Source organism: Ovis canadensis, chromosome 11, assembly GCF_042477335.2.
Source record: "Ovis canadensis isolate MfBH-ARS-UI-01 breed Bighorn chromosome 11, ARS-UI_OviCan_v2, whole genome shotgun sequence".
NCBI classification, from domain to species: Eukaryota; Metazoa; Chordata; class Mammalia; order Artiodactyla; family Bovidae; genus Ovis; species Ovis canadensis.
The window spans coordinates 52,846,300-52,915,581 of NC_091255.1; the positions used below are offsets into that span (position 1 = coordinate 52,846,300).

Genomic DNA, 69,282 nt, shown 5'->3' on the forward strand with positions numbered 1-69,282 from the left:
TGTGGGCCTGCAACTTAGGAGTAGCTTGGATGGAATTTTTCTGACTTGGGGTCTCTTGTGAGGTTGCAGTCATCTGAAAGCTAAGCTAAGACTGAAGGATCTACTTGCCAGATGGCTTGGTCACAGATGGGGAAGTCAGGACCAGCTGTTGGCAGGAAGCCTCAGTTCCTCTCCACAAGGAGCCTCTCCACCGGCATACTTGAGTGCCCTCATGTTATGGCAGCTGGCTTCCCCCACAGCAGGCATCCAAGAAAAAGCAATGAAGATACTGAGATGTCTTTTATGACCTAGCCTCCGGAGTCACACATTGTCATTTCCTCAATACTCTATTTGTACAGGGGCTCCCCAGTGGTCCAGTGGCTAAGAATCCATCTGCCAATGCAGGGTGGATGGGCTCAATCCCTGGTCTGGAAAGATTCCACTTGCCTCAGGGCAAATAGGCCTGACTGCCACAACCACTGAGCCTGTGCTCTAGAGCTTGTGCTTTACAATAAACAAGCCTCCACAGTGAGAAGCCTGCACACCGAAATAGTGAGTAGCCTCTACTCACTGCAAGTTGAAAAAGCCTGTGCAATAATGAAGACCCAGCACAGCCGAACATAAATAAATAGATATTTTAAAAAATACTCTATTGGTATATAGCCTTACTGGATGTGAGTATGACTATCAGGGGGGCTTACCTGGTGGTTCAGTGGTCAGGAATCCACCTGCCAATGCAGGAGACTTGCAGGAGACTTGAGTTGGATCCCTGGGTCAGGAAGATCCCCTGGAGAAGGAAATGGCAACCCACTCAAGTATTCTTGCCTGGGAGATCCCATGGACAGAGGAGACTGGTGGGCTACAGTCCATGGGGTCGCAAAAGAATCAGACAAAATTTAGCGACTAAACAATGACTATCAGGAGTCAAGGATAGTCATTGCAGGCCATCTTCGAGACCAACTGCCACCACATGGGTATCTTTAAATTTGTACTAATAAATATATTTTATGTATTTGTGTATATACTTATAATAAAATCATACTTGATATTTATCATGTTAGAAATTAAAACATTTAAAATGCATTTATTCATTTAAAAATAAGCCCACTGTGTGTTAAGATAAATGATGCATTTTCTTAAGCACTTAAAAAAATTTTTTTGACAGGTACACACTACGATATTTTTAAATTTATTTTTGGCTGTGCTGTTGCATGTTAGCCTTCTCTAGTTGCAGGGAGCGGCGGCTACTCTCTAGTTACAGCGGAAGGGATGGACTTCCCACTGAGGTGGTTCCTCTTGTGGAGCACAGGCTTTAGGCACACGGTTTCAGCAGTTGCGGCGCCCAGGCTCAGTAGTTGTGCTGCAAGGACCTAGTTGCTCTGAGGCATGTGGGATCTTCCCGGATCAGGGATCAAACCCATGTCCTCTGCCTTGGCAGGCAGATTCTTATCCACTGCACCACCAGGGAAGTCCTAATGATGATTTTCAATGGAATTAAAAGAGTGGCATTATTTTACATTTCTGCAAATCTTTAAATATCTGATACAATGAAAGTGCTAGATTCTCATTTTGGCTTTTGCATACTCTACTGAATATTCATGACACAATGAGAGCAAAAGTGAATAATGATGTTAGTATCATGGTAAAAACAGTTTTGACCTCATGGAACCTTCTGAAAGGGCTGAACCACACTTTGAGAAACTTGACCTAGATTCTGGTTGTTGTCGTTTAGTCACTAAGTTGTGTCTGACTCTGTGACCCCATGAACTGTAGCCTGCCAGGCACCTCCGTGGGATTTCTCAGGCGAGAAATAACAGGAGTAGATTGCCATCTCCTGCAGGGGATCTTCCCGGCCCAGGGATCAAACCCTGCGTGTCTACTGCATTGGCAGGCAGATTCTTTACCACTGAACCACCTAGGAAGCCCCAGGTAATAAATGATGCCCAAATCTCAGTAGCTTACAACAACAAAGGTTTATTTCTTGCTCATGCTACCTGGAGAAGGAAATGGCAACCCACTCCAGTATTTTTGCCTGGAGAATTCCATGGACAGAGGAGCCTGACAGGCTACAGTTTATGGGGTCGCAAAGAGTCAGACACGACTGAGCGACTATCACTCCTGCTACATGTCAGTTATGGCTTGCCCATGCTTCTGTTGCAAGTCTTCTTCACCAAGGAACCCATGTTGACAGGGTACCCTCTGGCTGGACATTGCTAGATAAGGGAAAAGAGAACTTGATAAATCAGCTGGCTTTTAAACTTATTCTTGGAAGTGATGTGTCATTTGTTTTCATTTTTTTCCATCAGCCAAAGCCAGTCACATGGCCAAATTTGGGTTCCCCAGGAGCTCAAATCTGCAGGGAGAGGCCCTACTGGAAGGGATACAAGGTGTTTGTGGTATATACACTTCTACCATGGGTTTAATGAATCATGCTGGTTGCTCATGGAAAAGGGATTATATTGGGAAAAGGTAGAAAGCGATTTAAGTGTAGAAATATGTTAGGAATTAACTGCAGTACTTTGGGCAAGAAATTAGTGGCTGGGTCTGATTCAAGAGGTACTTTGGAATTGGTAGAATTTGTTTTGGGAGCAGGGTGGGGATAAGGGAAAGTTCTGAAAGATAAAGTTTTTATTAAAAAAATTTTTTTAATATATATAACATAGGTTTGAACTGAGTGGATAATGAGATGGGATAAGGATACGTGAGGAGGTTTTTTTTTTTTTTTTTGGCAGGGGGCAGTGGAACAAATGTTGAACTTGTTAAGCCTGAGTCCTCACCTAAATGGAAATGTCCAGTAGATACTTGACCACATGTCTGGAGATCTGGGGAGAAGTCAGAACTCAGGCGTTAACACAGAGCTGAATTTTAAAGTTATGCAGTTGGAAGAGATCTCCTTGGGAAACAGTGTTTATAGGCAAGAGAAGAAGGCTAAAAGCTAAAGCCTTGGTGCACACCAACATTTATAAGTGAAAGTGGCATTGGATCCAGCAAAAGAGATGGAGAAGGAGCCCATTGAGGTAAGGTGAAAATGGGTAGAAATGGAAGCAAAAGAAAAAAAGTGTTCCAAGAAGGAGGAAGAAGTCTGTTTCAATGTTCTAAAAGTCAGCTAGGGGAAAATGGAAGTCACAGTTGGCTGGGTAAGTACGGTTTTAATGGAGAGGTGAGAATCAAGCTCTGATCAGGTGAATTGAAGACAACATGGAAGTGAGGAATGGAGACACCACTTTTGAGATTTTGCGGGGCGGGGGGGGGGGTGGATAAGTGGAAAATGAAGGGAGACAAAAGATGTGAAGATGAAATTCTATGTATGTGAAATCTTTATGTAAACTGTAGACGCTCTGTCTACAAGGGTTAGGTTTATTTTGTTATTATTGAACCCCTAGGAATTTCAAACTGGCTCAGTGTGAAGAATCACTAAGACGCTACTGCTAGTCCCCAGGTCTCTGGCTATTAAACCTCAAAAGATCTCAAGCCTATGAAAAGTGGACAGATGAAGAAACAGACAGAGCAGAGTGAAAGATAAAGGGGAAGAGAGAGGTTGGCCTAGCTAAGATTGTCCTCCGAGGGCCCCCGTATGGCAGTCTCACAGCTCTTACGTAATTTTAGGGGCGGGGCCAACAGGAAATTTAAACCGAGCCCGCGGCCGAGGGCGCCTAGAGACTATGCTGTAGCTGCAGAGAAGCAGTCGGTGACCGGAGCTTGAAAGAGCCCATGGAGCCCGCGACTGGGATACGGCGGCCTTGAAGGAGTACGGAGACTGGGAAAGAGCAGAGAATTGGAGGAGGGATCCGGGAAAGGGTACGGATGCTGAAAAGGGGAAGGAGGGATAAGAAGGAAGGTGGAAAGGGTCAAAGGAGTTAAAGAGGGGTTCGGGGTTGGGAAGTGGGCACAGGAATTGGGAAGCAGATAGGTTACGGGAGCTGGGAGGGTAGAGGGACCGGGGAGGAGTCATAGGAATTGAGGAGACAGAGGTCTAAAGGGGCGGAGAGACTGGGGGAACAACAGCCTGGAAGGAGGCGCGGGAACCGAGAGGGGATGTGGGTTGGGATGGAGTTGAGTCTTGGGGTTCCCGGGAGCCTCGATGGAAATTGTGCAGGATTTGGGAGTTTGGAGGAGGGGATGATGGAATGTCGAAGATTAGCGGAGGTGGTTCACCTGACGTTTTGTCCTTTTTCAGGCAACGACCGCCTTCAACTGGAGAGTTCAATGGATGAGAGTAGGCTACGGACTCCGGACCCAGGTAGGTAACAGGGCCAAAATGAGGGTTTCGAGGTCACACTTGGTACTCCTGCCCCACAGTCTCTTGGGAAGAAAAGGCCGAAAAATGTTAGCTCTCTTGAGGTTTTCTAGTTACTGTGTGTGTGTGTGTGTGTGTGTGTGTTGGGAGGGGGTTGTTTATGTTGAGGGATGTCATGGATCATTAAGGAATTCATGATAAAGGTCAAACAAGAGTTTTCCCTCTGATATTATGAGCAGATGGAGAGTCAGGATGGAGTAACTTATTAAACCTATATTCATGGTTACTTTTACTATAAAATTCTTAAATTTATTGATAAACTTAAAGAGCCCCACCCAATTAGATAAGTATTTTAGCACTAGTCACTTCCCTCAATGCTCCCTTCTGCCCTCTTAGTATCATCTAGTTTGAGTTCTGGATTTTTACAGATATGCCATTTCGTTGTTGCCTTTTAAATGGTGATATATTTCACTAAATTATTTACTCTCCCTTCCCTTATGGTGTTGCTTTCTTCTGGCTCTAGTTCTCTTTTTGCTGATGAACTTCCTCCAAGCATATTTTCAAAAGGGGGCTTTATGTGATAAACTTTTTGAGTCTTGTATGCCTTTATTTCACCCTTGTATTAAAGTCCTTGAGTGAGGTTTTCCCCTTCAACACATTGAAAAGTGACAGTGGGCTCTTCTTGCTAAAAAGTAGATGCTGTTGAGAACTGATGTCAATCTGATTCTTGTTCCTTAGTGTATGACCTGCATTTCCGTGTAGAAGATTTTAGATTATTCTCTCTGCATTTGTTCTTAAAATTCACAATAACATAACTGTTGTTAATTTTGGAGGGTTTTAGTTTTCATAAAAACAAAGATACAAGAATTGAAAACATGCGGGTCAAGAAGCAACAGTTAGAACCAGACATGGAACAACTGACTGGTTCCAAATTGGGAAAGGAATATGACAAGGCTGTATATACAGAGAACATCATGCAAAATGCCAGACTGGATGAATCACAAGCTGGAATCAGGATTGCCAGGAGAAATATCTGCCTCAGATATGCAAATGGTAACACTCTAATGGCAGAAAATGAAGAGAAACTAAAGAATCTCTTGATGATGGTGAAAGAGGAGAGTGAAAAAGATGGCTTACAACTCAGCATTCAAAATACTAAGGTCATGGCATCTGGTCCCTTACTTCATGCCAAACAGAAGGAGAAAAATTGGAAACAATGACAAATTTTATTTTCTTGGGCTCCAAAATCACTATGGACAGTGACTACAGCCATGAAATTAAAAGATGCTTGCTCCTGGGAAGAAAAGCTATGACAAACCTAGAGAGCATATTAAAAAGCAGAGACATTACTTTGCTGACAAAGGTCTGCATAGTCAAAGCTATGGTTTTTCCAGTAGTCATGTAAAGATTTGAGCATTGGACTGTAAAAAAGGCTGAACACCAAAGAACTGATGCCTTCAAACTTTGGTGCTGGAGAAGATTCTTGATAATCTCTTGGACTGCAAGGAGATCAAACCAGGCAATCCTAAAGGAAATTAACCCTGATTATTCATTGGAAGGACTGATACTGAAGCTGAAGCTCCAATATTTTGGCTACTTGATGCAAAGAACTGACTCACTGGAAAAGACCCTGATGCTGGGAAAGATTGAAGGCAAAAGGAGAAGCAGGTGGCAGAGGATGAGACAGTTAGCATCACTGACTCAATGGACATAAATTTGAGTAAACTCCATGAGATAGTGGAGGACAGAGGAGCCTGGCATGCTACAGTTCATGGGGCTGCAGAGTCAGACACGACTTAGCAACTGAACATCACCCATTCATCTGCAAATGACTGTGCACATTGCTCTGTTTTTTTAAAATTTTTATTTACTTATTTTTGACTGCACTGGGTCGTCTTTTCTATTCAAGCTCTTTCTAGTTTCGTCCAGGAGGGTCACTCTAGTTGCCATGCACTGGCTTCTCATTGCAGTGGCATCTCCTGTTGCAGAGCACGGTCTCTAGGGCAGGCGGCCTCTAGAGCACAGGCTCAATAATTGTGTCTCAGGCTCAGCTGTTTCAAGGCATGTGGGATCTTCCCAGATCAGGGGTCAAACCCTTGTCTCCCGCATTGGCAGGTGGATTCTTTACCACTGAGCCACCAGGGAAACCCTAGCTGGGATTACTTTTTAATGTTAATCTCTGTTGGGTGATGGGGGTAGTGGGTTCTTAATCCACATGACTAGAATGAATTTGAACTCCAGTCTCTTCAGAGGCTTGTACTTTGGATTCTCAGTGAAGATTTTCCTTTCATGTGGAGCCCAGGCTAAGGTAGGCAGTATTCCATTTTTGTCTTTTCTAATGGATGGATTATTTTCTGGCTTCCCTTTTCTCCTAGATTCATGCAGGAGTTCCCAATCCTCATTCCCCACTTTAGGCTTGCACAAGACCTCATCTTCATGGCTCATGTGGCTCTTCAGTCCCAAGTCCTTGGCTTTTAAGTCCACAGACTCCCTCAGGGCAGTCAGCATTCGCTTTCACCACTGTGGCTTTCAACTTTCATCATGTGGGGCACTTTTGTTGTCTTCTTACTAATTTTGTGGACTTATCAGTTAGATAGGATTGGTATTTCTATTTCAGCTGGTATTTTTAGATATTTGCGTTAAGGAGGGCTTTTAGGTAACCTGCTCTCCAATATTACCTGAAATGAAGCCAAAATCCTCTCTTTCTCTTCAGCGTCCTGAAATTTCATGAATAGTGTGCCATGGGACATTTTTCATTCATGGAGCTAGCACTTGGTGGAAACTTTCAATCTGGAGGCTCATGTTCTTTAGTTCCTTTGTGTGGATTACCACATTTTATCCATTCATTAGTTGATGGACATAAGAGTTTTCTGTTTCCTGGCTATTATGAATGATACTGTTATAAACATTTGTTTCCAGGTTATCATTTTTTTCTTTGAATGTATACCTAGAAGTATAATTGCTGGGTCCTATGGTAAGTCAGATGGGGAAACAGTGGAAACAGTGTCAGAGACTGTTTTTTTGGGCTCCAAAATCACTGCTGATGGTGATTGCAGCCATGAAATTAAAAGACGCTTACTCCTTGGAAGGAAAGTTATGACCAACCTAGATAACATATTAAAAAACAGAGATATTACTTTACCAACAAAGGTCCGTCTAGTCAAGGCTATGGTTTTTCCTGTGGTCATGTATGGATATGAGAATTGAACTGTGAAGAAGGCTGAGCGCCGAAAAATTGATGCTTTTGAACTGTGGTGTTGGAGAAGACTCTTGACTGCAAGGAGAAGAGACTCCTTGGACTGCAAGGAGATCCAACCAGTCCATTCTGAAGGAGATCAGCCCTGGGATTTCTTTGGAAGGAATCATGCTAAAGCTGAAACTCCAGTACTCTGGCCACCTGGTGCGAAGAGTTGACTCATTGGAAAAGACTCTGATGCTGGGAGGGATTGGGGGCAGGAGGAGAAGGGGACGACAGAGGATGAGATGGCTGGATGGCAATACCGACGCTATGGACATGAGTTTGAGTGAACTCCAGGAGTTGCTGATGGACAGGGAGGCCTGGCGTGCTGCGATTCATGGGGTCTCAAAGAGTCGGACACAACTGAGCAACTGAACTGAACTGATGGTAAGTCTCTGTTTAACTTTTTGAGGAACTGGCAGACTTTCCCCATTGGCTACACCATTTACATTCCCACCAACAAAGTATGAGGATTCCGGTTCTGCAGGTCCTCACCAACACTTGTTATTACCTGACTTTTTTGTTAAAGCCATCCTAGTGTGTTTGGCATGAGACTTTATAGCTCAGGGTTTAGAGCACTAGTCTTATAAACCAGATGTCAGGAGTTCGTATCTCCCTGGGGCCTGCTAAGCAATTCTCTTATTGGGCTTCCCTTGTGGCTCAGACGGTAAAGAATCTGCTAGCAATGCAGGAGACCTGGGTGCGATTCCTGGGTTGGGAAGGTCCCCTGGAGGAGGGCATGGCAACCCACTCCAGTATTCTTGCCTGGAGAATCCCCATGGACAGAGGAACCTGGCAGGTTAAAGTCCATGCAGTCGCAAAGAGATGGACACAACTGAGGAACTCAGCACGCAGACAGTGGGTTTGAAGTGGTATCTCTTTGTGTTTTCAATTTACGTTTTCCTAACAAGGCTAATGACCTTGTGTATCTTTTCATGTGCTTATTGATCATTTGTATACCTTTGGAGAATGTCTATCTGTTGCTCATTTTTAAACAATTTTTTTTATTATTTGAGTGTTTTTTAACTGTTGTATTTTTTATATCCCTTATCTTCAATTAATTATTTTATTTACCTGCCGTTCTTCTTCTATGTTTCTAGTTTGCTCCTTGCCTTCTTGAGATATTTATTATGCTTAAAATTCTTCTTTCTGTCTGGTCCATTACCTATGACAGAAGGACACCTATGCCAGAGAAAGCTTCTTTTATAGTACTTGCTCTTCGGTTGCCTCATATTTTCTTAGAAGCTAATGTTCCCTTGAGGCTGCTAGCCACTCTAACTGATAATGTGCTCCTGGAAGGAAGATGCAAAAGCTTAGGTTCTATGTTATGCTCCTCCTTTGAGTTCAGGGGTTGGGGTTTGGTTAGAAGAGGAAAACCACCCTAAGGTGGGAAGCCCCTGGTTCCAGTGTCTCAGTCACCACCCCCCTCTAATACACGTGTTGCCTTGTACCGCTCATTTGCAAGAGCTGCTCTTTTCCTTGAGTTGTAATTTCCTGATTCACCAAATGAATAGTGAGGAGGGAGGGAAGCTCCTTTGTGCCAGCCAGCTCACTGACCTCCTTGACTTCACAACTCCCCTTGACCCTGACCTTTTGTTAACTGCTTCACACACACACACTCACACACACTCACACTCACACTCCACCACTGCCCTGATGTTACCCTGCTGTCTCTGGTTGGTGCTGGACTGCTTACCTGGCACTGGCTATAGGCAGGCAGGGGCCCACTGAGCACAACCAGAAGCCATTCTCCAGTCTCGCCCTCCTGCGAGTCCTGGCACTCTTCCGCTCTCGGCTTGCTGTTCACCCAGCGCAGCGCCACCCACACTCGCACGCCAGTGTCTGGCTCTGCCATTCATCCCATCTAATTCCTTCTTTCTTCAGAGATTTCCCTAGGATTAGGTCCTGTGGAGAAAGTTGTAGGCCTGTGTGAATGTCAAAAGGGCTTACTCCAAGAAAGCCTTCTGTACAAATATTGAATCATTATGTTGTATCCCCTGAACTAATATAATGTTGTATGTCGGTTAGACTGCTCAATAAAAGGAAAAAGAGGACCTTCCCTGGCGGTTCAATGGTTTAGAATTCACCTCCCAATGCAGGGGTTACCGGTTCAGTCCCAGGTTACAGAGCTATGACCCCACATGGCTCACCTTCTGGAGAAGATGGCCTTAGGGAGGGACCCAGAATGGCTACAGTGAGAATAATGCCCTGGCCTGACATCCAGCTGGTATGCCTGGATCAGATGTTTCTGGCCAGTCTCCATCCTGAGTGCTTATTAAGTATTTGAATAGCTCCTAAATACCATTACCTGACACCATTTATGATAGTTTACGTATCCCATATGGGCTGCCCATGAGAGTGGGTGTTTATTGTTAGCACTATTTCAGAAGCGAGGAAGTAGAGACTGAGACATCTCAGGTAAGGTTACTGGGACTTTCTCAGGGTTGCACAGCTAGTGAGAGATGGAGGGAGGGCTCAGAACAAAGGCCTTTTCTGTTAAATGCCCAGCGGACTTTCCAGTTTTTGGTCTCTAACTACCTAGGACTTTCAGGAAAAGGGAGGTTTACAGGACCAGAGGGTGAATGCTGGAAGGTTAGATGCTAGCTGAGGATGGGAAAGCAGGATCTAGTTTAAGCATTATGGGAATGGTAATCACAAGTAAGTCAAACATCTCTTCCCAGGGACTTCTTGGTGGTGCCGTGGCTAATACTCCAAGCTCCCAATGCAGGGGGCCTGGGTTCAATCAGTGCTCAGGGTACTAGATCCCACCTGCCACAGCTGACGAAACCAAGACCCAGTGCAGCCAAATTTAAAAAAAAAAATCTCTCCCCCAAGTAGTTTTTGGTCTAATGGAAACCCAAAGGAATGAGTAAACAAGAATATGAAGCTGAAAATACTACAAGGACAGATAATAAGTAATTTGTAACTCAGAAAAAGAAAAATAGTATCTCATCAGGGCAAGCAGGGTTTAACTGAGGAGGTCCAATTAAAAGCCTGACTGGGTGGTAGATAGGAGAGTTGCAGGAATTTATAGAATCAAAGAGTTTTAGAAAATTTTTTAAAATATCAGGTCCAGGGGCTTCCCTGGTGGCTCCATGGTAAAGAATACACCTGCCAATGCAGGAGACACAAGTTCGATCCCTGATCTGGGAAGATCTCACACGCCTCGGAGCAACTAAGTCTGTGCCGCACAACTGTTGAGCCTGTGCCCCGGAGCCCAGGAACCGCAACTGTTGAAGTCCACACACCCTTGGGCCCGTGCTCCACAACAAGAGAAGCAACCGCAGTCAGTACCTGTCCTCTTACTTCTGTCAGGCTCATATTCTTCTTTACTCTCTCCTTTGGGTCTGCCTCTGACTTCATTAGACCAGGAACTATTTGGGGAAGAGATTTTTTTTTTCATTCAGTTCAGTTCAGTTTCGTCTGACTCTCTTCGACCCCATGGACTGCAGCACGCCAGGCTTCCCTGTCCATCACCCACTCCCAGAGCTTGCTCAAACTCATGTCCATCAAGCTGGTGATACCATCTCGTCCTCTGTTGTCCCCTTCTCCTGCATTCAATCTTTCCCAGCATCAGGGTCTTTTCCAATGAGTCAGTTCTTCGTATCAGGTGGCCAAAGTATTGGAGCTTCAACTTCAGCACAAGTCCTTCCAATGAACATTCAGGACTGATTTCTTTCAGGATTGACTGGTTTGATCTCCTCGCAGTCCAAAGGACTCTCAAGAGCCTTCTCCAACACCCCAATTCAAAAGCATCAATTTTTCAGCACTCAGCTTTCTTTATGGTCCAACTCTCACATCCATACATGACTACTGGAAAAACCACAGTTTTGACTAGACAAATCCTTGTCAGCAAAGTAATGTCTCTGCTTTTTAATATGCTGTCCAGGTTAGTCATAGCTTTTCTTCCAAGGAGCAAGCATTTAATTTCATGGCTGCAGTCACCATCTGCAGTGATTTTGGAGCCCAAGAAAATAGTCTGTCACTGTTTCCATCTATTTGCCACGAAGTGATGGGACCAGATGCCATGACCTTAGTTTTTTGAATGTTGAGTTTTAAGCCAGCTTTTTCATTCTCCTCTTTCACTCTCATCAAGAGTCTTTCTAGTTCTTCTTCATTTTCTGCCATAAGGGTGGTATCATCTGCATACCTGAAGTTATTGATATCTCTCCCTGCCATCTTGATTCCAGCTTGTGCTTCATCCAGCCCAGCATTTCTCATGATGTACTCTACATATAAGTTAAATAAGCAGGGTGACAATATACAGCCTTGACATACTCCTTTCCCAATTTGGAACCAGTCCATTGTTCCATGTCTGGTCTTAACTGTTGCTTCTTGACCTGCATACAGATTTCTCAGGAGACAGGTCAGGTGGTCTGATATTCCCATCTCTTTAAGGATTTTCCACAGTTTGTTGTAATCCACAGAGTCAATGAAGGAGAAGTAGATGTTTTTCTGAAATTCTCCTGCTTTTTCTATGATCCAATGGATGTTGGCAATTTGATCTCTGATTCCTCTGCCTTTTCTAAATCCAGCTTGAACATCTGAAAGTTCTCAGTTCACATACTGTTGAAGCCTGGCTTGGAGAATTTTGAGCATTACTTTGTTAGTGTGTGAGATGAGTGCAATTGTGCAATAGTTTGAACATTCTTTGGCATTACCTTTCTTTGGGATGAAAACTGACCTTTTCCAGTCCTGTGGCCACTGCTGAGTTTTCCGAATTTGCTGGCATATTGAGTGCAGCTATCAGGGCTTCCCTGATAGCTCAGTTGGTAAAGAATCTGCCTGCAATGCAGGAGACCCTGGTTTGATTCTTGGGTTGGGAAGATCCACTGGAGAAGGGATAGGCTACCCACTCCAGTATTCTGGGCTAGACAATTCCATGGACTGTATAGTCCATGGGGTTGCAAAGAGTCGGACACGACTGAGTGACTTTCACTTTCACTTTTTTCATTAATTAATTAATTTGGCTGCCACTGGATCCCTATGGCATGTAGGATCTTAGTTCCCCAACAAGGGATTGAACTGGTGTCCCTTGCATTGGCAGGCAGATTCTTAATTACTGGACTACCAGGGAAGTCCTTATAGTTCAGTGGTTTTTATTGCCAAATAGTATTCCATCATATGAATATATTGCATTTTGCTTACTGTTTTATTCACATTTGAATTGTTTCCACTTTGGGGCTACAATGAATAATGCTGCTATGGACTTTATCTGCATATATGTTTTCATTTCTCCTGGGAGTATGCCTAGGAATCGGATTGCTGAGTCTTATGTTAACTCTATACTTAACCTTTTGAGAAACAGCTGCACTGTTGCCTAAAGTGGCTGCGCCATTTTACATTCCCAACATCCATGTATGAGGATTGGGTTTCTCTGCACCTGGGCTTCCCAAGGGCAGGAACAGGAGTCTCGTGTCCACCTTGGTGCCCAGGGCCTGGCCAGGCACCACACAGGGGCTGTCGGCCGCGAAGGCTCCTGGCTCTCTCTTACCTCAAGCTTTTCATTGTCTTCCCCTTTATTGTTGTTTTCTAGGAGCTCAGCTTGGAGTTTCCAGTTGTCTGGGAAAATGCCAGAAGAGCTCACCAGATGCCAAGAGGCAGCCCTTTTCTGGAAAATCCTTCTACTTGGATCTGCCTGCTGGCAAGAACCTCCAGTTTTTGACGGGGGCCATTCAGCAGCTGGGTGGGGTAGGTAACCTGCTTCTCTCCCCTGTGGTGCCATGTGCCTTCGTGGATTAAAGGGCAGGAGCTGGAGAGGGGTTCTGTCTGTGACTTCCGGGTATTTTCAGAGGTATCACTGCATTTTCCAAAGCAGCGGAAATGTAAACCTTTTTTAAAAGTAAAGATAATTTTTTTTTCCTAATTAGAAAAGTAATTTCTGTTCATTCTAGAATTCTGGAGAACTGGAACAGCAGAGTGGCATTGCTAAGGAGTGGACTTGTTGGGATAGGAGAAATGTGTGGCCATTTATCTTTTTGCCATATTACAGAAGGTAGACAGACATACTTCTTCAACCTATCGCTTTAAAGATTTTTTAAAATTGTGATAAAACTTATATGACAAAATATGCCTTTGTAATTGTTTATGGTTCATTCTTCTTAATTTAAAAAAAGTTTTATTTTATTTTTTCTAAATTTTGGCTGCCATGGGTCTTAATTGTGGCACACAGGCTCAATAATTGCAGCGTGTGGACTTAGTTCCCCAACCAGAGATGGAATCCATGTCCCCTGCATTGGAAGGTGGATTCTTAATCACTGGACTACCAGAGAAGTCCCTGTAAATTAATTATTTTTAAATTCATGGACATTAATTACATTCACCCTGTTGTATAACCATCACTCTCGGTTTCCCAAAGTTTTATCACCCCAAACAGAAGCTCTGTAACCTTTAAGCAAGAACTTCCCATTTCACCTCCCCTTGCCTCCCCAGAATTCACATCTACATTACATTTCTGAATTTGCCCATTCTAGATACGTTGTATCAGTGGGATCACTGATGTTGGGCCTTTTCTTTCTGGTTTGTTACACTTTAAGGTAAAGGTTTCAAGGCTCACCCCTGCTGTAGAGTAGAGCAGAGTTTCCTTTCTCTCTCATGACTGAATCGTGCTCCACTGTATGGACAGACCACATTTTGCTTATCCATTCAGATGTTAATGGACATTCAGTTTGTTTCTGCTTTTTAGCTATTATGAATAATGCTGCTGTGAACATGGGTGGACAAGTATCCTTTCGAGTCCCTGCTTTCAATTCTGTCAGATGTATACCTTAGAGAGGAATTGCTGGGTCACCTCAACTTCTTTTTTAAACCTAAGTAAGTGCCAGGCTTCTCCAGTCACCCTTCAGAGAGGTCATCCATCCTTCTTTTCACAGGTGTGCTGGAGCTGGCTGGTCCTGGCTCATGAGAACCGATTGTTAGCATCTCTTTCCAGTCCCGCATTCAGGGATGTCATATGGCTACCTTGAAATCAGCCCCAGTAGTATTTTACCCCACAGAAACCAGCAAACACTACAAAGCAGGGTTGTTTCTTTTTTTTCCTTTCACCCCAAGAGTCCGGCATTAAGCGTTTGCCAGCTCACTACTGTTTATTTCCATCTTTTCTTCTTCCCCCAGACATGAGTTGTGTCGTTGTGTTTCCAGCACTGTTTTGGGTTTCTTAGGATGAGTCAGACCCTCTCAGTGTCATAAAGGGCTTGCAGGTAAGATGAGCGGATACTTAGGCAGCTGAGTAATATCCAGAACCCAATTTTATTTCAGGCTCCTCTTGGTAGTGTGGTCAAGATGACAGATGCAGCCTCTGGATGGCCCGGTGCATCTTCACAGCAAGATCACGGCTTAGCCAAGCTCTCGATCCTCCAGTCCCATCAGTGTGCCCTCACTCTGGGCAAACCCTAACCAGTCAGATACTCAGAGCCCACAAGGTTCTGCTGGGAGGAGCTACAGTTCTGGAGTCAAGAACCTCTGTCCTACATAAACCTTATTATATTTTGGGATGATGTCTTCTTGGGGGCCCAGCACAGGATTGCATCTGGTCTATTTAAGGACGTTGATTCTGGGGCTTCTGTGAGCCGACCTGATTTCCTTCCTTGACCTGTCATTATTGATGATTCTACCTCTGCCTTTGGGGTTTCAGCCACCTCTGTGATCTGGTTTCAGGTAATTGAAGGTTTTCTGAGCAAAGAAGTAAGTTACATCGTGTCCAGCCGCAGGGAGGCGAAGGCCGAGAGCAGCAGGACAAGTCACAGAGGCTGCCCCAGCCCCAGCGAGGTCACAGTGGACACACCGCCCGTGGCCAACCCAAAAGGCAGCCGTGCCAGGCCCGCACAGAAAGCCATGGACCCAGTAAGAACCTCCTGGGGCGGGAAGTGTGTGTCTAGTAAACGAAGGAAGCAGGCGTTTGTGAGCCCACTTCAACAGTTTCTGGTTTTAGTTTCATCTGGTTTATTTTAATCTCTCATTTGAATTCAGGGGCTGAAACTATCTTATCACAGCTCTGGATCCACACACCTCAGCGACATGCCGTCCTGATGCCCTCCCTTCTGTGATAAATTTTCACTTTTCCTGGGACTTCAGAGTCTGAGATTCAGAAACAGTAGGGGAGGACTTTCCTGGTGGTTCAGTGGTTAAGAATCCATCTGCCACTGCAGGGAACATGGGTTTGATCCCTGGTCCAGGAAGATCCCAAATACCACGGGGCAACTAAGCCCATGCACCGCAGCTACTGAATCTGTTGGCTCTAGAGCTTGCGCTCTGCAACAAGAGAAGCCCACCCCACAGCTCGAGTAGCCCCTGCTTACCACAACTAGAGAAAGTCCACGTGCAGCACGGAAGACCAGCACAGCCAAAAATAAGCAAACATTTTTTTAAAAAGTAAGAAAAAGAAACAGTAGGGGAATAAACCAGAGAGGGCTTGTTAGGATTGACCGACACTTGTCTGCTGGGAACTGTGAGCTTTTAAAGAGAGGTCTAAAAAAATAACAAAGAAGAAGAAGAGAGTCCCGGGACCTTTGTAACACTTAACCTTGGGTGAATTCAAAATGCCCCCTCCCCAGGCTCCAGGCCACCTGGGCTGCAGCTCCCTCTGAGTGACCCGAACCTGAGGATGGCTTTACCTTTATCTCTGGAAGGTTCTCCCAGCTTTCACTTCTGCCACTGCTCAGCTGTCCCTGCTCCCGGCTTTCCAAGGGACATGACTCCCAGGCGTCCTGGCCAGCCCCTGTGAAAACGTGTGTTTGTGCGCAGGTGGTCTCCACAGCTCCCCCATCGCCCCTTTCTTCCGCCAGGTGCCTCTGAGCAGAGGGAAGGAGCTCCTGCAGAAGGCCATCAGAAACCAGGTGAGCTGAGGGGGCCGGCTTGGAGGCCCGTGTGTCTGGCACAGGGAGAGAATAAGCCCTGCCTCCGAAGGTTCTGAAGCACTGAGACAAAAGACATGCCTGGCCAGACTTGTAGCACTGTCGTGATTGCCTCCTTTCTGATGAGGAAGTGGGGCTCAGAGGAGTTCAGTCATCTGTCCAGAGTCACCTGGGCTGGAGGTGGAAGAGCCAGGTTTTAACTCCATGATCTTAAGAGCCTGGGAGAAATGCGGTGGGGCGTCTTTTGCACGTAGCTCTTTATCCCTTCTGTGAGGACTCAGGGCCATTACAGTTGAGTGGCAGCAGGAGGAATTAGTGTGATCTTGCAGAGGAGTGGCTCGAGTGCCATCAGGCGGTGCCCCAGCCATGGTCTGTGACGCAGGAGGGTGGTGTGGCCAGCGTAGCTTCGTGTACGAAGAGGGTAGTGTTTATTGTGTCCCCCCTATGGGCTCAGAGCGTTCCTCACAGAGGCTCTCCCGACAAGCCGCTCGCATAAACACGCATGTCCCTTCCTGGTCCCGAGGTGGCCGGAGCAGAGCCACCAGCCAGATCAGCCATCCGTCCCTCTCAAGGTGGCCAGCCCGTGCAGAGGACAGGGTCCTCCCAGGGTTTGAAGTCGACTTTCCAGGCTCTGTGCTTGCTCCCCTGCCCACCTTCTCGCAACAGCTCCGCACATGGATGACCCGGAGCTCCCAGAAGCAAGGCCAGCCTGTCCCCAGGTGGTCGAGCCTCAGGTGGGGGGGTCTCGTCCTCCTGCCTGACTCCGCTTGTCTTTCCAGGGCAGCAGCAGCGGAGGCGGCAGTGGGCACAGCAGCAGCCTCCTGAGCAACGCCCGCTCCTGGGGGGTGCAGATTCTCCACGTGGACGGTACCCTTCCTGCCCAGGGCCGCAAAGGGGAGGGTGGCAACTTTGCCTGGGAACCTGGGCTGTGAGAGGGGTCTGAGTCAGGTACTGGCTGAAGCCAGATGTATCAGTCACTTACTGTATTGGTCCACAGAGGTGGAGAGCAGCCGCAGCAATAGCAGAGCACAGGTGCTGGGAAGGGCTGCTTCCTTTAACCCCGGTGCCAGCTTTCCTCAGCAGGATTGAATAAGAACTGATCCTAATATCCATTACCCCTTATCAGGTATTTACTCTGAGCTAGGAAGCACCTCATTTAATCCTCACCACAGTCTCTGCCCATTGTACAGATGAGGAAGTTGAGCCTCAGAGAATAGATTGAGTAAATTACACACAGTCTTATCAGGCCCACATTCCCCCCTAGTTTGGCTCAACCACATTTCCTGTTCTTTCTTTCCTCTAGGGTTTGCCACACATTATGACCACCTGTGTGCAGGCTGTAATACATTTACATGAGAGCAGTTGTCTTGAATGTGCTGGCAGTGGCCAGCCCTCCCACCCAGCTCCACTTTGAGTCTGGCGCTTTCTCTGACCCATTAAAGGGGGCAGGTCTAGATCCAGCCTGAGATCTGCTGGAGGGGCAGGGAGCTGTGCCAGGGCAGGTCCTGGTCTGGGATGGTGGCATGTTCCATCGTCTCTGGAAAACCAGCCATTTCTGACTTGATCTAATTTCTTGCTTTTCTGTGTATTACAGAAGCTCCAGCATGTATAGCTTCTGCTGGGCCTCCCACCTAAGGATATGACTGAGTAGATGCCATGACTTGGTCTCCCCCACAAAACTGCTCTTCAGTAGCACCTTAAAGCCCTTTATGGGTCATCAGGCACCTCCTGTTCAAGACTTGTATTCAGTGCTCCAAAGGAGCATGCAGCCAGCATAGGTACTTTTCCAGGGATAGAGGACCCTGCGCTTTTATTATCAGCAGGTGCAGAGATGACACGTAGCCAGAAGGTGGCAGACAAGGCTGGTGTGATCCAGTGAGCCAGGCCATGTGGGACCTTCAGTCCCCGGGGCCCCAGGACAGGGCTGCGCTGGGGAAATGAGAAGAGGAAGCCTTTGGCCACACCCCTCTGTTTCCTCCCCAGAAATGCTGATACGGGTGCAGCAACTGTCTCTTGATGCTCCACGTGTGAAGAAACAAGGGCTGAAGAAGCCAGAGGTAGGTCATCCCCTCCCAAACCGAAGGGAAACGGGAAAGTCTGTGACAGCATTAGTAAATCCATGACCTGCCCCAGCCACCTCCTGCTGGCCTTGCTGGGAAAGTTGGGAGGGACATAGCCTCTCAGCTCAGCCCTGGTGCCCGCAGACCTGTGTAGGGCCAAGGACTGCCTGCAGGTAAGTCCTCATGGCCTGCTGGCCAGGCTGCCATTCTGAGGATAGTTCTTGGTCTGGAAATGAGCCTGCAGATTGCATGGGTGGTGGCAGGAGATGGTGGCATTTGAAATAGCTGCCATATTCCAAATTCTTGTTTGGCTTTTCCTTCTTTTGCTGGGGTTAGAACTGTGTACTACTTCAAGAGAGCCCAGGCTGATTTAAAGCCACAGGGTCTTCACCCAGCCCTGAATTCAAGGAAGAATCAGGCTCTCCAAGTCCGTCCAGGGCCTGGCACCCAGGAGAGGGACCGCATCCAAACCAGGTGGAACGCTCAGCCTCACCAGCCCTCACCCCACCCACTCTGGTCTGGGCATCTTTAAGGTTTTGCTGTAATGTAAACAGGGCTTCCCTGATGGCACAAGCATTAGAGAATCAGCCTGCAATGCAAGAGACCAGAGTTCGACCCCTGGGATGGGATGATCCCCTGGAGGAGGAAATGGCAACCCTCTGCAGTATCCTTGCCTGGGAAATCCCATAGACAGAGGAGCCAGATGGGCTACAGTCCATGGGGTCACATACACTTAAAGTCTCTTTCCCCTCTGACTTCTGCTCCCCAACCACCAAGCTCCCTCCCTGAAGTCAACAGTGTGAACAGTTGTGCAAATATCCTTCCAGAACTCCCAAGTATCTATAAGCAAATACATCAAAATTCCCCCCTTTTACACAAATGTGTGGTATTATTACTTTACTTTGTTCACTTAATAATCTCTTTTGTAGCTACTTGGGACTCTTTTGGGGCAAGTTTTGGGTGTAGTCTGCTGATGGGGGAGGGCCTGTTGAAGACTTCTTTGGGCTGTGTTGGCCCTGGTGGCGTGGCCTGGAAGAGAATCTGGGCCCCCTTAGGCCCAAAGGCCCAGACAGTTACATAGCCACTGGATCTCTCCTTCTGTCCACACCCTCCCAACTCTTTAGCTGATTTTTTAAAGATTTTGTTTCATTTGGTTTGTAACATTAGCTTTGTTTGACCTTGGCCTGAAAGCCAGTTTTGACAAACACAGTCAGGGTGTTTAAGATAGGGTACTGAAAACCAAAAGGCATCGTCTTCGCCTGCATCCTGTCGGCTGGCCTGGAATGCCAGCCGCGCCCAGAATGCACGGGCTGCTGCCAGTGAGCCCCTCCTCTGCGTCAGGTGTGTCACCTGCTGCAGTCTCATCTGTGCCACATCCGGGGTGTTAGGCGGGAACCCTGAGCATCATGGGCGGCACGGGCCCCGTTCCCACGGTGGTGGGGGGTGCTCTCCAGCCCTTGCTTGCTCTTTGCTCTGCCCTGCATTCCCTGCACAAAGTCAGGGCCCTTGAGATTCACTCACAGAGCTCACTATGCAAAGAGCATGGTGCTCAGGTCTGCTCCAGCTCAGGGTCCAGCCGTGGGCAGAAAGCTAAAGTGGGGCAGACGAGCAGCAGCTCAGCTCACCGGGCCCAGTTCCTTGACGCCCCCCCAGCTCCCTCACATCCTTAACCTATTTTTCCTTTCCATTCAGGGAACATGTCCAGCAGAGTCAAGAACACGGAAAGGTCAGTGCAAGAGCTCTTCCTCATTTAATTGCCATCCCTCCCTCCCTAAACGCTTCCCCACGACTCCCTCTGTGGCAGCATCTGCTCACTTTCCTGCAGCAGGAAGCAAGTCCAGGTTGTGTACAGCCTCACCCTGTTGCCAGGGCCCGAGCTTCAGAGAGGAGGGCAGTGGGAGAGGGACATCTGTGAGCAAGTCCAGGGCTGCTGGGCCGGGCCTTCTCTGTAGAGCCAAGACCCCTCTGGTCACTCTGGCTCCTGCAGCCTCTGGCTGTTCCTGGGCATCGATGGAAGTTCAGCATCCTTTTCTTTCTGATTCAGGAGCAGTTTGCGGTGGGCAGTTTGACAGCTGCCTACTACTTTCAGAAATGCCAAACTCCCTGAAATTGACAAATAGGCAGATTGACAGGCCCAGCTCCCGGCTCCTCTTGGACAGCAGGAAAGTTTCTCCCCCTGGATATTTCTCCCAAAGATGCTCTGTTAGTGGCATTTATTCATGCACAAGTGGGAACTAAAAAGGAAAGTCACTTGGCACCTCTTACGCTTGCAAATCAAGGAAGTCTGTGGGAGAATTGATTTTAATCACTGTGTCAGTTAATTAGAAAGACGAGGAGTCACCCCAAAAAAGTAATTAAGGAAGAAAGGCTGCCTCTGCTCGGGCACTGGGAGCTGAGACGCGCCAGCCTCTTGGGGATTTGGTGGCAGCTAGCTGTGCCCAGCCTTTTGGTGCCTCACCCTTTGACAGGACTTCTGGGCGTCATGGAAGGGCAAAAGGGGTTTATAATACCTCAGAGAATCTGTAAACTGTGCAGATAGCCAGCTAGTAAGGGACAAATCTCTTGATTAACTGACTCCAAATCTGTTTTCCCAGCACCCCTTTGCCCTATTTTTTTCAAGAACCAGATTTCACTTTTTTTTTTTTAACTGTCCTTCTGCCAAGACCTCGAAACACTCTTCAGTTCTCCTTCTTGCTGTTCCTCCCCTCCAAAACCCCAGGCTCCTCGTGGAGAATTCTGTCTGAGAACCATCCTCAGGCCCCCTTGGGATTCTGAGACACCAGGAGTTAAGGTCTGGAAGGAGCTGAGGCTCTTAGCAGAAACCAGCAGGGGCTGGGTTTCTCTTACCCAGCCAGATTCCTGACTCTCAAGGTTGACAGCCTTCAGCACCCACATGCAGGAGGCTGAAGGTGGGCGCATTTAGGACTCTGGGGCACCCTGTAGCCTCTCCCCTCAAGGGTGGTAGAGGCTGGAGGAGATGGCAGCAGGGGCCTCACTCAGCCAAAGGAAAGGCACACCTTGGGGCCGCGAGGGCTCTGGCCCTGAGAGCCTCTTGGGCTTTGGCAGAGCCTCGTCTCTCTGAGCATTTCCTGCGGGAGGAGCTTAGGCTCTGCACCAGGGCAGACAGATGGCTGACGGGCGCACTCTTCCTTCCAGTGGCCAGACTGAAGGCACCGTTCCTCAAAGTCGAAGATGAGAGCAGGTGAGTGGACCACCAGACCTACATGGAGGAAAGGTACTCAGGGGCCCCAGGCTGCCATGGAGAGGTCTCATATAGATCAGAGGAGCCATGCCCAGCTGGCACTGCTCTTGGTCATTAATCAGAGGTTAATAATCCTGTATGTGAATTCCTTCCTTATTATTTTTTTTTAATATTTATTTATTTGGCTGTGCCAGGTCTTAGTTGTAGCACGTGGGATCCAGTCCCCTGACCAGGGATCGAACCTGGGCTCCCTGCCCTGGGAGCTCAGAGTCTTGGCCACTGGACCACAAAGGAAGTCCCTGAATTCCTTCCTTTCAAAGCTCTGCTTTTTTTGAGTCTGTGATGTTGCATCCAGGCTGTTTGACTCCCCATTTCCCCCATGTGTACACTGACCCTCAATACCAAATCATTGCTGGTGTTAGTGCTGGTATAGTCTTTGCTAAAGTGAGGATCTCTGCAGTGCTATTGGGGTTCCCTTGTCAGACCACCTTGTATCAACACTTGACAAAGGCTTTCTGTTTGCTGTGTAAAACCATTTCCTGGTATGTGTTATCTCCTCATAGCCGTGGAGAAGAGTCCATCCTCTTCCCAGTGGGGGAACTGAGGTCAGAGACATTAAGGGACACGGACACAGCCACTTTGCTAGTAAGTCTTAGTCTGAGGCTAGAGTCCACATCCAGCCCGGGGCCCTCTCCCCTCTGCCCTGGCTGTCCCTGTGAGGGCCCTTTCCTACCTAGCAGGAGGGTCACATCAATGATAACCTGATGAGCTGTTAGCCACCTGGGTTGTCACTGACTCTTTGGTAAGTACCAGATTAAAAGTCTGTGAACATCTAGAATTAACCCCAGAAGTTTTTTTAAAGCCCAGGTGTCCCCAGAAGAGACTGCTGGGTCAGAATGCTCTGTGTCCCTCAGCTTTGGGCTGGCCACCGAAAGACCCAGCCCCAGAAGCCTGGCAGGCCTGCCCATGCTTCACCACGCTGGACAGAGTTGGCGCTGGTGGCTCAGAAGCCAGTAGAAAGAATCCAGGGCTGGAAGGAGGCCCTCTCATCTCCCCTTCCACAGGCGGGTGGGGGGAGGGGGCATGTCCTTCACATTCCGCCCTTCACAACCAGCCAGGTACAAGCAGTCATGACTGGAACACTGTGGCCAAGACACCACTAGGGCCTTAGTGTCTCTGCACATGGAGCTGAGCCTTCTCTCGATCCTTCTTACGTGCTGTTCTAAAGCAAGCACTCTTCAAAACCCAACATAGCTGCACCAGCCTCAACTTTTCAACCTCCTCAGCAGAAACAAAATAACACGAGGAGGGCGAAAGGCGGGGTACCAGGGCTGTGAAGGGTGCCTCCTTCTCCTTCAGGATCCAAGAAGACTTTTTATTTTGGCTGTGCCGTGCACTCTGCGGGATTTTAGTTCACCAACCAGGAATCTAACTTGGGCCCCCTGCGGTGGAAGCTGGGAGTCCTAGCCACTGGACTGCCAGATAAATCCCCAAGAAGACTCATTGGTTAATTTCCTCCTGAGGCTGCAGGGTCTCAATATGCCCCTGGAACCCAGGGCCTGCTTTCCCCTGGAGCACCGTCCACTGCACCCCAACATGGTGTGGTCAGGGGCTGCCAAGTACCCACAGATCACCACATCTGGCTCCGAAAGTCTCCTGAATGTGAGCTACTTAAAGCAAATGACTCAGTGCATGTCTGACTGCCCAGAACCTTCACTGCGCCTCTCTTTTCCATTCAGAGCACCACCCCTCAGATAGTACAAAGGCCCAGCCCATAGCAAAAATATTCCTCTTCATGGAACAGGAAGATCACTGATCTGGTCTTAACATCCTTGCATTTAGATTCTGCCAGGCTAGAGTTCTCAGAGGTCACTTGAGGGTCAAGAAACAAAATGGAAAGGTGGGACGAACTAGATCAGAAGTTGGGAGACGTGGCTTCCCATCTGGACTTGGCCGCTTATAGGTCATGAGCCCTTGGGCAAGCCACAGAACGTTTAGGACTTTGTTTCCTCTTCTATGATATAAAACATGAAAACACCATTATTCTGCTCAGCTCAGAGGTTGCAGGATATGGGGAGAGGCAGTGATTGTAAATAGGCTTGGAAAGTAGACAGGAAGAGTGTTAATTTAAAATATTAATCTAACCTAGTAAGGCAGATAAGAGTGTTGTTCTAGTATGTAAAAGCTGGGCAAGTGAGGGGTTTCCCTGGTGGTCTGGTGGTTGAAATTCTAAGCTTCTAATACAGGGGGCACGAGTTTGATCCCTGGTCGAAGAACTAAGATCCCACATGCTATGCGACATGGCCCAAAAAAGATGGGCAGGTGAGAGTCTGCTTTATTAAGGTGGGAATTCTCAGGAGTTGGGCTGGCCCCTCTTCCTCACCTTTTCCCTTCCCCACTGGAGTCAAAATGGAAGTTTTGTGTGTTTCAGGAAGTTTCGTCCTTTCCACCTTCAGTTTAAATCCTTTCCTGAAATTTCTTTTCTGGGACCCAAAGCCGCCAGCCCTTTTGAGGCCCCGATGACTCCAAGCAGTTCACACCATACCAGGTGGGTCTTTCTGGTTCCTGAGTACAAGGGCTGGTTCCCAGTCAAAGTCCTCCCCGCTGGGGCCTTGCTGGTCAGCCTGGGGAACGGCCATGTGTTAGCTCCTTAGGCAAAGTCTATTCTGGGAACTTAGCCCAGAGAAGAGGGACACCGGGAGTGTCCATCCGCTTTATCTGGTGTTCTCCATCCGTACTGAAGACCTTGACTTGTGTCCAGAGGGCATGAGGCTGGTTTCTGAACCTCTTTCTTAGAGTCTCCTTGTGAAAGTGAAGTCGCTCAGTCATGTCTGACTCTGCAGCCCCATGGACTGTAGCTTAAGGGACTCTCCTTGGGGGCCCGTTAAAAATGCAGGTTCCTGGACTTCCCCCCTGCAGAATCACAGTCTCTGGTGATGGAGGCCCCCAGAGCTCCGTGTTCCCAGGCTCCCCACGTGGTTTCAGCGCACATCCACATTTGAGGCCTTTGAAGCTAAACATAGCAGGCAGAGGGTCTAGGGGGCCTGCCACACTGTGTGGCCTGAAGTGACTTGTAAGCTGCTTGGACTCCTACTCTGCAGGTAGGTGAGTTTGGACCCTTCATTGACCAACGTGCAGAAGGCATGCGGTTCAGGTGATGACCTGGACACCTTCCCAGACCTTTCTAACGTACGGGCCAGGAGACTAGAGGGCAGATGTCTAGCCCGAGGGTCCCCAGTGCCAGGGAGGGCCTGTGGTTTCCGCCAGCAGACAGGGGCTAAGGGGTCAGGAAATATTGCGAATGGGAGGAAAAACAGAAAGGGACTGTGGCAGTAAAGAGCAGAGGAAGGCGAGAACACGCCAGGGTGAAGTCCAAGGGCCCTTCATCCCTTTCCCAGAAGATACAAGGGACACAAGCGGGGCAGCCCAGCAGCTGCCTGGGCTGGGGCTGCGTGGGGTGCTTGGCCTGGGAAGGCCTGGGGATGGCACAGGAGCTGATAAAGGGAAGATGAAGGGTTTACAGTGAAACGTCTGTATTCTTTGCCCATCCTCCAATCTCTAGACCATGAGTCTCTCCAGAGAGAGTTTATGGACAGTACATCGTGTACCCTTTGTTCTCTCTTCTCACAAAGAGTAGCAAGATATTCACTGTGCTGGATCTTGATTTTTCCCACTGAATATTTCTTAATTTCCTATTAGTACCTGAAGAGCGTCTCCATTCCCTTTAGTTACTGCAGGGTATTCCATGGTATGGATTTACCGTATTTTATTTAACATATGCGTGGATGATTTCCAGTCTTTTGCAGTGAATAGTCTTGTTCAGAGTAAATTATGATTGTTCAGATATTTCTGCAGGACAAATTCCTAAAAGTGGAAATGCCAGGTCAAAGGGTGCCCACATTTATAATTTTGAGAAGTACAGCCAAATTGCTTTTCATGGAGGTAATGCCAGGGTACGCTTTCACTCACAGTGGACCAGAGCCCATTTTCCCATCCCCGTGGCTAAGATAGTGAGCTGTCAGACTTGTGACTTCAGCCAGTCTAATAGATCAAAAACCATATCTCAGTGTAATGTAATTTTCATTTTTCTCTTTATGAATGAGCTCAAGTATGTTTTCCTATGTTGGATCATTTGACTCTCTCTTTTTTTAAATCTCTTTTTGTGTGAACCTTTTTCATAGCCTTTGCCAGTTTTTCTGTTCAGTTATTGATCACTTATTGATTTGTAAGGAGCCCTTTGCTATGTTATTAGTTATAAATACCCTCCTCAGTTCCTGGTGTGTTTTTTTGAGTTTGCTTATATTTTCTACCATGCATATATATATTTTTAATTGTTTGTCATTGAACTTATCAGCTTTTTTACCATTTCCTGGGTTTTGTGTCATACTTAGAAAGTCCTTAGCGGAATAGTTTGGACCCACTGAATTTGTTCAGTCAAATACCAGTACCCCACAGGCTGTTTAAAAATGCAGGACTGACTACAAATAATAAATGCTGGAGAGGATGTGGAGGAAAGGAAACCCTTCTACGCTGCTGGTGGGAATGTAAATTGGTGTAGCCACTGTGGAAAACACTATGGAGTTTCCTTAAAAAATTAAAAATAGAGTTGCCATATGACCCAGCAGTCCCACTCATAGGCATATATCTGGAGAAAATGCTAATTCAAAAAGATACTTGCACCTCAATGTTCATAGCAGCAATATTTACGATAGCCAAGACACAGAACCAACCTAAATGTCCATAAATGGATAAAGAAGATGTGGTGTATATATACATATATATATGTATACACACACACACACAGTGAAATTCTGCTCTGCTCAGCCATAAGCAAGACTGAAACAATGCCATTTGTAGCAACATGGGTGGATTTAATAGAGATTATGAGTGAAGCAAATCAGAGAGAGATATCATATGATATCACTTATATGTGGAATCTAAAAAAATAATACAAATGAATTTATTTACAAAATAGACTCACAGACATAGAAAACAAATTTATGGTTACCAAAGGGGAAAGCAGTTGGAGGAGGGATCAGTTCAGTTCAGTTCAGTTGCTCAGTCTTGTCCGACTCTTTGCGACCCCATGGACTGCAGCACGCCAGGCTTCCCCGTCCATCACCCACTCCCAGAGCTTGCTCAAACTCATGTCTATCAAGTTGGTGATACCATCCAACCATCGCATTCTCTGTCATCCCCTTCTCTTGCCTTCAATCTTTCCCAGCATCAGGGTCTTTTCCAATGAGTCAGTTCTTTGTATCAGGTGGCCAAAGTATTGGAGCTTCAACTTCAGCACAAGTCCTTCCAATGAATATTTAGGACTGATTTCTTTCAGGATTGACTGGTTTGATCTCCTCGCAGTCCAAGGGACTCTCAAGAGCCTTCTCCAACACCCCAGTTCAAAAGCATCAATTCTTCGGCACTCAGCTTTCTTTATGGTCCAGCTCTCACATCCATACATGACTACTGGAAAAACCATAGCTTTGACTAGACAAATCCTTGTCAGCAAAGTAATGTCTCTGCTTTTTAATATGCTGTCCAGGTTAGTCATAGCTTTTCTTCCAAGGAGCAAGCATTTAATTTCATGGCTGCAGTCACCATCTGCAGTGATTTTGGAGCCCAAGAAAATAAAGTCTGTCACTGTTTCCATCTATTTGCCATGAAGTGATGGGACCAGATGCCATGATCTTAGTTTTCTGAATGTTGAGTTTTAAGCCAGCTTTTTCATTGTCCTCTTTCACTTTCATTAAGAGGCTCTTTAGTTCCTCTTCACTTTATGCCATAAGGGTGGTATCATCTGTGTATGTGAGGTTATTGATATTTCTCCTGGAATCTTGATTCCAGCTTGTGCTTCATCCAGCCCAGCATTTCTCATGATGTACTCTGCATATAAGTTAAATAAACAGGGTGACAATATACACCCTTGATATACTCCTTTCCCAATTTGGAACCAGTCCGTTGTTCCATGTCCAGTTCTAACTGTTGCTTCTTGACCTGCATACAGGTTTCTCAGGAGGCAGGTCAGGTGGTCTGGTATTCCCATCTCTCTAAGAATTTTCCACAGTTTGTTGTGATCCACACAGTCAAAGGCTTCAGCGTAGTCAATGAAGCAGATGTTTTTCTGGACTTCTTTTACTTTTTCTATGATCCAACAGATGTTGGCAATTTGATCTCTGATTCCTCTGCCTTTTCTAAATCCAGCTTGAACATCTGGAAGTTCTCGGTTCATGTACTGTTGAAAGCCTAGCTTGGAGAATTTTGAGCATTATTTTGCTAGCTTGTGAGGTAAGTGCAATTGTGCGGTAGTTTGAGCATTCTTTGCCATTGCCTTTCTTTGGAATTGGAATGAAAACTGACCTTTTCCAGTCCTGTGGCCACTGCTGAGTTTTCCAAATTTGCTGGCATATTGAGTGCAGCACTTTCACAGCATCATCTTTTAGGATTTGAAATAGCTTAGCTGGAATTCCATCCCCTCCACTAGCTTTATTCGTAGTGATGCTTCCTAAGGCCCACTTGACTTCACACTTGAGGATGTCTGGCTCTAGATGAGTGATCACAAAATTGTGGTTATCCGGGTCATTAAGATATTTTTTATAAAGTTCTTCTGTGTATTCTTGCCATCTCTTCTTGATATCTTCTGCTTCTTTTAGGTCCATACCGTTTCTGTCCTTTGTTGTGCCCATTTTTGCATGAAGTGTTTCCTTGGTATCTACTTTTCTTGTAGGGATCTCTAGTCTTTCCCATTCTATTGTTTTCCTCTATTTCTTTGCATTGATCACTTAGGAAGGCTTTCTTACTTTTCCTTACTATATCAGATGGATATATCAGATGGAGGAAGGATAAATCAGGATTAACAGGTTAGGATCAACAGATACAAACTACTGTATATAAAATAAACAAGAAGGTCCTACTGGATAGCACAGGGAAGCATATTCACTATCCTGTAATAAACCATAATGGAAAAGAATATGAGAAAGAAAAAAGAACTAAATCACTTTGCTGCATACCAGAAACTAACACAACAGTGCAAATCAACTACACTTCAGTTAACAAATCAAAACTCAAGTGCAGGACTGCAATTCAAAGAAGTCAGGCTTGAGAAAGATGTGAAAGTCCTCAGGGAAGGTACAGCTGTGTGGGTCTAATGACCCTGGGTTTGGGTATTCCCACGGAGCTGGAACATTGTCAGGGATTCTTGCCTGTGGTTTGAGGTGTATGGGTGGGATCAAGATGGAGTACCCACAGAGAGGCCTCTCCTTCCTTGCTGCCTCTCCTGCCCGCCTTGTACAAGTGGTGCCAACTGTAGGCAGGCCAGCCTGTGCCCTACTCTGGCCATTTTGGTCCCTCTTTCCCCACTGGCCTGGACTCCAGGCCACAGGGCTGCAGTTCGCTCTGAGGACTCCAGCAGTGACCACTTTCCCCCACCCTGTATTCTCCCCAGAGAGGCCAAGGACCAGGAGCCAAGCCGGCGATCGGCTGCCTGCACTGTGCCCAGGAGAAGGAAAGGGTACTGTGAGTGCTGCCAAGAAGCCTTCGAGGAGCTGCACAGGGTGAGCTCCTTCCCCACCACACAGCTGCTCCCAGGTGGTCTCTCTGCCCTGGTGAGGTTGGGTGGTCTGCTTGTGTCCTGCCCCAGCCTAGTCTAACGCCCCCCCGCCTCCTCTCACCCCGAGCAGCATCTCCAGAGCCCCCGGCACCAGGGCTTTGCCCTGGAAGCCCACCTGTATGCTGAAGTCGATCAGATCATATCCCAGCTGAGCCACAGCTTTGCAGATGCCCCCTTCCAGGCCAGCCTCCCCGGGTAAGCACCACCGTGCCACCCTGCCATGGGTGCCGGGCACAACCGCCTTCTCAGCTCTCCTGCTGCTGCCCCGAGGTGGAGAGGAACCCTCGGGTTGGCGACAGCAGAGACCAGGCTGTGGTCCCTTTCTTACTCCTTCCTTCCCTTTCTTTCCTGCCATCTTCTGTTCTCTTCTATAGGGGGCGGTCAAGGGAAGGCCTCCATTTGGGGCTTCATCCCATCAGATCAGGATGGACCCCAACCAGAGCTCCCTTCCTAACGGCACAGCTCGGGGCGCAGGGGGAGCAATCCAGCAGCCGCTCTGCTCCTGCCATGTGTCTGGTCATGTGCCTGTCTGGCCTTCCAGAAGTAGGGTGGGGGATTCCTGGATCTTTCCTGTGTAGGTGAAGAGCAGGGTCTTCCTGCTTCTCTAGAAGTTTACCCCAGAAGGGATGGCAGAGGATTTGGCAGAATCCCAGGGCCCTCTGAGCACCCACCGCCCGCTGCCCACCAAGGAGCTGTGGCTTCATCTCCCGCAGCCCCAAGTCTCCACCGCAGGCAGCCTCCCTGGGCTCAGGGTGGACAGCCAGGACCTGTGCTGCTCTCTCTAGCCACCAAAGGGCAGCCTCCTCCATGACTGCCTTATTAAACAGAGCAGCCTCTAACCTGTTCTCTGGCCAGCCCTGACCACGGACCGCAGAGCCAAGAACAGGCCTTTCACCTGGGACCCAGAATGGCAGCTCTTTTCTAAACACCAAACCCCAGAGGGGTAGCACCATATGGGCCTCCACTGTGCCCCCAGCCCGGGAGGACCCCCACTTGCTCTGGAGTTGAACTCTGTGACCCACTGGTGTTTCTCTCCCCACAGGCAGCCAGGCTCCTTGGCTTCAGACTGTGACCCTCTATGTCCTGAGCCTCTGCCTCCCCACTGGCCCTCCCCTCTCAGGGCAGCGTCTCCCTGGAGGAGGAACGACGGTCATCAGCAGGCCCCAGGTGCCACTGAGCATGGTGGGACTGTGAGTGGCATGAAGGCAGCAGCAGAGCCTGTGGAGGCGGGCAAGATTCCTGAACCGATAGCGAGCTGCCGGGAGCTGAAGGGGTCAGCTGACAGCTTTGGGGACCCCCTAGAGACCTCAGGCTCTGGGAGCCCTGCTTACCAGGGCCTCCTAACCAGCTCAGGACTTACTGAACTCTCCTCTGGCCCAGAGCTGCCTCATTTTGGCCACAAGCGGAAGGTTCAGTTCCCCGGTGGCAGTGCTGAGAAGAGGCCAGGCGCATCCTGGCCACAAGCCTCACTCTTTGTCCCAAGAGCCCCCAGCCCCTGTGGCACCCCCAGCTCCTGTGGTATCAGGACAACCAGCAGCAAGCACCTTCCCCTTCCAGGCTATGAGCCTAGGTCTCTGGCCTCCCTCCAGCCTGTGCACCACCCACAGGGAGAGACCTGCCTCACCCTCCCAGGCAGCCCCCCAGTAGATTGGCAGAGCGCTGGGCCACACAGGCTCCCTGGCCTGGGGCAGGAAGGCCCCCAGGACCTAAGTGTTCTGAGGGTGCCGCCCCTGGCCCTGCCTCCCAGCAGGCTGAGCAGCTCCGGGCCAGCTGCCAGCCCACCTGCCCTCAGCTGCAGGCACGGAGCCCCCAGGAGGACCTGCAGAGAGCCCGGCTGCCTTTCCCTGCCATCCTCTGCCAGCCAGCAGGCGGACCAGCTGCTCCCGATGGTTCTGGACCTCCCAGCCTCTTCCAGGCCCCTGACTCCCAACCCCAGCCCACTGCCAACAGAGAACTACTTCTGTGAGTCCCCGCCCACCCCTGGGCATGCAGCTCTGGGGCCAGACAACTCCCAACTTGAGGGCAAGTTATACGTCAGCTGAGGGCTACACACCCAGCCCAGGCCAACCAGACACACAAGGAGGAGCCGACCCGGAGTCTGGCCCTGGACGATCATGGCCGAGCTCTAGGTGCATTAAATGGAGCCAGTCCTCCCGGCCACCAAGTCTTCAGGGCTGGGGGCTGCCCTCTCCAGCCATGGATCGTGCAGGCGCGGCCAGCTGCTCAGGCCGGGAGGCAGGGGCAAGGTTGGCATAGGGAGGGTCCACAGAGAAGCCAGAGCAGCAGCGCCCTGGCCTGGCCTCCTGTCCCTCTGCAGGCACTTGCTCAGCCAAGAGGGTTAGTTGTCGGTGTTCCCCACCGCCACCCCAGCCTCCTTTCCCACAAGCGTGTGGCTCTCCTACTTTCTGAGATGCCTGCATGTTGTCCCCTCCCCCAGCCCCCCACGCTGGTGCACACAGATCCTCAGGAACATATGAAGCAGAGGAGGGGCTCGGCTGCTCCATTTCCAAAGCTCCCTCCCGTCACACTTACTGGGGGCCTAGCACTGACCCTCCCCTGAGCCCAGGACGTGGCCTGAGCCCCCTCTGGGGCTGCTGCCCACCCAGAGTTCTGTTCCAGGGTCAGTAGCTCACCTGCCAACTTCTGCATCCCCCTCCTTCCCCAAGGACCTCCCCCCACTTCTTTCAGCTGAGCCATTAATCTGGAGACAGGGATGAGTTTGCTATCGATTCTTTGGCCACTTTTTTTTTATTATTACATCTTGTACTGTGGTTCTTCTCACCCTTCTCTGCCTTTGTGTTTGTCTCTTTAAATGTTGAAGCTCCCAGAAGCCTGGTGCTATTCTGTATCTCATTTTGGAGGAAGAAAGTTGGAGGGGGGGGTGGCGCCTAGATGCAGGTGAGGACCTGAGTTGTTAGTGTGGAAATAGAACGGCTATGTATACATTGCTCACAGAAATCAGGTTTGGCCTTTTCATGCCATCCTGTTAAATTTCACAATTAATCTTGGTTCAGAAGATGTAAAATAAATTTGTTAATAACAAACAGCAAAGAAATGGGGCTGGTGTGTGATGTGTCTTGATCTGCCCTTCAGGGCCTTGATCTGCCCTCCAGAGACCCATGCAGGCTGACAGCCCAGCAGATACAGACAGAACAATGAGGTAGCAAGCTGGTGCCACCTGCAAGTGGGAGAGCGTGTGTGCGTGCCACCGCCCTCTGCAGACCTAGCTCCAGAGGGCTCAGGGGAGGTGGGAGTATGCCTGTCCAGTCTGCTCAAGTCACTCACTGGCCCTGCTGCCCACCTTGTAGTTGCCTGAAGGGGGCGCACTTGCCACCCACTCCCAAGGAAAACGCCTTTGCTCTAATGAACCAGGGCTCCAGGTCCTCCTCTCTGCCTGGAGCCCAGACAGTAGCTTCTTTCCAGGCCTCATGTGTACATCTCTTTTTCTACAACTCAGGGGCATGCCTCGTCCCCCACTGCCTTTCCCGCAACACTGCCACTTGAGTAGGGTGCTCCCCCACCCCTTTCTCAGACCTCTGAGAGCCTCATGTGCTATTCACTCAAAGACCGACACACCAGGTCGTGACGCCCTTGTCACCGTCTGCCCGGGACCTCGCATCCAACAATATGGCCTTTCCCTCCCATTTCAACAACTTGATGTGACATCTGGACATCCCATCACTGCCAGGCCAAGCCCCAACGTTACATCTCCCTGCCTCAAGGTCTCTGTTCCGGCTTCTAGGATGTCAGCTGAGAGAGGAACCCAGGCCACCTGAGTCCAGAGCCAGGACAGCGAGGTGCTGCTTGACACAAGCCCCTTGGTGGCTCCCCCGCACGGGCACTGTTCACACCTCCTTCCCCTCCCTTCACTTGCATTGATTCAGCAGCTTAAAGAGAGCTCCCTTCTGTTCTCTGGCTACATCTTGCGGTCTACAGCCACTGCCTCCGTGCCCGAACCTCCTGCCCCGTCCAAACCTCCGCGGTGGCTCTACCCGAAGCACTCCACTAGGATCGTCCCTTCCAAGGTCACCTCGGAGAACCTGATAATGACCAAAATTGGCATCCTTTTCCTTTTCCCCACCTTGCTGGAAACTGGCTCCCCTGCTCCCGCTGACCTCAGGTTCCCCTGCCTTCCCCCAGCCTCTGCCCTCTCTACCACGGGCACTGGTTCCCTCAGCAGCCCCAGCCCCCAGCCCTCACTGCCTCTCCAGATGTGAGTCTGGGCCCTTGTTCTCACCTCCCAACTCTGGTTCTTTCAGTGAATTGGTAGCTCCACCCCTGACTCCCTTCTGGGTTCCAGTCTTCACCCATGCTGGGTGAGAAGGCAGGAGATTTAGCCACACTCAACACAAGTCCCTTTACTACCCTGGGTCTTGGTTTCCTCATCTTTAAGTGGGGTTCTTGTGAGATGATTTCAAGGGTCCTTCCTCCAATAATAAAAAAACCTGCCACCTCCTGTGAATCCCTTGTATGCCTCCTGTCCTACTTGCCTCAAAGGGACTCACCTAGAACTCAGTCCCTGCCCGCCCTGTCTTACATCTCTCCCACTTTCTCTAGCAGCCCCAGGCCCTCCTGTTCTCTCTCCCTGTTGACCCTCCTCCCCTTAACCCACCTTGCCTCCCTGTCTTCTCTGCCACCTGCTGCCAGACCACCCTGGGCCATCCAGACCCCGTGTGCCCACTCTTAGGCCCTGACCTGACTCTTGACAACAGCCAGAATGCTCTTCAAGGCACAGCCTCCATATTCTCCATGAATCCTGTAGACTTCAAGCCACGCAGGCCTGAGTTCAAATCCAGGTCCTGCCACTCTGTGACCCTGGGTGAACTCCTGAAAGCCAGCTTTCTAAATCTAAAGAATGGAAGTAAGAGTTGTTGCCACCTTACTAGGGAGTCAGAATGAAGTCTTGGTCTTCCCCTGGTGGCTCAGTGGTAAAGACTCCACCTGGGAAGACCCCACATTCCTCGGAGCAACTAAGCCCATGGGCCACAACTGCTGAGCACATGCTCTATCGCCTGGGAGCTGCAACCACTGAGCCCATGTGTCACAACTACTGAAACCCGCGTGCCCTATAGTCTGTGCTGCAACAGAAGCCACCGCAACGAAAAGACTGCACACCACAACCAGAGAGTAGCCCCCGCTCGCTGCAACTAGAGAAAGCCCACGCAGCAACAAAGACCCAAGCTCAGTCAAAAATAAATATTAATAAACAAATATATTTTAAAAGAATTAAATACGTTAGTGAAGTGCGTGGTACGTTGGAAAGTGAAAGTGAAAGTGAAGTCGCTCAGTCGTGTCCGACTCTTTGGGACCCCATGGACTGTAGCCTACCAGGCTCCTCCGTCCGTGGGATTTTCCAGGCAAGAGTACTGGAGTAGGTTGCCATTTTCTTCTCCAGGAGATCTTCCCAACCCAGGGATCAAACGCAGGTCTCCTTCATTGCAGGCAGACGCTTTACCATCTGATCCACCAGGGAAGACTCATTGTAAACACTCAACAAACTATTATTTCAACCCCCACCAACACACACACACCTGCAAGTCCTCTCTTCTAGAAATTTCAGTGGAGCTGATTTTCACTCATTTCCCTCGTTAATGGCTTGCTGACCCAGAGCCCCATCTCCAGTGTAAATTTGTGGATGAAGCCACTAAAGGATTGTATGAGACACTCCATCCCTGAGCTCCCCGACTTTCCAACAGCTGGTTCTCCGCAACTCCAGGAGGATCCCTTGCATTGGGCAGACGTGGCGGTGGAGCACTGTGTTTTGGGGCCTTTGGGTGCACGATCGCAATGCATCACTCCAATGCAAGAGACACCGGTTTAATCCCTGGGCCAGGAAGATCCCACATGCCTCAGAGCAGCTGTCCATGGGCCACAACTACTGAGCCTGTGCTCTAGAGCCCAGGAGCTGAAACCCGAGTACCAGAGGGCCTGTGCTTCACAAGAGAAGCCACCACAATGAGAAGTCCCAGCACCACAACTAGCGAGTAGCTCCCGCTCACAGCAACTAGAGGAAAGCCCACGCAGCAGCCCAAGACTCAGAGCAGCCATAAATAAATAAATAAGTGAATGAAAAGGAGGAGGCCATCCAGACAGCTAGGAGGGTGGAGACTGAGGCTTCCCTCCAAGAGATACTCGAATGACAATAGCAGTCCTCTCCTGGTTGCAAAGGACGGTGATGAGACGTGGGAGGCGGCAGAAGGAACTCCTTGTTCTAGTCCTGCGGGCATTTCCCTACTCCCCAAGCTCTCAGTATCATGTCATCAGTCTGGGTAGAGGGGACACTGAGGCCCCCAAGCCATAAAAGAGTCCCTTGGGTTTTGGACAACGGCCAGGAGCTAGTTTCTTCCTTGGCACTGTAAGGGCGACATGAACACTGAGAGCTCAGGGTGAGTGAACCCTTCTGTCACCCGGTGCTGTTCTGAGCTCCAGAGGCTCGTCCACACAGTTATCCCTCTGCAGCACTGTTGGGGAGCACTTTTGAAGCCCCATTTCCCAGGTGAAGAAACGGAGGCTCAGAGAGACTGGGGGACTTGCTCAAGGTCACACAGCTGTTAACCAGGATTGGGACCCCAGTGGGTTTCCTAGAGCCCTTTCCCACCGCGCACCCTGCCTCCTTGCCTGGCACAGCCTCTGCTGCAGGCCTCTCAGACTAGGCAGGGGTCTGGGGGGCCTCTGTCAGCAGGATCCCTGCCCACTGAGCCACCCCAGGATCAGGGCAGCAGACTCCTTGCACCTGCCGCTGGGTGGGACTAGGTCTTCGCCTCACATCAGCCCAGCTTGGCCCCTGTGCAGAAAAATTTGAAGGAAAAATTGGCTGAAGGGCAGGAAGAACTGCACAGAGGAAGGAGGCCTCAGCCTCCTGACAGTCAGGGGTTCCTGAGGGAAGGCTCTGGGGGGGACCAGAGCCTAAGAGCTCCCCCAGAGGGTGGCCCAAGGGTGGTGTCAAGACGACAATGGCCACCAACCTCTGGTTTCTTCCGAGCGGGAGAAACAAGCGATGGGCAGAGGGTCCAAAGGAGCCGCCACAGCTGTGAGGTTGTGGGGGGGCACTCCTCCAGGAAAACTAACCTCTCTTTGAGGGGGAGGCACAGGCCCTGCCCTCAGGGCCCCCAGTCTAAGGTGAGAACCTGTCCTTGGCGACAATCCCCACCACCCCCCTCCTTTCCCAGTCTGAGGAAAGGCCGCTTGCAGCCCCTGACCTCAGCAGGAAGTTGGGTGAGGGATCTGAAACAAGCCTTCTGAAACAAGCCTCCAGCTGCAAGGTGTGCAGCTGGAATCAGAGCTAACCCTGAGGACAAGATTCAGGGAGGGGCCTCAGGGCAGGGAGTGGGATATGATCAAGGGAAGGTCAAGATGTCCAGCTGGGAACCCAGGGAGATAAGGGGCTATTGGAGGCCAACAGGCCATACACTTGAGCACCAGTGGAGCTGGTCCAGAAAGCTACCAGAGGCGTGTCACTCAGGGTCAGCAAGTTCTCCCCAACAAGCAGCCCCAGGAACCACGGCCACAGAGTCAGGAATGTGCCTCAGCTTGGGGGTCAGGGCCACAGACTGGGGTCTCTGTGTGGTCTTGGGCATGTTGGGGAGGGGGATCCAGACTGTGAAATGACAAACCCCACCTCTCCTGGGAGGCCCTGTAGCATGGTGAGGATAGGGTACTACAGGTTCACCTCGGTGAGTGGGGGTGAAGGGTGGGCCAGATGGAGTAGATGGGCCAGTCCCTTCCAAGTCCCAGACAGAAAGCAGAGGTGAGAATACGGGGAGGAGGGTGACCTTGGAGAATGGGATATGCCCCTCACCACCCAGCTGTTTGGGAAACTCTCGCAGCTTCTTGGAGCCTTAGTTTCCCTACCTGTAAAGTGAGAAGCATGGTCTCCTCGTCCTGGATAATTGTAGGTTTCCAGGGAATATCACGCAGTAGGTCCTAATTCCCCAGAGTCCATACATCCTGGAGGAGGTTTCCAAGATGTCTCCAGGATGAAGGATCAATCAACTCAGGCTTGCTGCGCATCTGGGTCTGGAATAGCAGGTGGTTGGATAGGGGGAAGGGGAGTCGCCCTGTTCCCAGCATTGATGTCAGAGCCTCCTGGGAAATCGCCTTCTCACTTCTCCTGGGCAATCGCCTTCTCACTTCTCCTGGGCCTAAAATAGAGCTGGGGGTGGGGGGGTGCTGTCACAAGCTAAAGGCAGCACCCTCCCTGACAGAGGCCCTGGGTCCCCAGGGAAGCAGAGGACCCAGCAAGGGGCTCCCTGTGTCCACTCCTGTTCCTTCCTCAGTGACCTGTGGTTGTCCATTGTGGGTGCAAGGATGCTCTGGCCTGGGGCACAAAGTCAAGGCGAGGCCTCACCAGCGGACCTCATGTCTTACCTCACCTTATCCCATCTTTGGCTCCTGGGACCCTGTAGCAGGGGTCAGACATCCCGAGCCCCAGTGGGAACCCATCTTGCTTGGGAGTCTGGGAGCTGAGCTGAGGGCCCAGCTGGGGAGGTAGGCACAGAGGCCAGATGGTCTGTAGCCAGGGCAACCTAGTCTGGCAGAGAGGGGAGGCTGTGGGCTCCAGAGATATCTTCTGCTCCTCAAAGATGTGGACTGCCAAAAGGGAGGGACAGAAATGGGACACGCTACCCTCATGTAAATTACCTGGCTAGTTTATGTATTCGGGGGAAGGGGAAAATATCAGGGCACCCTATGTGAGGCACTCAGCCCAGAGAGGGGAAGCCAACCTCCTCAGAGGTCGGCAGCAAAGCCAGAAGACCCCGGGGTACCATCCACCCAGAGAAGGAAACTGCTGGATAGAAAGGGGTCTGGTTTGAGAGGACCCCGAGTGCCCTGCTCGGCCGCGGGAGATCGCAAAGGCCCGAGGCGGCTGTGGGCCACAAGAGCTCTGCCCCTCACTCCTGCCCCTGGCTCCCCAGCCTTCGGGGAGCGGCGCTTGGGGCTGGTTCCAAGGAAGCCCCCTCCTGGGCTTGAAGCCGGAGCGGGGAGCACCGAGGCACGGCAGCCGTGGATCTGCTCCTGAAGGGCCATCTCCGGCTCAGAGCCCGGGGGTCCCTCTGTACCCCGCCTCCCGCCCTCTACGAACCGACGGGTCCTCGCAGCTCCCCAAGCAAGGGCGGCTGAGGAGGGGACCGCGAGGTGGACACCGGCGCGCCGCGCCCTGCACCTGCCGAGGGGGCCGAGGAGGGGCGGGAAGGCCGGTCCCGGGCGGGCGGCGCCTCTTTTGTCCTCGCGCCGCGGCGGCCCCGGCCCTGCCCGGCTGGGGGGGTCCGCGGGGGGCGGGGGCGGGCCCTCGGCTCACGTGCTCGCCGCTCGGCTCTTAACCCGGCCCGCCGCCCCGCCGGGATGGCCGCGGCCGGAGCGCGCTGAGCCGGGCGCCCTCCCCGCCGCCTGCCGCCGGCCCGCGCCCCTCGCCCGGCCGCCCGGCGCCCCCGCCCGCGCCGCCCGCAGCCCGCGCCTGCCCGCCCTCCGCTCCTCCCGCCCGCCCGCGCCGCGCGCCGCCGCAGCCCCCGGACCCCGAGGATTATGAGCGAGCCATGAGGCGGCTGCGGCGCTGGGCGTTCGCGGCGCTGCTGCTGCTGCTGCTGCCGCTGCTCCCCTCGCCCGGTGAGTGACCCCCGCCCGGCCCGGCCCCGGCGCCCCCTCCCTGCCCCCGCCCCGGGTTTTGCGGCAGTTTCTGCTGCAGCCACCTTTTCTGCAGTGCTCGGGGTGACAGCCGGTCCAGAGCGCGGGGGGCGGGGGGCAGGGGAGGAGGGAGGGTGCAGGCACCCACCTGTCCCCATCTGGCCCCCACCGCGGCCAGCCCCCTGTCGCCGGCCGTGGAGTCTGCAGGTCTCTGCGGCTTTGCGGGGAGATGGGGTTGGGGGGGCAGTCGTGACGGCCGGGCTGGAGTGCAGCAGCTCCTGGCCCCTCTCCCCTTCTTCAGGGCAGCAGGTCCTCCCACCCAGAACGCCCCCACCCCCGGGCTCCAAGGGCCTCAGCCGAGTGGGGGAGGGGCGTGCCGTACCCACCCCGTGCCCTGGTCTCTTGCCCCACCGGTGGGCATCCGTCTGCAGCCATGGCCTTCTCTCCCCAGGCGTGGGGACCGGGGGTCCTGCTGGAGCTCTGCGCTGGAGGGTCTCTCCACACTTGGGGGGCCCGGAAGCCCCGGAGGTCACAGAGCCCAGCCGTCTGGTGGGGGAGAGCTCCGGGGGAGAGGTCCGAAAGCAGCAGTTGGATACCAGGGTCCGCCAGGAGCCTCCGGGTGGCCCGGTGAGTGGGGGGGACGGTGAGGCCAGGGGGCTGAAGCAGGCCTTAGAGCCCAGGGGCGACCACGGGGCAGCCTGGGCTTGGGCGCCTCCCCTTCCGTGCAATGGGCTACCCAGAGGGTGCTGGAACCCCCTAGTGGGAGCACCTGCCTGCCCCTCTCCAGGCCCCCTCCCATCAGGGTGGGGATTCCCTGCCTTCAGAGGACCCAGAAGGCCCAGGGCTCAGTCCAGCCTTGGTCAGCCTTCCACCAGCCCCCTCTCCTGTCCAAATAAGCGATCCTACACCACATGGAGCTTGGGGAGGGCAGTGAGAGGCAGGAGGAAGCAGCTAAGAACCAAGTCAGGGGTTAGGGCTCCTGCGTTTCTGCCACAGCCACTCTCAATGGGCTTTTGGAGGGACCAACTTAGTGCTTGCGTCTGCCTCAGTTTCCCCCTGTGCACTGAGAGAACCGCTGTTCTCCTCCCCTTTCTTGCTGTGGGTGGGGCCTTGGGAAAAGGTTCGAGGCCCCAGGCTCACTCACAAATGCCAACTCCTCACCCCCTGTCCCTTTCAGCTGCCAGGCCCCTCCTGCCTCCCTGAGGAAGGTTAGAAATGAAGGAGATTAATTGCAATTAATAATTAATTAATATCATGTGAATAATAATCACCCAGATGGAATATTCATTCAGCACGCCTCGGCTCTCCAGGAGCTCGAAGCTGAAAGTTAGCCAGGCCAACGGGGGCGGCGAGGGCGGGATGGCAAGTCCTGGCAGAAACAGGAGGCGTAGAGAGACTCAGAGGAAGGGTACCACCAAGGTCTGGGAAGTTTTGGCAGCTGGGAGTGGTGGGAGGTGAATCGAGCTGGGCAGAGAGAGGAAGGAGGGAAACGGAGGCTAGCATTATGGACATCTGTCAGACTGGCATCTGGCCCTGCCTAATGTACTTGGTTAAAAGCCCTTAGAGGGGGTGGAGGGGGCTGTGGGGGTGCAGGGGGAGCTGGTCAGGAAATGGAATGTAGCAGGAAGGCAGCATGCATAATAGATGGACCATCACTCAGGGCAGTGCCTGAGAGAGCAGGGGAGGGGGTGTTTAATGGTCCTGAGCAGGGAGGCCTGGGAGAGGGGCAGAGGGGAGGGGGAGAGGAAGGTGGGCTAGAAGGGAGGGTAAGGGGATAGAGGCTGCCCAGGCTCCCTGGCAGGTGGTAGATGGGCAGTAGGGATGGTCCCAGGGCCAGGGATGGGGTCATCCTGGCTGGGTTTTGTCCTCAGTTCGACTTTCTCCCCTGGTGCCTCCCTGCCTGTGAACCATGGCTGGGAGCTGACTTCTGTTGCAGGCTTCTGGGTCTCCTGATTGGTATCCTAGGGGATGTCCAGATTGTAGGAGGGGCTGTCGCCACAGTGGGATCAGAGGACAGAGATGAGGGAAAGCTGGGGGGCCAGGGAGGAATGAAAAGCGGCTGCTCCTTCAGCTGAGTGCTCCCTGAAGACAGAGTCCCAGGCAGGATTCTGAGGTATGGTGGTGCCTGTGACGCAGGGGAGACCAGGATGGGTGCGACTAAACCGGATGGGATACACAGAGGATGGGGAACCTCTTTGGGTGTTGCTCTGCTGGGTAAATGGCTGGCATGTGTGGGTGGCCAAGTCTGAATAAGCCAAACAGGGTGTCTGGAGGGCAGGAGTGGAGGGTTCTGTGGATCTGTGGGTCACAGTCACCTCCAGTGGGGATCTCTCTCCCTTCTCTTGGACCTCACCTCAGCCTCCCCAAGAGACTGACTCATTGTCCTGCCTTGTGTGTATTTGTTTCCACCGAGGTGGACTTCTCACAGCTCTGTAAGGCCGGCAGGTACCTTTTGTTTACCCATTTTGTAGATGCGCAAACGGGTTCAGAGATGTTAAGTAACTTGCCCAAAGTCAATGAGATCTTTAAATATATCTATATATCGATATATCTATATATCGATACATAGATCTGGCTACACCGGGTCTTAGTTGCAGCATGAGAACTCTTAGAGTCGGCATGTGGGATCCAGTTCCCTGACCAGGGATTGAACCCAGAGCTTTAGGAGCACAGAGTCTTGGCCACTGGACACCAGGGAAGTCCCAATGAGACCTTTATCAGTGGAGTGATTTTCTCCAAGACCAGGGCTCTTCCCTTGGTGCCATTCGGCACTCTCTGGATTTAGGCACAGGCAGCACTTTCCAACCCTACCCAGCACAGGGTGGAGGAGGATCAAGGGAGACTAGATGAGATGTCTGGAATATTCCCTCCTCACTGGAATGCCTCCCGCTCCTGCTGGGCATTTCTCCCTGGAGCACTTTTGGCCTCAGAATCTCAGGGGCTCTTGGTGGAGCCTGCGCAGCCCTGAGCCCAGTGACCCAAAGGAAGAGCCCCCTAACCCCCGCCACTGTGTGGTTTTGTCCAAAGTTCTTGCACCCATTTGGGACCTCAAGCCAAGCAAGTTGTTGGGGCGGCAGCAAGGTCTCCATCTGCTATGGGTCACATGGTGAGTTGGGGGACACATGCTGGCTGGCAGGGTGGGATAGGGGCATCTGGGGTGCTCACCTGCTCCAGTCTTGGGCTGGCCACCGCACCTTTCTGATCCCTAGCTTCTGGATCCCTCAAATCAAGATGATGAGAACATTCATCTCAGACCCACCCACTGCCAGGAGGTGGTGATGGGGAAAGACTCCTGACTTTTGTGAGCAGGGACCAGGGAGAGGGAAGCTGGCCAGGAAGGAATTAGAAGCAGGGGGAATTAAAGCTTAAATTTACTGGGCCCTTGGTGGGATAGACACTGTTCTGCCTTTGTGTCTTATTAATTTATGACATCCTCAACTCAGTTCCAGGAGGTGAGGATATTATTATCCCCATTTCACAGATGAGGAAATAGGCACAGAGAGGTGAAGTACTCCAGGTCACACAGCACTTAAGTAGCATGTCCAGATTGATTTTCAGGGCAGCCCTCTTAGCCAGTGCATGCTGGCCTCTCGCTCAGGGGTACAGCAAAGAGGGGGCCAGGGGCCTCTGCCTTCTTTGCCACAGCTCTCTTCAACACCTCACTTCTGTCCGGTTTGCAAGCAGGCTGGGCCTAGGGCCAAGAGGTGGGGGAGCTTCTGGAAGTGCAGAAACTGTGATCAGCGGGCAGCTGCAGCTGGGAGTGAGGTGGAAGAGTGAAGCTGGGCCACAGTGTATAGTCGAGCTGGTTGTTCACTGCACAGGGGTACCTGGGTCAGTGGGCTGAATGAATCGGAGGCTGTTTGTGTTCTGAAGGGATCAAGCTGCTATGTGGGCTGTGCCTCCCCCTGGAAAAACCCAGCCTCCTTCAGAATAAAATGGAGGGCAGGATGTGGGTTACTGAACAGAGGGGTGAAGGGTCCCAGGGCTGTGAGTCAGCTGGAGGAGGGGACCTCAGTCACTGGGTTGAGCTCCTGTGAGGGCTGTCCCGACCATCAGTTGCCACCTGGAAGCCCTTGACCAAGGGTGTGTGCCGCAGTGTTCATGCTGTCTTGCTGCAGAGGGTTGGGGGGCAATTAGGCAAGCCTTAGTTCCCCTGCCCTTGCAAGACAGCAGTCACGGGCAGGGAGCCACAGGATCTGTGCCTGGAGCCCTAGAACCCGCCCTGAGCCAAGGCTGTGCTGTGGTTTCTGTGGCCAAGGTCACAGCTCTGCCCTGGGGTCAGAGGCAGGAGGGGGTTCCTGGAGGAGGCTGGTGGCTGGAAGCCAGGGCTAGGATCTGCGCTGAGTCCAGCTTGCTCCAGGGAGGGCCATGAACCAGCCCTGCCTTGAGGTTGGGCAGAGAGAATACATTCAGGAAGCTCAGTTTCCCTTTGAAAGGCTACGCCTGTGGCTTGAGGCAGGACAGCTTCTGTGAGTCCTGGCTCCCCTGCTTCTGACTGAGTGACCTGGGCAAGCCTTCTGAACCCTAACTTCCCCACCCATGAGATGGGGTAACAGTGGTCCCTACTTTGCCAGACTGCTGGGAGGATTAGAGGAGATGACGGGCGTCAGGTGTCCTGCCTGGGATCCGGCAAGAGCAGATGTTCAACATCTGTCAGGCCTGCCCTCCCTCCTGGGCCTGTGGCAGGAGCGCTGGGTGCCAGAAACAGGAGCTAGGGCATTTAGGGTTACCTGTCAGACTCCGGGCAGGTTTGTAGCAGCGGCGGGGGCGGGGGGGGGGGCGGGCAACATGGCAGGCGTCTTGAGTCCTCTCTAGCCAGACTAGCCTGTGGACTTGGCCTCACCTAAGCACCCCTCCTGATTGCCTAGAGGGACCCAGCTGCCCAGACTCTGTCCCCAGAGAGACTAATGACCCTGTAAGGAAGTGACTCTGTCTTTAAGCATTTAGGTCAAATTCCCTTATCAGAAATTGTCCCAACTGTGCTTACTCCCCGGGACTCCCATGGTCCTGCTGAAAAGTGGAGCCTCATTGCATCTTGAGGGACCAGGGCAGGGAACGGCGAGGGGGATTTCTCCCAGGTCGAGGCTCCTGCCTCTCTGGCTCCTCCCCATCTGCCACCACCAGCCCACATGGTTTATCCAACTCCTCAAAGCTCAGTTCCGCTGGAACATTTACACTTCTTTCTTCATTTATTATTACTAACCCTTGTGAGATGGCTCAGACAGTAAAGAATCCACCTGTAATGCGGGAGACCTGGGTTCTATCCCTGGACTGGGAAGATCCTCCGGAGAAGGGAACAGCTACTTACTCCAGTATTCTTGCCTGGAGAATCCCATGGACAGAGGAGCCTGGAGGGCTGCAGTTCATAGAGTCGCAAAGAGTCGGACATGACTGAGCAACTAAGCACAACCTTTGTGAGAATAACATGTTAAAGAGGGCTTTCCTTTAGTCCTCATGACAACATCATTTTACCAGTGGGGAGACTGAGGCTCAGAGGGGGTAAGCAGCTCACTTTTCTTTCTGATGCCTTTCCTACAACATAAGTGTAGGGGCTCCTGGGCAGGAAAAAGGGCGGGTGCAGCTGGAGCCCCAGGGGCCTACACACCACCCCTGTGAAAAGTTGAATCAGTGACCAAAGAAATCAGTGTGCCCGAGGGTCCAGGAATAGAGGGGAGCCAGAGCCCTGTCAGGAAGATCCACTGGGCAAGGGATAGGCTACCCACTCCAGTATTCTTGGGCTTCCCTTGTGGCTCAGCTGGTAAAGAAATCACCTGCAATGTGGGAGACCTGGGTTCAATCCCGGGGTTGGGAAGATCCCCTGGAGAAGGGAAAGGCTACCCACTCCAGTATTCTGGCCTGGAGAATTCCATGGACTGAATAGTCCATGGGGTCACAAAGAGTCAAACACGACTGAGCCACTTTCACTCCACTTCAGAGCCCTGTCGGGTGGGTGGGTGGAGGCTTGTGGTCACAGACAAGGATGAGGAAGAGAAGGTCCTGGAAGAGATGGAGGTTCAGAGGGAGGGGTTCAGGTTGCTGTGTGAGGAGTAGTGCCTGGATGTTCGAATTTTGGGGCATTCGGGAACCAGAAAGGCCTGTAACCTCCTCCTTCCTGGGACTCTCCAAGACTCCTCCCCAAGACTCTACACCTCCCCGTAGGTGTAGAGAGGAGCCCTGGCACCTGTATTATCATTCTAGAACTCCAGCAGGGTCTTTACCTCCTGACCTCTGCATCCTATCTGGTGTTGGGCAAGCAGATGCCTGGAGAGTGGACCAGCTGGCGACAGGGAAACCTCGGGGTGGGCAAGGTCACCGCAGCCGGGTGGTCACAGCGCCTGTGAGCAACAGGAACGCCAGCCGGAGGGCGAGCCTTGACCCAGCGCCTCCCCAGTGTGGCCCTGGGCCAGTCACCTCCAAGTATCCCTCCCTGGCACTTATAAAATGAGCACCAGACGGCCTGGGCGGGTTGAGATCAAATGAACCTGAGCACGTGGGAGCCAGTGGCCGAGGAGCAAGAGGCAAGCTCAGGGCATGGGGTGGAGGCCCGGTCGGCTGTCACCAGCAGCTGGGTGCAGGGGAGGACGGCAGTCAGGGACACTAGGGGCTCCCAAGGGAGGGACTGAGGGATCACAGGAGAGGTCAGGGCCGGGCCGGGCTGGGGCAGGAGCCCAGTCACGCTAGGAACAATTGGGTTAATAGAACATGAGCTGAAATCTTGTGGGGGTGGGAGGGTGGTTAGGACTCTGGTGCCAGCTGAAGCCCCCTTCCAGCCACCTGGGGTACAGAGGTCCTGGGGACTGAGGTGGGTTTGCCTGATCTTTCCCTTCCTGCAAACAAGGGGTGTCCCCATCGTGTCCCCCACATCGGGCCAGGTCAGGCAGACCTGCACAGCTATGCACTTTCCATCCCCTTTCTCCTGGGCCTGCCTCCCAGCCCCGACAGCAGCCCCTGCACTGCCCTAGGTCCCCTCCTGGTCTGAGCCCTGTGTCCTGCTAGGACAGAGACACAAGCTGCTGGGGAGGCGCCCAGTCCCATTAGGCCCTGCCAGGTAGGGAGGGGGCCAAGGCCTCGGCAGGCTGCAGAAGGGCTGGGGACAGAGGGGACCTGGGGTCTGCTCCCTCACTGATCTGGCTTTCTCCACAGGGGGTGGTCAGCTTGGTCCTCACAGAGAGCGGGGAGCCTGGTGGGTTAGCTCACCGACTTCCTTAGTGGGGGAGATTCTGCAAGCACCAGGGTCGCCCCTTCCAGAATCCTCTGAGCCCAGACAGCCTCTGCCACACAAGCCAACCTCACAGGCTTGCATCTAGGCTCCTCTTACCATTTTCAGAGGAAAAAGTCTGAACTCAGAGAAGTTGCTGGATTATCCCTGAGGCCACCAGCTTCCGAGAGTGAAATCAAGGCAAGGGGCCTGGACAGGTTGCTCGCCTGGGTGGCCAGCATAGAGGCAGGAACAAAGGCTTGTCCCTGGGCCAGAATAAATGAGTAGAAACAGACCTAAGGGCAGGAGAGAAAAGAGGTGGTCCAGACAGGGATGGGTGGGGAAGGCAGAGAGAGTCTAAGTCCCCCAAGGGGAGAGGGAGGGCAGGGATGGGCCAGACCAAGGAGGTAGGGTACTGGGGACAGAGCTGGTCGGGGCCCAGCTGCAGGGGGAAAGCAGAGATGATCCAGGCCAAGGTGGGGAGAAGGAAGCAGTGACTCCTTGTCCTTGACTTTCTATTTCAAGTCTAATCGATGCTCTAGGGGCTCAGGATGAGGCTTGGAGCGTCAGTTAACCTGGGATGGGGTGAGTCCGTGTCCTTGGGACTCAGAGGGGTGCCGACCCAGGCTCTGGCCCTTCTGCACTCTCACCCTGATTCCCAGGGCCTCTCATGGACACTGGGCCACTTCCACCTTACCTCACCTTCCAGGTAAAAAGGCCCCAGAAGCTGATTCCTGAGGCTTGAATCCCAGCTCTACCACTTCTTAGTCTTATGGCCATGGGCAAGTTAGTTAGCCTCTCTGTGCCTCAGTTTCCCCATGTGTCAGATGAGGATAACAGTAGCATCTATTTCATTGGGTTGTTTGTTGAGAAGATCGAATATGATGATACTTTAAGTAGTTTAGGCTTCCCAGGTGGTGAAGGGGTAAAGAATCCATCTGCTAATCCAGGAGATGCAGGGGGCACAGGTTTGATCCCTGGGTTGGGGAGATCCCTTGGAGGAGGAAATGACGACCCACTCCAGTGTTCTTGCCTGGAAAATTCCATGAACAGGAGACTGGTGGGCTACAGTCTATGGGGCTGCAAAGAGTTGGACAGGACTTAACGACTGAGCATGCACACGTGAAGTATTTAGAACAGTGCCTGGCACATACTAAGGGCTCATGAAGAGAAGTCTAGGCAGTTGACCAGGAAGCCGCCTCGCTTTTATGACATTGGGGCTCCCCTCCTTCTTGTAACCTACTCCCCCCACAAAAAACGACAGCCAACAAATTTCCTCACATCTGTACAGCTTGGTGGTGGGCCCCTCATCTGGGGATCTGGATTTTAGCCTTCTTGAATGGATGGGTGTGAGAAGGCTCCAGCCTCGGGTAGGCCCTTCTCCTGCTTCCAGATTTCTTGTAAGACCTAAGGCTTGCAGTGGGCATGGGAGCTGAGAAGGCCGACTCCCACTCAGCCCAGACTCTCCTGCCCCTTCTTATCTCAGGGTCGCTTTCCTTCCAGGCTCACTAGCTTCAGCTCTGGAGCACTGCCCCTGCCCCCGCCCCCGCCCCCACAGTAGCTGGGCACCCAGGCCTGGGAGGGCAGCCATCTTGCTCAGGCCTGGTACGTTGCCATGACAACCTGGAGCTGCCCAGCCCCACTGCAAAGGCCCCTCTGAAAAATTTATCGAGAAAACTTCCGTGTTTAAAAATTAACCATGGGATTGAAATATTAAAGATGAACTGCTTTGGGCGAGGCAGAGGGCAATGGACTTGAGGGTAGAGGAGCCAAGTTCTTTCCTCCTGACAGACTGGTATTTGCCCATCACTCGAGCTTCCAGGGGCCCTTCGATCAATTCTAACCCTGTCTGGAGCGTACAAGGCCTCCTCCATAAATTGAGGCTGGGGCCAATGTAGGGAGGGGGACATAGGGAGGAAGTGAGAGACCTGCTTCAGTGGGGCCTGGGGGTCACACTGCACCCCATCTCCTGTTTGCCTCTTTCCCATGATACTTCTAGGGGCCTCCCTTTAGTCCACGTGGGGGTGGCCCTGCCAACAGCAGGGAGGGTCTGGTGTGAGGCAGTGGGCAGGCTAAGCTGCCTTGGTCCTTCCCTGCTGCTCCTGTAGACTGGCCCCAGGGAGGCACCTACACCAGAGAGCATGGGCTGGCACCCAGAGAGCAGGGAGGTCAGTGCCTAAGGATGCCCACGCCTGCCCCTCCACCTCAGGAAAGGACAGGGTCTTGGAGGAAGATGAGCTTGGAGGAAAGCATCTTCCTCCAAACCAGTGGTCCCCACAGCTGCTGGGGCTGGGCCATCCCCTCCCCAGGGCTGCTGCCTGTACCCTGGTTTCCCTGGTCCCCCAGTTCCTGCCTCCTGGCCTCCCCAGGTCGACTCCCCTTCTGCCTTCCCTCCTTTCCCCCAGCCTGTCCATCTGGCCCAGGTGAGCTTCGTCATCCCAGCCTTCAACTCCAACTTCACTCTGGATCTGGAGTTGAACCAGTGAGTGTGGCCTGGAGTCCAGGGGCTGAGCCCTCCGCGGGTGGGCAAGGCATGCCTGGGCTGGGGGCTGGGCTGGGGCAGGGGGCCTGGATCTGAGCGGGGTTGGGTCCCAAGCAGGACCCAGCACCACCTTGACCCCCTCCTTCCTCCTGCCCACTCCGTCTGTTCCAGTCACCTTCTCTCTTCACAATACGTGGAGCGCCACTTCAGCCGGGAGGGGCCGACCCAGCACAGCACTGTGAGTGCCTTTGGAAGGGGCCAGGGAGGTGGAATGACGGGTAAGGTGGTCGGTGGAGGTGGGCTTGGGGGTATACTCTGCACTGAGGATTGGCCTGGCCCCTCCAGGATCAGAGTCCGGGCGGCCTGTCAAATGGTGTGGAGCTCTGAGCTCCCCTTGCCCAACTCCAGGGGACAGACCCCCAGCCAGCCTATCTGCCAGCCTGGAGACATTTCAAGACCCCCCAATGTTCCATGGCCAGAATCTTGTTCAGCACCAAGGCCCCAGGAATTCCTGGCTCCCTGGGACCCCAGGGTCCCAGGCCCGAAGGCCCAGGGGTGTGAGCAAAGATGAATGAGTGTCTATAAATAGCCTCGGCCCTTCCCCTCCAGCTTGTTCAGTAACTGGAGCACAAGTAATTCTGCAGGAAGCAGAGGCGAGGGGGTGTCAGTCCCCTCTGACCCGTGAGCCGGGCCAGGAGGAAACGCGCTGCTCAGTTCCTCAGCTGCAGACCACGTGACCAGGGTTGGTCCACGGAGGCTGAGGCATCTGTGAACACACTATGTGTGAAATGGTGTGTGTGTTGGGGGTGAGCCCATAGCTCTCATCTGATTAAGCAAGCGGATCCATGGTAAGCACTTAGAACACTGCCTGGCACACAGTAGGTGCTATGTGAATGTCATTTAGTCTTCTCAAAGAAGTCTGTGACCCCTGTACCAGCCCCAGTTCATGGTTAAGAGGCACTGATGTGCTCCAGGGTCCTCATGTTGTAGATGAGGTAAGGGAGGCTCAGAGAGGGCTAGGAACTTGCCCAGGGTGAAACAGCCAATTAGGAGCACAGCCAGAGCAGAGCCGGGCTCCAGGTCCCCAGATTTCCAGCCACCTGCACAACACATGGGGCAGCTTCAGTAGCCCTCACGCATCCTCCTGCCTTCATGCTGGGAAGGGGTCACGTACATCACGCTCTCTGCTCCTCTAGGGTGCTGGAGACCACTGCTACTACCAGGGGAAGCTCCGAGGGAACCCCCACTCCTTTGCTGCCCTCTCCACCTGCCAGGGGCTGCAGTGAGTGTGGGGAGGGGCTGGGTGGTGGGAGGAGCCTCCAGGCCTGGGGACGGGTGGGGATGGTGGGGAGCTGCGTTTCTCTCACTGCAGTGGGGTCTTCTCTGACGGGAACTTCACCTACATCGTGGAGCCCCGAGAGATGGCCGGGCCTCGGGAAAATGCCCAGGTGAGCCCCCCCACACTCATCATCCCAGTGGCTGTCATCTCAGTGGCTGCGGCTGCCTCCTCCCCCCTCACCCCCCTCCACCTTGGTAACCTCAGCCTCACTGCCCTCTGCAGTGACCCCAGCTCTGGTTCCCTCCTCCTGTGCCCCCTATCTCCAATGTCCCCTCTGTCCTCCAAGTAACCTCCCACCAGGCTCCAGTGTCCTTTGCCCCTATCTCTCAGGGCACCCCCAGGTCTTGACCCTGGAATCTGAGCATCTGGGAGACCAGATTTGACATGGGAGCTCTGGCCAGTGCTGGGTCACCCTGGGGTGGGGTGAGGGGAAGGGCTGGAGATGTCCCCACATAATGGGGCTCAGAGCAGACCTGGCCAGCCCCCCCAAGAACTCATTTCCCCTCATTGCAGGGACCCCTTCCCCACCTCATTTACCGGACCCCTCTCCTCCCAGCCCCCTTCGGATGCAGGGAGCCAGGTAAGGGAGGGAAAGCGGGGCTAGGGAGGGGGCCGGCTGTGCCCCCCTCACCGGCACCCTCCCTCCAGGCTGCCTGTTTGCTGCCCCAGACCATCCTGCTCCTCCAAACAGGCCGAGGCTGAGAAGGAAAAGGCAGGTACGGGGGCCCGTACAGACCTCCCACTGCAGAGACCTCGGGCAGTGGTCCAGACAGGACACCCCCATCTGTAGCTGGGGCAAAGGAGGGCTCTGACTGATGCAGTTGGAGGTCAGAGAACATCCCTGGGAGGAAGCCCCCCACCAACTCCCTAAGGCTAATGTCTACACACATCCCCGCCCTGGGCAAACCGAGGCTGCCTGCCTCATACCAAGGCTGGATGGGACCCCCACCAGTGGGGAGCTGGTACTGTTCCTGGCTGGAGCCCAGCCCCTCTCGAGTCTGTCCGCGGCTTGACCAGATGTGGAGGGAACTGATTCCAAGTGCCCACCCACGCCCTAGGTCCGCCGGGGCCACCCTACAGTGCACAGTGAGACCAAGTATGTGGAGCTGATTGTGATCAATGACCACCAGCTGGTACGTTCCCAGGTGGGGGGGCGGTGACTTTGGGAAGAGGGACTGGGAGCAGCCTGGCCCTCTGCGCACTCTCTTCTCTCCCAGTTCGGGCAGATGCGGCAGTCGGTGGTCCTCACCAGCAACTTTGCCAAGTCCGTGGTGAACCTGGCAGATGTGGTGAGCAGCCCTCCCTGCCCTCCCCTCTCCTCCCACGCCCCACACTAATGCACATGTCCTTGGGGTGAGTGCTTGATGACATAGGCAGCCTCTGACCCCCACTTCCTGCATGGACAGATTGACCTCCAGCCCCCTCCTCATCTTCTCCCTTCCTGGCATAGATGTACAAGGAGCAGCTCAATACCCGCATCGTGCTGGTTGCCATGGAAACGTGGGCAGATGGGGACAAGATACAGGTGCAGGATGACCTCCTGGAGACCCTGGCCAGGCTCATGGTCTACAGGCGGGAGGGCCTGCCTGAGGCCAGTGATGCCACCCACCTCTTCTCGTGAGTCCCCCACTCCATGGACCCTGCCAGCCTCTGTTGGTCATTGCAGATCAGAGTTACTGAACATGGCTCTGGGCCAGGTGCTCTTGCAGGGCAAGGGGACTGGGATCCCCTTGTACCTGCCCTTGCAACAGTGGTGGGTCATCTTCCCCTGCCTCTTAGGCGGAGGCCCCTTTTCCCTACCCTGGTGACCTTCCTCTGCCCATCACCTCCCCTTCACCCTGCTCCCCCTTTCAAATGGTCCCAGCATCCCTTTCTCAGGGACCCAATCCCCTGGTACAGGAGAAAAATCTGATAAAAGGTCCTTGCAATTAGAGATGACCTATTAGAAATCCTTCATTTGGCTCATGGGCAAATGAACCCAAAAGGGGAAAGGGGCTTGCCTGAGTCACACAGGCTGACATGGAGGGCTCTGGTATGGGGGCTCACCTGTCTCCCCTCACAGCCCAGGTTAGCCACCAGGGAGAACAGGCTAGCCAGTTCTCCAGGCAACCCTCTCTCTTCCAGGGGCAGAACTTTCCAGAGCACCAGCAGTGGGGCTGCCTACGTGGGGGGCATCTGCTCGCTGTCTAGAGGAGGGGGCGTGAACGAGGTAAGCTGGGTGGGGTCGTGGCTGGGGTGGGGGATTGGAGGGAGGGGGCTGCGAAGGGCATGAACATTGTGCCTTTTGGAGGGATGTAGACATCTTTGGGTTCGATCTTCTTCACCCCAAGTATGACAACATGGGGGCCATGGCGGTGACTTTGGCCCAGACGCTGGGGCAGAACCTGGGCATGATGTGGAATAAACACCGGAGCTCGGCAGGTATCAGTGAAGACCCCCACCCCTAGCCCAGACCCACATTCTAGAAGTGAAGAGGGTGTCCACACAAGGGGGACCGTCTTTCACCCTCCCTTACATTCACCTGGCTCAACTTGCAGGGGACTGCAAATGTCCGGACAACTGGCTGGGTTGCATCATGGAGGACACTGGGTGAGTTCTTGGGCAAAGGGAGCCGCAGGGTGAGCACTGGGTGACATTCTGGACCTGGCTGCCTCAAGAGACCCCGCTCTCGGGACCACTCAGAATTCCAAGAAACGCAGTTGTCTGTGGACACTGTACACGGAGACATACATTCCCTAGCCGGACGCGAGTTGTCCAGGCTGCAACGCGCACAATCGCCACTGGGCGCCGCCAAAGCCTCGTTTGGAGGCCCCTCCGCTCCTCGGCTCACAAAACCTCTCTCGGACTCTCTCGGAGTCCTGAGGTTTTGGGGAGTCAACTGGAGCGGCATTCCCCGCCCACTGCCCTTTGATGGGCAAGCGGGAGGATTTTCGTGCAGTGTCCAGGCACTTCAGCCTGGACAGGATTTTCAGCCTCCTCGAGACAGTGACCGAGTCCTCCGGTGCACCCCATCCCAATCTTGAGAAGGGGCGAGAGGGTGCGCCGGCGGGCACTCAGCAGCACGGTCCCCTCACCCCTGCCCAGGTTCTATCTGCCCCGCAAGTTCTCGCGCTGCAGCATCGACGAGTACAACCAGTTCCTTCAGGAGGGCGGCGGGAGCTGCCTCTTCAACAAGCCCCTCAAGGTATAATATCAGCCACAGGGCGAGGAACGTGGGAGCGGGGCTTAGGCAGGGTCCCGGCCAGACTCGCGACACGACACCCCATCCCCGCAGCTCCTGGACCCGCCTGAGTGCGGGAACGGCTTCGTGGAGGCGGGGGAGGAGTGCGACTGCGGCTCGGTGCAGGTGCGAGACGGGTGCGGGCGCCAGGTGGGAGGCGGGGGACGCGGGGGTGGGTGCGAGGGAGGGTCTGGGTGGGGAGGGTCAGGGCGCTCCTTCTCTCTGTGTCCCTCAGGAGTGCAGCCGCGCGGGAGGGAACTGTTGCAAGAAATGCACTCTGACTCACGACGCCATGTGTAGCGACGGTCTCTGCTGTCGCCGCTGCAAGGTGAGTGGTACCCGCCGCAGGGGCGGGGAGGAGGCGGGACCGGGAGGTACTGGGCAGAGAACAAGTAGAGGGTGGGACTTAGGGAGGTGGGGCCGTAGGGGCGGCGGGGCTGAACGCGAAGAGAGCGCCAGTGGGAAAGGAGAGGGGCGGAATGTGCGGCACTCTACGTTCTATTGAAGGCGGGGCTACGGGGAGTGGGACGGAGCACCTGATGATAAGTGGTGGGGTGGGCGGAACCGTGAGCGGACCTGGGGACGGTGCAAGTGGGCAGGAAGAGGTCCGGGGCGGAGCCGAGGAGAGGGTGAGGCCGAGGAGGCGGGAAGACGCGGAAGTGCGTGGTTCTTGCTTGAACCCCGCAATGCATGCCTTCTCTAGTACGAGCCGCGGGGTGTGTCCTGTCGAGAGGCTGTGAACGAGTGCGACATCGCGGAGACCTGCACCGGGGACTCGAGCCAGGTCTGCCCGTCCCGGCTGCCCTGCGGACCCCCGAGCAAGGCGGCCATTATCTCTCTCGCCACCCTTCCTCTCGGCTGCTGGCGTCGCCACCGCTGATCAGGCTGTTTCTCATCTGAGATAGGAGTTTTTCATGTCTCCTGGCTTTGCTCTTCCAATCATTCGACCAGTATTTATAGTCTGGCTAGGTGCCTGGTGTGTACTAGGGATAACAGTGGATAATAATATTATTTAATGCCTAAATCCTTATTACATGCCAGTCATCGAGTACTCTCAGTCCTGTGAAGTAGGTGCAGAAAACTGATGGAGACTGGAGAGGCTTTGGGACCTGCTAAGCCATGTGATCTGAGTTCTCTGCTCTGTCTTTGACATGGAGGGACCCTGGGGCCAGAGCCCCCACCTGGCAGGCCTTTATTCTTCCCTGGAGCCGAACATAGCTCCCAGTCCTGGGGCAGCTCTATTCAGTCCAGTGCCTCTCTCCACAGTGTCCACCTAACCTGCACAAGCTGGACGGTTACTACTGCGATCACGAACAGGTATGAACGGATGGAGGCTCCTCCTCGTCTGGGTCTCTGGCTCAGTCCTGTCCTGGGTCTCTGTCTTGTCCTCAGTGTCTCTGTCTCTTGTCTCCTGATTGTCCCTTAGGGCCGCTGCTACGGAGGTCGCTGCAAAACCCGGGACCGGCAGTGCCAGGCCCTTTGGGGCCACGGTGAGTCTTTGGTTGGAGATGGGAGAAGGCATCTGGAAGACTGGAATTGAGAGGCTGGAGAGGGGGCAGGCTCTGGCTGAAACCCCCACAAAAGATATGCAGCTCCCCAGGATCTCAGTGACTCAGCTGGACTTAGAGTCAGGCCATTGTTGGAGAAGCAGGCCTGAGGTCCCAGGTGGGTTCTGGAGTGGGTAGGGTGACCCTGGCCTCTTCTCCCTACAGCGGCTGCTGATCGCTTCTGCTATGAGAAGCTGAATGTGGAGGGGACAGAACGTGGCAACTGTGGGCGCAAGGGGTCAGGCTGGGTCCAGTGCAATAAACAGTGAGTTGTCAAAGCTTCTGGTTGGGCCATCCCAGTTTGGGGGCTGGGGCTCTGGGGCTGGGCAGGGTTTTTTCAGAGATGGGGCAGGCTGTTGAGTCCTAATGGGAGACTGAAAAATCGGGGGATGGGGAGAGGGCAGACACGAGGTCTGTAGTTGGGTCTGAGTCAGACTTGGGTCCCACTGTCTCCACACAAACAGGGATGTGCTGTGTGGCTTCCTCCTCTGTGTCAACATCTCTGGAGCTCCTCGGCTGGGGGATCTAGGGGGAGACATCAGCAGCGTCACTTTCTACCACCAGGGCAAGGAGCTGGACTGCAGGTGTGGCTGGGACCATGGCTGGGGAAGGGGAGGTTGCAGCTGTGTGGGGGGTGGAGGGCAAGGGCAGAGGTTGGCTGTGCCGTCTCCCCAGGGGCGGTCATGTGCAGCTGGCTGATGGCTCAGACCTGAGCTACGTGGAGGACGGCACAGCCTGCGGGCCCAACATGTTGTGCCTGGACCATCGCTGCCTGCCAGCCTCTGCCTTCAACTTCAGCACCTGCCCGGGCAGTGGCGAGCGCCGGATCTGCTCCCACCACGGGGTGGGTGTCTGGAGGCCAGGGATCACGGGAGGGGCTTATAAGAGGGGACTGGGCCCTGCTTACCTGTACCGGCCCCACCCCTTCTCTAGGTCTGCAGCAACGAAGGGAAGTGCATCTGCCAGCCAGACTGGACAGGCAAAGACTGCAGTATCCACAACCCCCTGCCCACGTCTCCGCCCACGGGGGAGACAGAGAGATATAAGGGTGAGGCTGGAACTGGCCAGGGTGGGGCTCTGTCTTTCCCGTTCTCCTTGCCTGCCCCCGCCAACCCCACCCTGCTCTCCTCCCCAGGTCCCAGCGGCACCAACATCATCATAGGCTCCATCGCCGGGGCTGTTCTGGTTGCAGCCATCGTCCTGGGCGGCACGGGCTGGGGATTTAAGTAAGACATGAATACGCCCCCTACACCCTCTGCATTCCCCAGGGTTATCAGAACCCCAGGCTGAGGTTGGAGCTGAGGGGACCTCCCTGAGAGGTTAGCTAAACCAGAGCTCACACATCACAAGCCAAGCCAGCCCACAGGGTCCTGTTTTTACATTTAAAAAGATCAGTTACTCAGACTTTTAAAACCCAGGGATTTTATGTTAAGAATCCAGATTTCCAGCTTCTTTTGAAAAATGAGAAGATTGGGTCCCCCTGTTCTTCAGTGCCTCCCAGCTTGGCCACAGAGCGGAGCTGAGCGGGGGCTGCCTGAGTCCCCGGTCCCCAGGCCCTAATGGCTGTTCTGTGGCACCCATATTGGAGGCCCTCAAGCTGGTGTAACCCCTCACTGTATAGACGACAGACAGAGGCCCAGGGTCAGGGGGTGAGTTAGTTGCAGTCAGGACTCAAATGCAGGACTCCACTTCGGTAGGTTTTCCTGGACCTCCCTTCTTTTGTTTCCTCTGACCCTGAGACAAACATCCCTGGGCTTGTCATTAGCGTCTAGGGACAAAGGAATGTCTAGCATCTCTGGGGCAAGGTGTCTCCTGGGAGCCGGAGGCCCCTCCCTGGGAGAAGGGGAGGGTCACAGAAGTCTTCTTTTCCTTTCTCTGCCTCGCCTCGCTTTGGCTCCTGAAGAAACATCCGCCGAGGAAGGTACGACCCGACCCAGCAGGGGGCAGTGTGACGCCGGCCACGTTCTCCCTCCCGCTGTCCTTGTCTCCTCCATCTCATTCGTCACCTCGCATTCTGTTGATGGGGAGCTGGGGCCTGTTCCCCCACCCTTGCGGTCACAGCTGTCACTCCCGGGGTGGGAGAACCCCGCTCCAGGAAGAGAGTCCTCAACGTGCCCCGTGCCCCCTTCTCCAGCCCACTCACCCCCTCAGCCCTTGGTCCTTTAACTCCTGCCCTTCCAATGGTCAGCCCACCTCTGGCCCCGTGGAGCTGTAGCTGTGCGCGCGCCCCCCGCCCCACTCCTCCCCAGGGAAGGGAGCCTACCTCTGCGTCCCATCCGTTTTGTCTTTCATGTCACCACTGTCTGACCTCCCGCCAGACCCCCTCCCTGGCCAGCCTGTGACTCGCTGCCTCCAGGGCCCAGCACTGACCTCCCGGGGCCGGCTGAGGTGGGGGTGCTCTCCCTTTGAGCCCTGCCTCATATCCTCCCCTGATGCCCCCTCTCCGTTCCAGGTCCGGAGGGGCCTAAGTGCCACCCCATCCTCCCTCCGAGTCTGGCGCCCACCATCTCTGCCCAGAACCAGGAGGCTGCCCCCGCCCAGCCAAGGAGGGAGGCACCATGCAAATATCTTCCGGGCCCAGCCCTTCAACTCCTGGCCCCACAGGGGCATGGGGCCGGGTCGTGGCCCTGCCCTCACACCACCAGGGTGGACTAGGCCTGGAGGGCGTTTCCCTCATGGTCCCCCACCCCACCTCATGCGGCTTTGGCCTTGCACACCAACTCTCCTTCTGTGAATGTAGCCTCCATCATCACAGATTGCCACAGCTCAAGTTGGGCGGGGGGAGGGCACGCAGCCAGCGATGGGCGTGGTCTGGGATGGCCCCGCCTCAAAACCAGGCAGCTGGGACCTCAAAACCAGGCAACTGGAACCAGGGAGGGTCTAACCTCTCTGGGACCTAGGGGGAGGGAGCTGACATCAACCTTTTATTTTTTTCCTTTTTTTAAAAAAACTGAATCTCAACTGATGAATGTAACTTTGGGGGTGCTTGGGCCAGGCAGCTGTGGGGATATTTCGACATTTGCAGGAGGGACTGAAGGAGTTGAGGCCTGGCCATCCCTCTGGCCCTCCCCGAAGGGGTATGACTCTGGCCGTCCCCGCAGGGGTGGTCACACCTGGCATCTTCTCACTGAACAGTGGAAGTCCCCAAGCCAGGCAGGGGCCCGGCAACCCTGCGTACCCCCTCTGCCCAGCCCTGCTGAGCTTGGAGACAAGTCCGAGTGCTGAATCAAACCAAAGCTGCCTGTTCCGTGCCCGAGGCCTAGGTTATGGGTACGGCGACCACACGTCCCAGATTGTCTTCAATTCCAAAACAGTCATCTTGCTGTCCCTGCCAGGACGCATGTATTTGGGAAGAGGGTAGGGTCCTAGAATATATAGTCCCTGAAATGACCTGGCACCTTCCCCCTTTCAAGAAGGGTGATGCTGGGGCTGACTCAGGGTTTAGGTGCCCCTTGGCATGGCCTGGAGGTCCCAGGCGATCTCCTGGGGGAGCACTCTCCCAAGGACGGAAAGCCAGGGGTGGCCCAGTGCCTGGAGGGTTAGGGGCTCTGCCTGTGATGTGCGAGAGGAAGTAGGAAAAGGCAAGTCTTAACGTTTGATCCTCAGCTTCCAGAAACATCCTTAAGGCCCTGTCAAGCCCATTCTGCTCCTTAACCCCATTCCAGGGCCGAGTAGTAAGTTTACAGTCATTTTCCCCATTAGTCCTCCGATCTGATCTCCACTGCAGCCGAACCTGAGGCCAAGGCTGGGCAGAATTCCTCAGTCCCCCCACAAACAGTCCTGCCCATGGCCTTTCCTCATGACCTTCACTTGGGACATAGGAGCTCTGGCTCCTTGACTGCTAAAAACCAGCCGGCAGGGGCAAGCTGGGGATCAAGCTACCTTCTGGATGAAAGCCACAAATGAATGGAGCTCCTCTGCCCAGGGATACCCCCAAGCCTCCCCAGGGGTTTCTGAACACCCCCAGGGTCTTTGAGCTGCCTGTCTTAGTTCCTCTGGGGCATCTGTGAGGAGAAATCATGGAAGAAATGGCTCCCAGTTTATCTGTACCACCCCTCAGGGCAAACTGGGGACCGAGGCCCACTGACACATTTTAAGGTGGCTGGTTGCAGCTGCACTGGGGTCCTGGATACTGAGCTCCAGCTGGCACTGCCCAAGCAAGGGGGTGGGTGGGGTACCCCTCTGGCCAGTTCTGCCCCACCAGCCAGCCACACAAGCTGAGGTGGGGGCAGGAAGCTAAGGGCTGGGTTTTGCACTATTGCGGCGGTACCTTAAGGCATCCTCTTGTGGTACACACATGCACACAAGTGGCGATGCATCTGGCACAAGCATTTGGATCCACATCTCCGCACAAGCGTGAATACCTCTGCACACACAGGCACATCTGTGTGCGCGTGCACATGGGGTGGGGCTGGGGTGTGGAGAACCCAAGACTTCCTGTGACCAGTCCACCTGGCTCCCAGCTGTCCGCATCCTCCTGCCCCACCCTGGCAGCCCCCACCTTGGTGGCGCCCAGAGAAGGGTGGAGGCACACTGATGTGGGCCTGGAACTGGCTCCAAACAGCATCCTGTAAATATGTCATCTGGGGCTCGGGGTGGGGAGGCAGGGACAGGAACGTCCATTAAAGATCACGTCCCAGGGCTTCCATGGAACTCACACCAGCCTGTGTCTCCTTTCTGTGAATGACCACACTGTGGCCAGGACCCTCCCCCGTGCTCCGTGGCCCTGGAGGGAGTGTGATGATGACACCAAAAGCGGGAAGGGAGCACCCAGCACTGGGCGCTGGGAGATTGGGAAGAGGGGGCGTGGCTTTCCATTCAAGGCCAGGAAATAGGCACCGACTGGGTGGAGGGCCTGGCCTTTCCGCTTCCTCACTCTCCCAACAAAGAGAACTGTCCTTTCCAGTTTCAGCAAAGTAGATGGGAGTTGAGCAGGAAAGCATCTTAGCAAGAGGCAGAAGACTCAACTTCCCTTTTATGGTTGAAGCCAGACTCTCCTTACCTCCCAAGAGAGTCCAGAAAGCTGGATCAAACTGCTCTCCGGTCCCAAGGGTGCTTTGCTTTCATTTCAGGCCTTCAGAGAATTGGCTCTTGCCTCACTGAGGGGCTGAGCACAGCCAAGGCCAAGAGCCCTCCCCACACTGGGGGCCAAGTTTGAGCCAAGAACCTAGTCTTCCCATCCTGGCCTCCGGATGCTTTGGGCCTGGAGATATCTGGCTCTGAAAGTCCTGCTTGTTCAGGGGAAAGATAAGATGAGAGAGGTTGGGGTGCGGAGGAAGGAAGGGAATGGGAGAGAGGAGATAACGGGAGCAAGAAATAGCAGCGGTAGGGACCTGGGGAGAGTGAGCAGCTAGAAGCTGCTCACCAGGACAGGAGCCCCCAGGACCCATCCGGTCACGTGCAGAGAGAGCAGGATTCGACCCGGGCAGTGCTGGCCTGGATTCCTGGTCCCCACCCTGTTCCGGCATCTCAGTCCCCCAGCACATCTGGAACCTCTGCCCCCAGACTCCCCCACTGCAGAAGGTCAGCTTTTCCCCCAGGGGGTTCACAGGCGAGGCAGCCCGACAAGAATCCATCTCCAACCTCAGTCATGACCTGAAGTCTAGGCTCACCCTGTCTTCTCTCTTCTGGGCTGCAAACCCTACTTACAGCGTCATCGCTTCTGCCTCTCAACTCTTCCATCCCTGTCCGTACCCCTTATCAATTCCTGATCCATGGTGACCTTCAAACTTGTTCTGATGTGTATACAGCTGACACTTCAGATAGTAAAAAGTGTGGCTGTCGGACTTCCCTCATGGTCCAGTGGTTGGGAATCCACCTGCCAACGTGAGGGCCACAGGTTTGATCTCTGGTCTGGGAAGATCCCACATACCAAGGGGGAACTAAGCCTGTGCATCACGACTACTGAGCCCACGCTCTAGAGCCCATGTTCCGCAACAGGAGAAGCTGCCGCAGTGAGAAGCCGGCTCACCACAGAGAGTAGCCCCCATTCACCGCAACTAGAGAAAGCCTGCGCACAGCAATGGAGATCCAGTCCAGCCAACGATAAATTAAAAATAAATGAAGTGTGGCTGTTGGCAGACAGTGGCGGGGGACTCAAGGGAGGCTCGGTACTTGGCTCTTGCAGGTCAGTGCTCCGCCACTCACACCTGCCTCTCAACCTCAGGAGCCCCCAGAGCTCCCTGTTATTTACATGGGTGCACAGTGATGCAGGAGGCTGCAGAGGGGAGCAGGTGCAAGGGGGTGCAGCGGGAATGCCAGGGAGGTAGCACCTCTGATGCCAGCACCCCCCCATCTGCCCAGGTGTCAGACTCTGTAGGCTGGCATGGAACAATCAGACCTGGCCCGGACACATAATTAGAAAACTACAGGCATCCCTCATTCAGTGAAAGTTCACTTGATGGTCTTTTGCTTTTACAAGAGACCTGGATTAGTATTTGTTTTCCTAACTGAAAGAAATTTGAAGAGGAGTTTCGATTTAGTGAAATAGCATTCAGCACCCATTTGCAGTGGCTCTTACAGAGGCCTCGAGCACCCCAGGAGTGAGAGTGACACCAGAAGGAACCACACTCAGCATCTAACGGCCATAGCCTTTTCTGTTCATCTGGGTTTTCTTGTTTTGGCCGTGATGCATGGCAGGAGGAATCGTAATTCCCCTGACAGAGATCAAGCCCATGCCCCCTGCAGTGGAAGCGCAGCTTCCTAAACAGTGGACCACCAGGGAAGTCCTTTTTCTTGTTTTAAACCACCATAGCTTTGAACTGTGAACATCTGCACTTTATCTCAACTTATTTTGTGCATCTGTTTGCAAGACATTTCCTACGGCAATTGCTTCTTTGTTTTACACCATTTTGGCTTATGAAAGTTCTTCCAGGAGTGCTCTAATTTGGGCAGCGGGGAAACCTGTACTTGCTTTGGCTTAGAACATGTCAGGCAGTTCTGACAGTGGTGCCTAAAAAGTGTGATGTGGAACCAGAAATTAAACTTGCTCTGAAGACCACCTGTTGAAGGAATTCCTGGGTATCTGGTTTTTCAAAAATAGAAACAAAAAAAGTAGATAAAATGACTCCCAGTCTGTGTCTGAGTCTCCCTCTCTAAACCAGGACCTGCTAGCTGGGGATTTATTTATTCATTTATTTTGGCTACACCACTCGGCATGTAGGAGCTTAATTCCCCTGCCAGGGATGACACCCATGCCCGCTGCAGTGGGAGCAGGCCGCCCTAACCACTGAACCGTCAGGGGAGTCCCTGTTGAGGATTTCTGGGTGGATCATGGGTGCAAATTTCAATTCCCAGTTCTATTTGTTTGGGCCAATGTGTGGGTCACCTTGGGGTCCTCATGAGTTGGCGGTGACCAAGATTCAAAGCTGGGGACATTGGCACCTTGTGGTTGTTTAGAGTCTACTTGTGGAGTTGAAGGAAGGATTGCAAATTCATTCTGGCTCATCCCAGTGTCTAGACCAACAGAACTGAATGCAGTCCAACAGAATTGAATGCAGCCTACACATACAAGCTATGCATGCATTTACAATTTTTCTGGACTTTCCTGGTGGCACAGTGGATAAAAATCCACCTGCCAGTGTAGGGGACACAGGTTCGATCCCTGGTCTGGGAAGATCTCACATGCTGTGGAGCAACTACGTCCCTCTGCCTCAGCTATTGAACCTGGGCTCTAGAGCCTGGGAACTGCAGCTACTGTGACCTTTGAATCCCAGAGCCGGGGCTCTGCAACAAGAGAAGCCGCTGCAGTGAGAAGCACACACACCACAGTGACGAGGAGCCCTGTTTGCCGCAACTGGAGAAAACCCAAGTACAGCAACGAAAACACAGCACAGAGGAAAAATTCAACAAAATTAAAAAATAAAAATTTCTAGTAGGTAAAGTTAATACGTTTTACTAAATCCAATATGGGCTTTCCAGGTGGCGCTAGTGGTAAAGAACCCTTCTGCCAAATGCAGATGTACCCTGGGTCCAGAAGGTCACCTGGATTAGGAAGCGGCAACGCACTACAGGACTCTTGCCTGGGAAATACTACGGACAGAGGAGCCTGGCAGGATACAGTCCATGGGGTCAAAAACAGTCGGACACGACTGAAGTGACTTAGCACGCAAAGCCACTATATCCATAATAATTTCATTTCAACATGCAATCAATATAATCATTGAGATGTTACATTGGTCTCTTTGGTTTGTTTTTTTGGGTTTGCTTGTTTTCTGCACTCTGTCTTTGAAATCAGGAACGTAATTTTACTTAAAGCACATCTCCGTTTCGGTGAGCCATGTTTCAAGTGCTCAATCGCCACGTGTGGCCAGTAGCCACCAGAATGAAAGGCTTAGGTTTAGACAATAACTAATGCTACTAAGTGGCAGTACCAAACCCAGGCAACTTGGAAATCAGGCAAGGATCTGAAAGATGAAACAAAGTACAGCAAGAAAGATTTGAACCAGCTGCAGGGGCAAGACCTCACAGAAGGTCAGAGGGATCTTGGGTATACCTTTCTAGAAGGCAAAAGAAGGGCTAGGAGGACTTTGATAAGATTGGGGAATTTTAACTTAACCTAGACTGAGAGTTCTGGATGTGTCCTGCCCTCTGAGCGCAGCTCTGGCCCCCAGGAACTTGCTGTAAGTAGAGAGCCCAACTTCTATCAACATTTTCAGAAGGTCAGCAGGAGAGAGGCAACCCTGGGCCTAAGGCTTGGTATCAAGGACACCTCTTCTTGCCGAAAGGAGTTCATAGGCTGTCAGTAACAGCTTCAGCTTCAGCATTTGGCCTTTGAAGATGAAGATTTGGTCTCATTTCTTTAAAAAGTATATATTTATTTCTTTGAGTACCCTGGGTCTTAGTTGTGGTACGTGGGATCCAGTTCCCTGACTAGGGATCGAACCTGGGCCCCCTGCGTTGGGAGTGTAGAGTCTTAGCCACCGGACCACCAGGGAAGTCTCATTTCTTGAGGTGCCACAGATACACTTAAGGGACTAAGGTCTGCTCAGGCCCCCAGGAGTTCCCAGCCAGTCCAGAGACCCTCTGAAACCTGACCTTAGCTCTACATTCATGAGGGCTCTTCAGGCCTCCTGATGTCAAAAGCAAGGTGGGAAATAAATGTCGGTAAGCGCTGTGACTCAAGCTGTCATTGTCCTTTTTTGAAATTATGACCTGGACGCCATTCCCCTGGTGACAGCTCCGGAAACATGCGCTGGCAGCCCTCAGGATGGGAGTCATCCAGAGGGCTCACTGTCACCTGAACTTGGCAGAAGCCTCTCTCTGCCTCCTGAGGTTGATGAGGCTGCAAAGCCCTGGCCACCTCTGCATTCCAGATGAGCTGTAAGGGCACAAGGCACACTCGGGCCCCGAGTGTCGACAGAACAGCCCTGATGCTTGACTGCCCTTTGCTCTTGCGAAAAGATATTCGCATGATCCATCTGACCAGGAACTGAGATTTCCCCCGTGACCCCTCCACCCCAACCTGGAGGGATACCGGGAGTGTTCAGTACATTGATGGCTCCAGGGCAGCCCCAGGGTCCCTGGGATTGGGCCTTGAGTCCCCACTGCCTTCCTGGGCTCCAAAGTGTTAACTGCTGCTCCCCTCACCCCTCCCACCGGGTGACCCTTCAGGCAGAGTCCTGGCCTTCAGCCACCTGAACCCCTGCCCACTTGGCAGCCTGCAGCACTCCTGACAAGTGTCTGACCAGCTGCCAGTCTCTGTTCTCCCCAAGAGCTGTCTGCTCCCCCCTGGCAGCTGGAGTGCCCACTTGGGTTTAAAAATAAACTCCTGCTCTGCCTTTCTTCAGCCTGACCCCTACAACTTCCTCCAGGTTGAGCTGCCGATCCTGGCTGCCACTGAGAGTACGGGCCACTATCATCCCAGGGGCCACATCAGGAAAGTGTTCTGGCATCTTCACTGAGGACAGACTGTATGAAGTTGGCCCCAGAAAACCCCTGTTTCTTCATGAGATGACTGTCGCTTCTCTGGGGGTCATTCCCAGGTTGAGGTGTAGTTGAAGGTGCAGGTGGGAGGCAGTGCTGATCTTAGGGGGAGAGAGACTCCCAGGCTTGTCTAAGTTGACCTCATTACAAATCCATAGTCTCATAGCCTAAATGTCCATCAACAGATGAATGGATAAAGGAGATGTGGAGCATATATACAACGAAATGCTACTCAGCCATAAAAAGTGCCATTTGCAGCAACATGGACGCAGCTAGAGACCATCACACTAAGTGAAGCAAGTCAGAAAGGGAAAGACAAACACCACATGATATCACTTACACGTGGAATCTAAAATGACACAGTGAGCCCCTCTACAAAATAGGACGGACACAGACAACAGACTGGTGGCTGCCACAGGGGAGGGGCTTGGGGAAGAGATAGGGTAGGAGGCTGGGGTTAGCAGATGTCAGCTCGGTTCAGTCACTCAGTTTGCGACCCCATGGACTGCAACACGCCAGGCTTCCCTGTCCATCACCAACTCCCGGAGCTTGCTCAAACTCATGTCCATCAAGTTGGTGATGCCATCCAGCCATCTCATTCTTTGTCGTCCCCTTCTCCTCCTGCCTTCAGTCTTTCCCAGCATCAGGGTCTTTTCAAATGAGTCAGTTCTCCGCATCAGGTGAACAAAGTATTAGCGTTTCAGCTTTGGCATTAGTCCTTCCAATGAATATTTGGGACTGATTCGCTTTAGGATGGACTGGTTTGATCTCCTTGCAGTCCAAGGGATGCTCAAGAGTCTTCTCCAACACCACAGTTTTAAAGCATCAATTCTTCAGCACTCAGCTTTCTTTATGGTCCAACTCTCACATCCATACATGACTACTGAAAAAACCATTGCTTCGACTAGACGGACCTTTGTTGGCAGAATGTCTCTGCCTTTTAATATGTTGTCTAGGTTGGTCATGGTTTTTCTTCCAAAGAGCAGTGTCTTTTAATTTCATGGCTGCAGTCACCATCTGCAGTGATTTTGGAGCCCCCCAAGATAGTCTGTTACTGTTTCAGCATCTGTTTGCCATGAAGTGATGAGACCAGATACAGTTAGCAGATGTAAGTTATTATAAATGCAATAGATAAGCAACAAAGTCCTACCATACAGCACAGAGAACCATATTCAATGTCCCATGATAAACTCATTTTTTTAAAGAATGTACATATATGTATGATTAAATCACTTTGCTGTACAGCACAAATTAACACATTATAAATCAACTATACTTCAATTTAAAAATAAATAAATTAATGAATGAAAATCAAAATAAAACAAAAAAAACGACCTGTGGTCTCTAACCTCAGCTGGGCACTCAAAAAAACAGCACAAACACACCTGCTTTTAGCTGGTCAGTGCTCGTCCCATTCCCCATTATTTAATCCCACCTCCTCTGCTCCCTACAAAACTCACTCCTTCCTGCCTCCGCTCCCCTCCTACTTTACACTCAGTCTGAAATCCTCTCTTAAGACCCTGCCAGAGCCTCACCTGCATTCTTACCAGAGCTCTTGGGTCCTCCCCGCACGGGTCGATCCCTCTTTGCTTTGAACACCAACCCATCCTACGTTCTCAGGACATTATTCTGCCACTTCCTAACCCTCTCCCCTGATATTTTCTAGTTCTTCCCAATCTCAAGGCCTTTCTATCTTTGAAAACAAAACCACCACCACCAGAAGATCCCTGGCCACCAGCCCTGCATCTTCACAGCCACTTCTTTTCTACCCTCTGTCACCCTCCCCACATCTCGCAGGATGCAAAATCTGAGTTTCCTGACCAGTGATCGAACCCATGTCCCCTGCTGTGGGAGTGAGGACTGTTAACCACTAGACCGCCAGGGAGTTGGCTGATCCCACCATCACGCTTCCTTGTCAATCATTCAGTCCTTGGAGCAAACACTGGAGGCTGTCAACTATAAATTCATCTCCTTCTCCGTCCCATCATCTGGATCCTGGTGACGGCCAGCTCCACCCCTCCAGCCATGCCCTCTCCAGTCCCTCCTCAGCCCAGAGTTCTGGCTCACCTGTCCACCCCTTTCCTGCCTCTCCAGCTCATTTTGCGTCCACCTTCCCCCAGACTCCAACCTTGGGAATCTCTTTCAGTGCCCTGAAGTATTTTATCCTGGGAACTTCTCCCTATTGCCTTGACCCTCATTTTATCCAGGTCATTAAACCCAGGTCTCCTGCATTGCAGATCCTTTACCATCTGAGCCACCAGGGAAGCCCAGATTAGCTCACTACTGTCCTGTTTAATTGAAGTTCAATCTGGAATTTGAGTGATCTTTGGGGTGTGGAAGCAAAACAGTTTCATTTGAGACATAACCCACAGGATGTGCTCATTCTGGAAATTCTTTTTCCAACATACAACACAATCTCAAGAAGTCTTCTCCAACACCACAGTTCTAAAGCATCAATTCTTCGGCGCTCAGCTTTCTTCACAGTCCAACTCTCACATCCATACATGACCACAGGAAAAACCATAGGCTTAACTAGACGGACCGTAGTCGGCAAAGTAATGTCTCTGCTTTTGAATATACTATCTAGGTTGGTCATAACTTTTCTTCCAAGGAGTAAGCGTCTTTTAATTTCATGGCTGCAATCACCATCTGCAGTGATTTTGGAGCCCCAAAAAATAAAGTCTGATACTGTTTCCACTGTTTCCCCATCTTATTTCCCATGGAGTGATGAGACCGGATGCCATGATCTTCGTTTAACTGTGAGGACCACTGCTATTTCCCCAGTGCAAGTCTTCTCTCCCTCAGGCTAAAGATCCTTTTGGATTCGTGAAATGTCCTTCGAAGGCCAGGGACCCAGGTCCTGCTCTGTCCTATTACTCTCCTCTGGACACCCTTCGGCCTACCCATGTTCCTCCTAAAGCATATTGCCTAGGAACAGAATACTCTAGTGCGTCGTGACCGGGAGGGCCGAAGCAGCGGGCCCATTCCCATCCTTGATGAGGAAACCTCACATCTACAGAAGCAGAAACTGTGCTCTGAGCAGACCACGCTAGGAATGTGTTTACTGGCCTTCATCCTGCCATGATTTGGCTTAAATCTGTAGACATTAAATCTGATAAAGTGATTTGGGCTAAATTTAATAATGCTTTTAGTTTTTAGGAAAGGGCCAAACCTACATGTCAGTCCTTGTTCACAGAATGTATTACACAAAGACGTTAGGGCATTACACTTGGAGAGACAGCTGAAGACACTCCCCTCTCCCCCGTCCAGCACCTGCATGGTCCTCCGTTTTGGTAAGCACTACAAATTCACTTCTGGGAAGTGATCTCTCCTGTGGAGAGAACACGGTGTTGAGGGTTGCTGGGAGCAGAAAGTAGGAAGCTGAAGGCATCCATCCACGGTTGTGCCGAGTGGTCATTAGAACACTGAAGCAGGTCTCCAAGTGATGTGCAAAGTGCTCCAAGATGTAGGAGGTGAAAAAATAAGACAGGGAGGTTGTCTGTAGGATGACACCTCATATGTAAGCTGACATATGCATGGGAGAAACCAGTGGTAATTTCACAAAAACGGGCCAGCTGTTACACTTGGGAAGAAAAACTTGAGAAAGGGATATTTACTCTTCATCCACTTAACATGTTTTAGTACTTTGAACTTTTAAGACACATGGATGTATGCTGTGCTTAGTCACTCAGTCATGTCTGACTCTTTACAACCCCATGGACTGCAGCTCTCCAGGCTCCTCTGTCCATGGGGATTCTTCAGATAAGGATACTGGAGTGGATATCCAGGGGATCTTCCCAACCCAGGGATCAAACCCACGTCTCCCAAATTGCTGGCGGATTCTTTACTGACTAAGCCACCACAGAAGCCCCAAAATACTGGAATGGGCAGCCTACTCCTTCTCCAGGGGATCTTCCCAACTCAGGAATTGAACCAGGGTCTCCTGCATTGCAGGTGGGTCCTTCACCAACTGAGCTACCGGGGAAGCGCACAAGCATGTATATTCCTTTTTAAATGCCAGCAAGGAACATCTCAATGTGGAAGTTATAGACTATTCTTATTTCCTTCATACTTTTCTGTGTTTCAAGATGAATAAGTGCCTGTGTGCTTTTGAAGAGAGACAATGATAATGGTTTTTTAGGGACAGGCAACAATCAATGTTTTTCATTTTCTCTATTTCTAATTTTCCAAGTTTTTTATAAGGAGTGTGTAATACACTTTTATAACCAGGAAAAATGTCATTAAAACAGAGTAACCAGGGACTTCCCTGGTGGTCCAGTGGCTAAGACTCCACACTCCCAATGCTGGGGGCCCAGGTTTGATCCCTGGTTGGGGAATTAGATCTCACATGCCACAACTAAGACCCAGTGCAGACAAATAAATACATTATTTTTTTTAAAAAACCCAGAATAACCAAAAAAACACCAGGCAATGGTATTTGGGATAAAAAAAAAAAAGACACAAGTCATTGAAAACAGGCACATTTATTGTGCTAATTATGCCCCATAAAGTTAATTCTAAGAGCTTAAAAAACCTTTAGAGCTCTTTCATTTCAAAGTCTGTATTATAGTACATGTTATCATCTTCATGGAAGATTAATTCATGTACACTCACAGATGTTCCTGTTAAATTTCAAAGTGTTCCCTTTCCAGACAATTAATTAAATTTAAGTTCTCTAATTTTGGTGCCACCAATTTTAGATTTGAGGTCCGGTAGTCTATTAATAAGGACAATTGTAATTCTGTTGAATAAGTGGTTTGCTAAGACTGAACTGAAC

At 52.4% G+C, this 69,282-nt stretch overlaps 2 protein-coding genes across 4 annotated transcripts; both read left to right on the plus strand.

Annotated features, from left to right (window-relative positions):
• The first annotated feature begins 3,634 nt into the window (after positions 1-3,634).
• On the plus strand, positions 3,635-32,229 carry DBF4B (DBF4B-CDC7 kinase regulatory subunit). Its single transcript, XM_069541625.1, has 13 exons — positions 3,635-3,777; positions 4,157-4,219; positions 12,991-13,145; positions 15,111-15,296; positions 16,238-16,288; positions 17,086-17,173; positions 18,290-18,363; positions 20,059-20,092; positions 21,523-21,568; positions 24,000-24,116; positions 29,010-29,118; positions 29,245-29,369; positions 30,217-32,229. Exons 2-13 carry the CDS (start codon positions 4,186-4,188, stop codon positions 31,214-31,216), a joined length of 2,019 nt encoding a protein of 672 aa, XP_069397726.1. The 5' UTR covers positions 3,635-3,777; positions 4,157-4,185; the 3' UTR covers positions 31,217-32,229.
• Positions 32,230-38,528: 6,299 nt separating this feature from the next.
• Positions 38,529-59,238, plus strand: ADAM11 (ADAM metallopeptidase domain 11). 3 transcript variants are annotated; one of them, XM_069543618.1, is made up of 27 exons: positions 38,529-38,777; positions 39,247-39,422; positions 48,399-48,475; positions 48,647-48,713; positions 49,672-49,757; positions 49,848-49,923; positions 50,328-50,394; positions 50,463-50,530; positions 50,873-50,947; positions 51,032-51,103; positions 51,265-51,431; positions 51,939-52,023; positions 52,145-52,235; positions 52,352-52,403; positions 52,899-52,998; positions 53,089-53,160; positions 53,270-53,362; positions 53,738-53,818; positions 54,301-54,351; positions 54,461-54,524; positions 54,747-54,846; positions 55,046-55,165; positions 55,257-55,425; positions 55,515-55,629; positions 55,717-55,807; positions 56,485-56,502; positions 57,034-59,238. In XM_069543618.1, exons 1-27 carry the CDS (start codon positions 38,708-38,710, stop codon positions 57,047-57,049), a joined length of 2,319 nt encoding a protein of 772 aa, XP_069399719.1. In that variant the 5' UTR covers positions 38,529-38,707; the 3' UTR covers positions 57,050-59,238. The 3 variants fall into 3 exon arrangements, with proteins under 3 accessions (XP_069399719.1, XP_069399718.1, XP_069399720.1); XM_069543617.1 differs by lacking the exon at positions 57,034-59,238 and having other exon boundaries at positions 38,694-38,777; positions 56,485-56,615; XM_069543619.1 differs by lacking the exons at positions 38,529-38,777; positions 39,247-39,422; positions 48,399-48,475; ... (2 more) ...; positions 49,848-49,923; positions 57,034-59,238 and having other exon boundaries at positions 50,381-50,394; positions 50,463-50,526; positions 56,485-56,615.
• Positions 59,239-69,282: the final 10,044 nt, after the last annotated feature.

Coding starts and splice junctions, on each gene's coding strand:
- ADAM11 (XM_069543617.1), top strand. CDS start 38,708: ATGAGGCGGCTGCGGCGCTGGGCGTTCGCGGCGCTGCTGCTGCTGCTG. Junction 51,432..51,938: donor GATGCCACCCACCTCTTCTC/GTGAGTCCCCCA, acceptor TCTCTCTTCCAG/GGGCAGAACTTTCCAGAGCA. Junction 54,352..54,460: donor ACTACTGCGATCACGAACAG/GTATGAACGGAT, acceptor ATTGTCCCTTAG/GGCCGCTGCTACGGAGGTCG.
- DBF4B (XM_069541625.1), top strand. CDS start 4,186: ATGGATGAGAGTAGGCTACGGACTCCGGACCCAG. Junction 24,117..29,009: donor AGCAGTTCACACCATACCAG/GTGGGTCTTTCT, acceptor TATTCTCCCCAG/AGAGGCCAAGGACCAGGAGC. Junction 29,370..30,216: donor TTCCAGGCCAGCCTCCCCGG/GTAAGCACCACC, acceptor CTCTCCCCACAG/GCAGCCAGGCTCCTTGGCTT.